A 72089-nucleotide genomic window follows, 5' to 3' on the forward strand; every position below is an offset into this window, starting at 1 on the left:
TAAATATTAAGTTGCGTTTTTCTGGTAAAACCCTCTATGTCACAAAAAAATTATTATATATGAATTTCTGCAACAAAAAAAAATGGAATTTGTAAATTTCACCCCTACTTTGCCTTAATTTTTGTGAAACCCCTGAAAAGTTAAGAAACGATCTTAATGCTGTTTTGAATACTTTGAGCGGTGCAATTTTTAAAATGGAATGATTTATGTGGTTTGTATTGTATCGGCCCCTCAAAGCCACTTCACAACGGAACTGGTTGCTGAAAAAATAGCCTTTTTTAAATTTTCGAAAATATGTGAGAAATTTCTGCTAAAGTTCTAAGCCTTGTAACGTCCTAGAAAAAGAAAAGAACATTCAAAAAAAATAATGCCAACATAAAGTAGACATATAGGATATATGAAATAGTAACTATTTTGTGTGGTATTAGGGTATGTTCACACACCCTATTTACGGACGTAATTCGGGCGTTTTAGCCCCGAATTACGTCCGAAAATACGGCTCCAAAGCGTTGGCAAACATATGCCCATTCATTTGAATGGGCTTTACAATGTTCTGTGCCGACGGTCATTTTTTTTTGTGCGCCGCTGTCAAAAAAGACGCCCGCATCAAAGAAGTGCCTGTCACTTCTTGAGACGTAATTGGAGCCGTTTTCCCTTGACTCCATGGAAAAACAGCTCCAATTACGTCCGTCATGGACGCAGCGAAAAGCGCCTGCACTTGCCATTGCGGCTGAAATTGCGGAGCTGTTTTCTCCTGAAAACAGCTCAGTGATTTCAGCCGTTACGGACGTGTACGTGTGAACATACCCTGACTGTCGGTCTTACAAGAAGATACATTAAAATTTAGAAAAGCGCACATTTTTGCACATTTTCTCTAAATTTTGGTGTTTTTTACTAATAAATATTGAATTTATCGACCACATTTTTTCACTAACATAAAGTACAATATGTCACGAGAAAACAATCTCAGAATCGCTTGGATAGATAAAAGCATTCCAAAGTTATTACCACATAAAGTGACACATGTCAGATTTGAAACAATCGGCTTCGTCTTTAAGGCCAAAAACGGCTGTGTCCTGAAGGGGTTAAGAGTGACAGGAGACAAGAAAATGATATATTGTAGTTAAAAAGGCATGCAGCAAGTCTAAAGGAGACCTAATCTATGATTCAATAACTTATTCGGGAACATAAAAATGTGTTTCAACGTAATCAATATAACAGGATTGAGAAATGACTAGAGGGGGATATGATGCACCTTTACAGGATTCACATATTACAAATGCCTATTTATTCAGCAATCTTTTTATGCAAGTAACAGTTTTTAGAATGCAGAGTACCCACTGCTAAATACTGGGCCTTGAATTTTAGAGAAAACTTAGAGAGGTAAAGATATATATAAATAGTACTGTGGCCTTTAGAAGTTCTACCACAGACTTTAACATTGATTACATTAATGAAATGTACACATTTTATGTCACTCTGCCCTCACAAGACTGCGTTAGTGTATACACTGTGTAAGACGGAATATTGACGTTGCTATGCCTTTCAAATATAAATTTGTGCAAAATTGAAAGGGGTATATACGCAGGAAAGGTCATAAATGTGTGATAAGTGCGGGTCCAAACTTGTACGATAGTTCTTTCTTTTGATGTCTCCTGTTGGGCTGCTCCCATACAGGTTACATTGTTGGCCATCTTACAGCTAACATTTCCCTATACTGGTGCATTGCTAACAATTATTGCCAGCAATTAAAATACAATTATTTGGCAAAACTAAAATAGACACACACATTATTGTGCATTATAAGCATGTCAGACTATAGATGAAGCACATATACACATACGGTGTGTTCTGTGGTTCTGATCTTATGCACTGTGCATTATTCTTATGATGCATATTAGATAATTTGTGGATTAGCATGTAATGCTGTTATGCTATTTCATATAATCAAGCAATGCTCCTAAGCAGAACACTAAAAGATGCTGTTTTGATGAAAATATTGCAAAATTTAGTTTAAAGAGGCTCTGTCACCAGATTTAGCAACCCCTATCTGCTATTGCAGCAGATAGGCGCTGCAATGTAGATTACAGTAAAGTTTTTAATTTTTTAAAAACGAGCATTTTTGGCCAAGTTATGACCATTTTTGTATTTATGCAAATGAGGCTTGCAAAAGTCCAAGTGGTCAGCGTCATACACTTCTCTTCATTCCAGCCCAGCTTGATCCACAGCACAGCGTGATCTCGTGAGATAACGCTGTGACGTTACTTCCTCCCGCAGGTCCTTTACCGGAGCGACGGAAGAGTGAATAGACACCGCCTTCAGCCATGCCATGTCTGTTCAGTCTTCCATCACTCCGGTGAAGGACTCGCGGGATGAAGTGACGTCACAACGGGATCTCACGAGACCGCACTGTGCTGTGGATCAAGCTGGGCTGGAATGAAGAAAAGTGTCTGACGCGGATTGGTCAGTGTCATACACTTTTATTTACAACGCCCGCTTGCTGAAAATTAAAAAAAACAGCCAAGTTGGCCATTAAGAACAAATTTGCATAAATCTTAAAATGTTCATAGCTTTTAAATAATAGTTTAAAAAAAACAAACAAAAAAAAGCAGTAGTTATCTACATTAAAGCGCCTATTAGATTGGGTAGGAGATAGGGCAGTTATAAAATGGTGGCAGAGCCTCTTTAAAGAGGCTCTGTCACCAGATTTTGCAACCCCTATCTGCTATTGCAGCAGATAGGCGCTGCAATGTAGATTACAGTAACGTTTTTATTTTTAAAAAACGAGCATTTTTGGCCAAGTTATGACCATTTTTGTATTTATGCAAATGAGGCTTGCAAAAGTCCAAGTGGGCGTGTTTAAAGTAGAAGTCCAACTGGGCGTGTATTATGTGCGTACATCGGGGCGTTTTTACTACTTTTACTAGCTGGGCGTTCTGACGAGAAGTATCATCCACTTCTCTTCAGAACGCCCAGCTTCTGGCAGTGCAGACACACAGCGTGTTCTCGAGAGATCACGCTGTGACGTCACTCACTTCCTGCCCCAGGTCCTGCATCGTGTCGGCCACATCGGCACCAGAGGCTACAGTTGTTGCAAGCCTCATTTGCATAAATACAAAAATGGTCATAACTTGGCCAAAAATGCTCGTTTTTTAAAAATAAAAACGTTACTGTAATCTACATTGCAGCGCCTATCTGCTGCAATAGCAGATAGGGGTTGCAAAATCTGGTGACAGAGCCTCTTTAAAGAGGCTCTGCCACCATTTTATAACTGCCCTATCTCCTACCTAATCTAATAGGCGCTTTAATGTAGATAACTACTGCTTTTTTTTGTTTGTTTTTTTTAAACTATTATTTAAAAGCTATGAACATTTTAAGATTTATGCAAATTTGTTCTTAATGGCCAACTTGGCTGTTTTTTTTAATTTTCAGCAAGCGGGCGTTGTAAATAAAAGTGTATGACACTGACCAATCCGCGTCAGACACTTTTCTTCATTCCAGCCCAGCTTGATCCACAGCACAGTGCGGTCTCGTGAGATCCCGTTGTGACGTCACTTCATCCCGCGAGTCCTTCACCGGAGTGATGGAAGACTGAACAGACATGGCATGGCTGGTAGGCGGTGTCTATTCACTCTTCCGTCGCTCCGGTAAAGGACCTGCGGGAGGAAGTAACGTCACAGCGTTATCTCACGAGATCACGCTGTGCTGTGGATCAAGCTGGGCTGGAATGAAGAGAAGTGTATGACGCTGATTTGTCAGCGTCATACACTTTTCTTTCCACTTTGTGGAAAGTAAAAATATGCCCAGCTGGGCAATAAGAACAAATTTGCATAAATCTTAAAATGTTCATAACTTAAATAACAGAAAACAGTAGTTATCTACATTAAAAAGCCTAAAAGATTAGGTAGGAGATAGGGCAGTTATAAACTGGTGACAGAGCAGCTTTAAAATTAGAGCATGCTATATCTGTAGCGAGATAATACAATCTACAATAAGGAAAGGTTTAAAAGGATTGCATGATCTAATTTTTACTCTGGTCCCCTGAAACATGAAACCTTAGATCAACCCTAGTGTTCTTAAAGAGGCTCTGTCACCACATTATAAGTGGCCTATTTTGTACATGATGTGATCGGCGCTGTAATGTAGATTACAGCAGTGTTTTTTTATGACCTATATTAGCTTTATGCTAATGTTTTCTCAATGGACAACTGGGCGTGTTTTACTTTTCGGCCAAGTGGGCATTGTACAGAGGAGTGTATGACGCTCGGTCCGATCTCGTAACGCATAGCATTCTTATCCATTAAACATATATCTCATTTGGGGCTCTTGCTGTGGAGCTCATTTTTGGCTTGATATGCAATACACGGGTTGGTATGGCCTCTGGGACCTACTCTGATTTTTGGTGATACCCTGGTCTCTATACTACTTTATTTACACTGAGATTTCAGTGTTAGCTACAAGTCTCTCGTGTATACTATTTTTTACAGGGTCTGTATTACATTGTTCTGTTTCAGCATGCTTTTTGGAGACACATTTTGTGGTGTCGGTTATCCTTGTACTGTACATTTATAGCATGACTGTCATAGTGACCCTGTCCGGTATTATTGAATGTTGAATATAGGCCATTCTGAGTAGCCTCATGTTCTCCACATTGTATATTTTAATTGTCTGTGGTTTTTAGGTCCTGATGGCCAACATGTTCTTGTGTATATTGTAATAAAGAATTTATATTTTTTGCAAGTTACTTATTGTACTTGGTGTCATTATTTTTCCCTTTTGGGAGATTTGATTTGTCTTCACATACAGTTATAGGTATTTATTATCTGTTTTTCCTTGATATGTGTGGACGTTTACTATAACGTTTATCGTTAGGTCTGGTTCTATATAGGTATTCATTACAATAAGGAAAGGTTTAAAAGAATTGCATGATCTAATTTTTACTCTGGTCCCCTGAAACATGACACCTTAGATCAACCCTAGTGTTCTTAAAGAGGCTCTGTCACCACATTATAAGTGGCCTATTTTGTACATGATGTGATCGGCGCTGTAATGTAGATTACAGCAGTGTTTTTTTATGACCTATATTAGCTTTATGCTAATGTTTTCTCAATGGACAACTGGGCGTGTTTTACTTTTCGGCCAAGTGGGCATTGTACAGAGGAGTGTATGACGCTCGGTCCGATCTCGTAACGCATAGCATTCTTATCCATTAAACATATATCTCATTTAAACTTCTTGCCTTGGATTGAATCCTTCAATTCCACAACATTTGGACAGCACTGGAGAATTTTATCCTCCTTTTTTTTCTCCATTTATCTCGATCTACTGAGGGAGCCCTGACAGCCCCTGCACGGATTTACCAGCTGCAGTCCTTTGAGACCATACAGGCACTTCTGGGTGTTGTTCTCCTAGCACAACACCACAAGGTAAGCACAACCGCTTACCCCCGACCCTTTGTCACTTTAAACAAGAGATGATGCACGATGTGCGCCGGGTGTTTTTTGTTTTTCTCTCCTTGTCTATAGATAAGATGACCAATCAGCGTCATATACTTCTCCCCATTAATTTACACAGCACATAGCGCTATAGCTATATCGCTATGTGCAGCCACATAAACACACTATAACCTTACAGCAGTGTCCTGACAATGAATATACATTACCTCCAGCCAGGACGTGATGTGTATTAACAATCCTGTCACTTCTGCATCGTCTCTGTGATATTTACAGCAAGGCAAGCGTAATCTCGTTAGAAATGACAGGTTACATCGTAATATCGCGAGATTACGCTTGCCTTGCTGTAAATATCACTACAGACGCTACAGAAGTGACAGGATTCTGAATACACATCACGTCCTGCCTGGAGGTAATGTATATTCATTGTCAGGACACTTGAGTAACGTTATAGTGTGTTTATGTGGCTGCACATAGCGATATAGCTATATCGCTATGTGCTGTATAAATGAATGGGGAGAAGTGTATGACGTGATTGGTCACTGATTGGTCAGCGTCATACACTTCTCTCCACAACACCCACTTGGCCAAAAAGTAAAACACCCCCAGTTGTTCATTAGGAAACTCATTAGCATAAAACTAATATAGGTCATAACTCCGTCAAAAATGATAGTTTTTCGAAATAAATAACACTGCTGTAATCTACATTACAGCACCGATCACATCATGTACAATATAGGGCACTTATAATGTGGTGACAGAGCCTCTTTATTAGTAATGCCATATCTCTTAGCTGATCTAATAGGCACTGTCACACTGATAATGCTAGTGAAAATTGTGTCCCAAAACGTTTATTATTTTAAAAGCTTTTTTCTAAATATGCAAATGAGCCTATACTTGTTAAATGGGCTGCAACACCAGTGATTCTCCTGAGGTGGGGCTTCCTCACAGCCTCTAACGCTGTCCTATCAGCATGAAGCTGCTTCACACAGTGTAGGTGACTAAAGCTGGAGGGAAGGGGGATCACTTCAAATATCTCGGGCTATGGACTACCTAGAACAGCGGTTCTGGTGTCATATGAATGATGAGATTCTATGTTCTAGCTGTGAAACAACTGGAGATATCACAAATTGAAAACACAGTCGGGAATGAAAGCTGTATACTATATGATCAGGAAGTGTTGCTGGGCTGGAAAGAGGGGAACTGTATGATGCTGATTGGACAGCGTAATACAGAAAACATTACACCGCCCAGGGTGAAAAGAAAGAGTCACCTCCAATTTGGCTATTATTGCCAAATTAGCTATATATGCCAAATTATTTGTAAATAATAAACATTTTTTTTTAAAACAAACCACACTTTAGTTATCAGCATCATAGCGCCTATTAGACTAGTTAGAAGATAGGGAATTAATAAGCTAGTGACAGATCCACTTTAACCCTTTCAGGACACAGCTTGTTTTGGCCTTAAAGACTAAGCCGATTTTTTCAAATCTGACATGTGTCACTTTATGTGGTAATAACTTTGGAATGCTTTTACCTATCCAAACAATTCTGAGATTGTTTTCTTGTGAAATATTGTACATTATGATAGTGAAAAAATTTGGTCGATAAATTCAATATTTATTAGTGAAATACACCAAAATGTTGAGAAAATGTGCAAAAATTAGCGCTTTTCTAAATTTAAATGTATCTGCTTGTAAAACAGATAGTTACTATTTCAAATATCCCATATGTCTACTTTATGTTAGCATCGTTTTTTGAATGTTCTTTTATTTTTTTTAGGACGTTACAGAGCATAGAATGTTAGCAGCAATTTTTCACATATTCAAGAAAATTTCAAAAGGCAATTTTTTCAGGGACCAGTTCAGTTGTGAAGTGGTTTTGAGGAGCACATACAATATAGTAAGATATTTGACCACATAAATCCCCCCATTTTAAAACCGGCACCCCTGAAAGTATTCAAAACAGCATTAAGAAAGTTTCTTAACCCTTTAGGTGTTTCACAAGAATTAAAGCAATGTGTCACGATTAGAGATGAGCGAACTTATCAAAAGTTCGGTTCGGCTAGTTCGCCGAATTTCACAAAAAAGTTCGGTTCGGACCGAACTAGTTCTGACCGAACCTGTCACTTACGTGCGCCGAGCATGCTACTGTCCAGGGTGCTGATAGAGTTAATGGGCTGCACTAACTCTTTCAGCAACCTTCACAGTACATGCTCGGCGCGCGGAAAATACCATAAATGTAATAAAAAAATAAAAATTATACGTTCGTACTTACTTTCCTCCTGTCCGGCCTCCAGCGATGACGTTTCATCCCTTTCGCCGCTGCAGCCAATCACAGGCTGTAGTGGCGGTCACGCACGTCAGGATGACGCTTCATCCCACGTGACCGCCTCTGCAGCCAATCACAGGCTGCAGCGGCGACATGAATGAAACGTCATCGCTGGAGGCCGGACAGGAGGAAAGTAAGTATGAACGTATTATTATTATTTTTTGGCATGTATGTATGTTGGCATGTATGTATGTATGTATGTATGTTGGCATGTATGTATGTTGGCATGTATGTATGTTGTCATGTATGTATGTATGTATATCTGTGCATGTATGTTGGCATGTATGTATATATGTGCATGTTTGTATGTATATTTGCATGTATATATTTGCATGTATGTATGTATGTTTGCATGTATGTTTGCATGTATGTTGTCATGTATGTATGTATGTTGTCATGTATGTATATATGTGCATGTGTGTATGTATATTTGTATGTATGTATGTATGTTTGCATGTATGTGTGTTTGCATGAATGTATGTTTGCATGTATGTATGCATGTTTGTATGTATATTTGCATGTGTGTATATATATATATATGTATGTATGTTGTCATGTATGTATGTATGTTGTCATGTATGTATATATGTGCATGTATGTATATATGTGCATGTGTGTATGTATGTATATTTGCATGTATGTATGTTGTCATGTATGTATGTATATATGTGCATGTATGTTTGCATGTATGTTGGCATGTATGTATACATGTGCATGTTTGTATGTATATTTGCATGTATATATGTTTGCATGTGTGTATGTATGTTTGCATGTATGTATGTTTGCATGTATGTATGTTTGCATGTATGTATGTATGTTGTCATGTATGTTTGTATGTATGTTGTCATGTATGTATGTATATATGTGCATGTATGTATGTTTGCATGTTTTTATTTTTGCATGTATGTTTGCATGTATGTTTATATATATGTGCATGTATGTAATTATGTTTGCATGTATTTATGTTTGCATGTATATTTGTGCATGCTTGTATATATGTATCTTTGCATGTTTGTTTGTATGTATGTATGTTTTCATGTGTGTGTGTATGCATGTATGTATGATAGTTTGCATGTATATATGTGTGTATGTTTGCATGTATGTATATTTGCATGTATATATGTGCATGCTTGTATATATGTATGTATGTTTGTATATATGTATGTATGTATATTTGTATATATGTATGTATGGCCATGTATGATACTGTCTGCTGGCGCCCTGTATCTAAGTCAACTTCACGGCAGGCTTCTATACATGGTATAACAGTCAGTATCACACATTAAACTGAATCTAAGCCTACGACATGTTTTATTTCATAATTATTTTTTTCTACAGGTTTGGTGTTTGGACTACGTCGGTTTCGAGGACTACTTAGATGACGGTTTTTTTTTCTACAATAAAATGGTTAATGAGGGTTGTGTTGGGGGTGCTTTATTTCAATAAAATATTTTATCTATATCTTTGTCTTTTTCTTTTCAAATTTTATTATTACCACTTTAGTAATGGCCGCTGTCTGAGTGACAACATCCATTACTAATGCGAGGCTTAGTGTTAGCCGGTGCAGAGGCTAACACTAACCACCATTATTACCCCGGTACCCAAAACCACCAGGGGTGCCGGGAAGAGCCAGGTACGATCCAGTACCCGACCATCTGTTGTGATGGTCGGGCCCTGGGGCGGCCGCAGGCTGGTATTATGAGGCTGGGAAGGGCCAAAAACAGTGGACCTTCCCACCCTTGTAATGCTAGGCTGCTGCTGCTGTGTTGTATCTGGCTGGTTATAAAAGTGGGGGGGACCCCACGTCATTTTTTTAAATTATTTATTTATTTGCATTTTTTTTTTTAAAAAGACATGGGGTTCCACCCAATTTATCATAACCAGCCACATACAACACAGTGTTATTAGCCTGGGAATGGATAAAACCAGTGGCCCTTCCCACCCATGTAATGCCAGACTGCTGCGGCCTTGTATATGGCTGGTTATTAAAAATGTGGGGGACCCGTCTATTGCTAAATTTGTTAAATTCCAAAAAAAAAACGACGTGGGGGTCCCCCCCCATTTTTATAACCAGCCCGATACAACACAGCAGCAGCAGCCTAGCATTACAAGGGTGGGAAGGTCCACTGATTTGGGCCCTTCCCAGCCTCATAATACCAGCCTACGGCCGCCCCAGTACCCGACCATCACAACAGATGGTCGGGTACTGGATCGTACCAAGCTCTTCCCGGCACCCCTGGTGGTGGTGGGTACCGGGGTAATAATGGGTGGTTAGTGCTAGCCTCTGCACCGGCTAACACTAAGTACCGCCTTAATAATGGACGCTGTCAATCAGCCAACTGCCATTATCTAGGCACTAATAAAGTTTGAAAAAAAAAACACAAAGACAATTCTTTTTTATTGAAATAAGAAATCCCCAACAAAACCCTCGTTAACCATTTTATTAAAATTTGAAAAAACACAGATCTACGCAGTAGTCCAACGAATCGAAGATGTAGTCCAATCGGTACATCAAAATCTGCAACAACATAAAAAAAAACAGTTATCAATGTGAACAATACCAATACTTCTACTCACCTACACACATATATACACGCACACACAAACAAACAACCATACACAGACACACACATATATACACAAACACAACAAGATATACACACACACACATAAACAGACAAACACACACATATACACGAACTCACACATATACAAACAAAAACACACATATCCAAACACACACACACACACAGTTATACACACATACACGAACACATATACACAAACACATATACAAACAAAAACACACATACCCAAACACACATATACACAAACACATATACACAAACACACACCCATATACACACATACAAAAACACACACAAACATCTACACACAAACATATACACAAATACACCCATATATACACAAACATATACACAAAACACATATACACAAACACACCCATATATACACACACACACATATAAAAACAAAAACAGACAAAGTCACATACCCAAACACACATATATACACAAACACACACATACACAAACACGGTTTCTTTTAAATGCTGCTGGGGAACCCGCTCGATCCACTATATAAGGCTGCGCTACAGTGCAGCATTTAAAAGAAACAGGATCCTGACCTGTCCATAGAGTTTAAGGCAGCACAGAGTATTTCAGGAGATGAGCGTGCAGATTCAGTGCTGCTGCGAACTCTGCTCTTACCATTACGTAGCTCTCAGTCTGTTACCTCTCCTCCACTCCTGTCCTCCAGAACACCTTCACATGATTGGCAAGTCACCACGTAATGGTAAGAGCAGAGTTCACAGCAGCACAGAGTATTTCAGGAGATGAGCGTGCGGATCTTGTGCGGGGTGGTGACTTGCCAATCATGTGAAGGTGTTATTGAGGACAGGAGTGGAGGAGAGGTAACAGACTGAGCTACGTAATGGTAAGAGCAGAGTTCACAGCAGCACTGAATCTGCACGCTCCTCTCCTGAAATACTCTGTGCTGCTGTGAACTCTGTTCTTACCATTACGTAGCTCAGTCTGTTACATCTCCTCCACTCCTGTCCTCTATAACACGTTCACATGATTGGCAAGTCACCACCACGCACAAGATCCGCACGCTCATCTCCTGAAATACTCTGTGCTGCTGTGAACTCTGCTCTTACCATTACGTGGTGACTTGCCAATCATGTGAAGGTGTTCTTGAGGACAGGAGTGGAGGAGAGATAACAGACTGAGAGCTACGTAATGGTAAGAGCAGAGTTCACAACAGCACTGAATCTGCACGCTCATCTCCTGAAATACTCTGTGCTGCCTTAAACTCTGTGGACAGGTCAGGATCCTGTTTCTTTTAAATGCTGCACTGTAGCGTAGCCTTATATAGTGGATCGAGCGGGTTCCCTAGCAGCATTTAAAAGAAACAGGATCCTGACCTGTCCACAGAGTTTAAGGCAGCACAGAGTATTTCAGGAGATGAGCACGGGCAGCCGTTCGTTTTTCCGAGCCGTGCTCCCATCATGCACACGACCGTAAAAACACCTGTTATTGCGGGTCGTAATTACGACCCACAATAACGGGCTCATAGACTTCTGTTACCCACGGGTACCTTTCCGTATTCTCACGGGAAGGTGCCCGTGCCGTTAAAAAAATAGAACATGTTCTATTTTTCTATTTTACGGGCCGTGCTGCTATAATTATAATGACAGCACGGTTCACAAAAGCGGCCGGCTGCCCGTGGCCGGCCGGCCGTGCTCGTAGTTACGAGTCGTAATTACGAGCACGGCCCGTAAAATAAAAAAATAGAACATGTTCTATCTTTTTAACGGCACGGGCACCTTCCCGTGAGAAAACGGGAAGGTACCCGTGGCTAACAGAAGTCTATGGGCCCGCTATTTCGGGTCGTAATTACAACCCGTGATAACGGGTGTTTTAATGGTCGTGTGCATGAGGCCCCGTAATGACGGGTGGCTACATGTGTGCACCCGTCATTACGGCAGCGTTGCTAGGCGACGTCGGTAAGGGTATGTGCACACACACTAATTACGTCCGTAATTGACGGACGTATTTCGGCCGCAAGTACCGGACCGAACACCCTGCAGGGAGCCGGGCTCCTAGCATCATATTTATGTACGATGCTAGGAGTCCCTGCCTCTCCGTGGAACTACTGTCCCGTACTGAAAACATGATTACAGTACGGGACAGTTGTCCTGCAGAGAGGCAGGGACTCCTAGCATCGTACATAACTATGATGCTAGGAGCCCGGCTCCCTGCACTGTGTTCGGTCCGGTACTTGCGGCCGAAATACGTCCGTCATTTACGGACGTAATTAGTGTGTGTGCACATATCCTAAATAGTCACTGTCCAGGGTGTTGAAAGAGTTAACTGATCGGCAGTAACTGTTTCAGTACCCTGGACAGTGACTACCGATCACAGTACCTGTAAAAAAAAAGACGTTCATACTTACCGAGAACTTTCTGCTTCCTCCAGTCCGGTCTCCTGGCCGTTGCCTTGGTGACGCGTCCCTCTCGACATCCGGCCCGACATTCCTTGATGACGATGCAGCCCATGTGAGCGCTGCAGCCAATCACAGGCTGCCGCGGCCTCTGCAGCCAATCACAGGCTGCAGAGGCCTCTGCAGCCAATCACAGGCTGCCGCGTCGGAAAAGGTCGGACTGGAGGAAGAAGAGGGACTCGTCACCAAGACAACGACCGGGTACGTATGAAATGCTTTTTATTTTATTTTTAATCAGCAGCCTCTTTTCTCTATCAGTGATTGATAGAGATAAGTGGCTGCCGATTTGTATAATGTTTTTGACCGGGTTCGGTCAAAACGGGTTCGGCCGAACCCGGTGAAGTTCGGATTCGCTGCGAACCGAACTTTACCGGAAGTTCGGACCGAAACCGGGTTCGGTTGTCCCGGTTCGCTCATCTCTAGTCACGATCACAGGGTATGTGGACCCACTAGGCCGCTCTCTCTAGCAGAGAGGCAGCTGATCAGGTCACAGTCTATATGAAAGTCCATAGTACTTAGTAACACTTGGGTACCTGAACTAGTCCAGACAGCGGCTGTGGCTTCAGCACGTGTGGAGATTGGTGAAGCAGGTAGCGCCAGACGTGGTGGGCAGTATCCGATGTGGCAGAAGACACTGGACGTGGCAGAAGACACTGGATGTGGCAGAAGACACTGGACGTGGCAACGACAGCAGGTACAGTAGACACGACTCCGAAACTAACAGGCACAGGAACAAGAATAGCACGGGATACAGGAACAGGTAACAGGGCATGGGTAACGACTGGAACGGGAAACACTATGGGACCATTTGCAAGACAGACTTGGGATAACTAACAACGCTCAGGCAAGGATCAGAAGGGCTGGGGCCTTCTTATAGACCAGAAAATCATGTGGTTGATGATGATGATTGTTTTACAGGTGCACCCTACGAGACACAGCAGACCGGAGCGGAAGTGAGCGCTGGCGTCTCCTAGGAAGAAAATGGGGACCAGCGCTCACGGATCCATGGCTGCGGGCGTTGGGAGGTGAGTAAACCTGACGGCCCGTGGCCATAGACGCTACAGTATCCCCCCTCTTACGCCCCCTCTTCTTGGGGCCAGAGTGAGAGAGGAATTTTTTAATGAGAGCAGGAGCACTGAGGTTCTCTTCCAGCTCCCAGGACTTCTCCTCAGGACCAAACCCTCTCCAGTCCACCAAATAGAAAGTCCTTCCTCCTACCCTTTTGCAGTCCAGGATCTCCCTTACCTCGAGCACATCAAAAGAACCGCTGGGGGCAACTGTGGAACTAGAAGTCTTGCTGTAGCGGTTCAGGTCCACTGGTTTCAGGAGGGACACATGAAAGGAGTTGGGGATTCTGAGGGTAGGAGGCAGCCGCAGCTTATAGAAGACAGGGTTTATTTGTTGCAGAATTTCGGAAGGACCAAGGAACCTGGGAGCAAACTTGTATGAAGGCACCTTCAAACAAATTTTCCGAGAGGATAGCCAGACTTTGGTACCTGGAAGATACTGAGGCAGCTTTTTTCTCTTTGTATCTGCCTTTCGCTTCATGCGATCGACTGCCAGCAAAATAGAGGACCGGGTCTGTTCCCAGATTTGCAGAAAGTCCCCATATGCAGAGTCAGCAGCGGGTACCTCAGATGTAGTCGACACTGGAAGAGGGACTCTGGGATGTTGACTGTACACTGTAATGATGGGGGGTAGGGAGACAGACAAGTGAGCCCTAATCTACCCGCCACTCAGTCCCTGCCTACTTGCAACGACCCGCCCTAGGCGACGGGGTACAACTGGGCGACAGTCCCTACGCTCAATAAGTGCACGACAGACAAACAGACAAGAATACACAGAAGCCAAGGGAAACGGGGCAGTTGCCCACGGCAACACCGTGAGCAACAAGAGAGGTGAACGAGCCGAGTTAAACCAGGAGTGTACGAGGTACCAAACGCAGAGCAGGAGAGTAGTGAACAAGCCGAGTCAAACCAGGAGTGTACGAGGTACCAAACGCAGAGCAGGAGAGTAGTCAGTAAGCCAGGGTCAATATGAAGCAGGGTCAAATAGTTCAGAAGCTGCAGCAGGGCCAGGAAACCAAACGAGAAGATGGAGTCAGTCTCACAGACATAGAAGCAGGTGCAGACTGATTACCTATGGGCGTTGACACAGAAGCTGTGCCTGGCAGATCCTTTACAGTACCCCCCCTTTTATGAGGGGCCACCGGACCCTTTCTAAGTGGACCTGGTTTATTGGGGAAACGAAGGTGGAACCTCCTGACCAATACCCCAGCGTGAACATCCCGGGCGGGTACCCAAGTCCTCTCCTCAGGCCCGTATCCTCTCCAATGGACCAGGTACTGGAGGGAGCCTTGGACCATCTTGCTGTCCACAATCTTGGCCACCTCGAATTCTACCCCCTCAGGGGTGAGAACGGGGACTGGAGGTTTCCTCGAGGGAGCCAAGGACGGGGAGCAGCGTTTAAGGAGGGAGGCATGAAACACGTCGTGTACTCTAAAAGATGGGGGCAACTCCAGTCGGAAGGAGATAGGATTGAGGACTTCAATGACCTTGTACGGCCCTATAAACCGGGGAGCAAACTTCTTAGACGTGACTTTAAGGCGCAAGTTCTTAGATGATAGCCACACCAGATCCCCGACCATAAACAAAGGGTTAGCAGAACGTCTTCTATCTGCCTGAGTTTTTTGTATGCTCTGGGACGCCTCTAGGTTCTTCTGAACCTGGGCCCAGACTGTGCACAGTTCCCGATGAGCGACCTCTACCTCGGGATTGTTGGAACTACCAGGTGAAACGGAGGAGAACTGTGGATTAAACCCAAAATTACAGAAAAAGGGGGAGACCCCTGACGAGTTACTGACCCGGTTATTAAGGGAAAATTCGGCGAGGGGAATGAATGAGACCCAATCATATTGACAGTCAGAGATAAAACACCTTAAATATTGTTCTAGAGACTGATTAGTCCTCTCAGTTTGGCCATTAGTTTCAGGATAGAAGGCAGAGGAGAAGGACAGATCAATCTCCAACTTTTTACAGAAGGCTCTCCAAAACAATGAAACAAATTGTACCCCTCTGTCAGAAACAATATTGACAGGGACCCCATGGAGACGCAGGATGTGTTTGACAAACAAGGTAGCTAACGTCTTAGCATTGGGTAGTTTCTTGAGGGGCACAAAGTGGCACATCTTACTGAAGCGGTCTACTACAACCCACACCACCGACTTGCCTTGAGATGGAGGCAAATCGGTGATAAAATCCATGGATATATGGGTCCAAGGTCTCTGGGGAATGGGCAAAGAACGTAGTAAGCCTGCTGGTCGGGACCTGGGAGTCTTGGACCTAGCACAAACCTCACAAGCGGCGACGTAGGCCTTAACGTCTTTAGGCAACCCAGGCCACCAATAGTTTCTGGCAATGAGGTGGTTGGTACCCAGGATGCCTGGATGACCAGATAGTGCGGAGTCATGATTTTCCCTAAGTACCCTTAGCCGGAATTGTAGGGGAACAAACAGCTTGTTCTCAGGAAGGTTCCCGGGAGCTGAACCTTGATCAGCCGCAATTTCAGAGACTAAATCAGAATCAATAGAGGAAATGATTATACCTGGAGGCAAAATACAAGCAGGATCTTCCTCCGAAGGAGGGCTGGCCATGAAGCTACGCGACGGTGCATCAGCCTTAATATTTTTAGACCCAGCCCTATAGGTAACCAAAAAGTTGAATCTGGTACAAAATAACGCCCATCGAGCTTGTCTCGGGTTTAGACTCCGGGCAGTTTCTAGGAAAACAAGATTCTTGTGGTTGGTAAGGACCGTTACCTGGTGCCTAGCCCCCTCCAGGAAGTGGCGCCACTCTTCAAATGCCCATTTAATGGCTAAGAGTTTGCGGTTGCCAATATCATAGTTACTCTCAGTGGACGAAAACTTCCTGGAGAAGTAGGCACAGGGGCGGAGATGGGTGAGGGACCTGGTACCCTGGGACAAGACAGCCCCCACTCCCACCTCGGACGCGTCAACCTCCATGATAAATGGCTCCATTTGGTTGGGCTGAACCAGCACCGGGCCGAGATTAAGCACTTCTTAAGGACCTCAAAAGCCTGGACAGCCTCAGGAGGCCAATGGAGGAGATCAGCACCTTTGCGAGTGAGATCCGTAAGAGGCTTAGCGATGACCGAGAAGTTAGCAATAAATCTCCTGTAATAATTAGCGAACCCCAAGAAGCACTGTAACGCCTTCAGGGAGGCAGGTTGGACCCATTCCGCCACAGCCTGGACCTTGGCGGGGTCCATGCGGAATTCATGAGGAGTGAGGATTTGACCCAAAAATGGTATCTCCTGCACCCCAAACACACATTTTTCGGTCTTCGCAAACAGTTTGTTTTCCCGAAGGACCTGGAGCACCTTCCTGACATGCTCAATGTGGGAGGACCAGTCCCTGGAAAACACAAGTATGTCATCAAGGTACACTACAAGAAATACCCCCAGGTAATCTCTTAAAATCTCATTTATGAAATTCTGGAAGACCGCGTGAGCATTACACAACCCAAAGGGCATGACGAGGTATTCGAAATGTCCTTCGGGCGTGTTAAACGCAGTCTTCCACTCATCCCCCTCTTTGATGCGGATAAGGTTATACGCCCCCCGTAGATCAAACTTAGAGAACCATTGGGCCCCCTGAACCTGATTAAAAAGATCAGGAATCAAAGGAAGGGGATACTGGTTCCTTACAGTGACCTAATTCAAGTTACGGTAGTCAATGCATGGCCTAAGACCACCATCCTTCTTCCCTACGAAGAAGAAGCCAGCACCTACCGGAGAAGTAGAGGGGCGAATGTAACCCTTGGCCAGGCATTCCTGGATATACTCTCTCATGGCTTCACGTTCGGGACAAGAGAGATTAAATATCCTACCCTTAGGGAGCTTAGCTCCTGGTACCAAATCGATAGCGCAATCGTATTCTCTATGAGGAGGTAACACTTCGGAGGCCTCCTTAGAGAAAACATCAGCGAAGTCCTGAACAAACTCAGGTAGCGTGTTCACCTCCTCAGGGGGAGAAATAGAATTAACAGAAAAACATGACAAGTCAAGCATTCATTACCCCATTTGGTAAGATCCCCAGTATTCCAGTCAAACGTGGGATTATGCAACTGCAACCAGAGAAGGCCTAAAACCAAATCGGACGATAATCCCTACATCAACAGTACAGAGCACTGCTCCAAATGCATGGAGCCAACAAGGAGTTCAAAAACAGGGGTATGCTGATTAAAATAACCATTAGCAAGAGGAGTGGAGTCGATACCCACTACCAGGACAGGTTTAGGCAAATCAATCAAAGGCATAGCTAGAGACATAGCAAATTCCACAGACATGATATTAGCAGAAGACCCTGAATCCACGAAGGCACTGCCGGTAGCAGACCTACCACCAAAAGAGACCTGAAAGGGAAGCAAGATTTTATTACGTTTCATATTTACGGGAAATACCTGTGCGCCCAAGTGACCTCCCCGATGATAACTTAGGCGCGGAAGTTTTCCGGCTGCTTATTCTTACGCCTAGGACAGGTGTTCACTTGATGCTTGTCATCCCCACAATAGAAGCAGAGACCATTCTTCCTGCGGAACTCTCTACGTTGTCGGGGGGACCTCCGAGTCTTCCGTGGAAGAGCGAAGCAACGGAACCTCGGGAGGCATTATGGGGGAGTCAGAGGGGAAAACACAAAAACGTTCAAGTTGTCGTTCCCTGAGACGTCGGTCAAGTCGTACCGCTAAAGCCATAACCTGGTCTAGGGAGTCAGAAGAGGGATAGCTAACTAGCAGGTCTTTCAGGGCGTTCGACAGACCCAACCTAAACTGGCACCTTAAGGCAGGGTCATTCCACCGAGAAGCTACGCACCACTTCCTAAAGTCAGAACAATAGTCCTCAACAGGTCTCTTACCCTGACGTAAGGTCACCAGCTGACTCTCGGCAAAGGCAGTCTTGTCAGTCTCGTCATAAATGAGTCCGAGAGCAGAAAATAAAAGATCAACGGAAGAAAGTTCAGGGGCGTCAGGAGCCAAGGAGAAGGCCCATTCTTGGGGCCCTTCCTGGGGCCGGGACATAATTATACCCACCCGCTGGCTCTCAGAACCTGAGGAGTGGGGCTTTAAGCGAAAATAGAGCCTACAACTCTCCCGAAAGGAGAGAAAAGTCTTCCGGTCCCCTGAGAACCGGTCAGGCAACTTGAGGTGGGGTTCAAGAGGTGAGGTGAGGGGCACTACCATGGTAGCATCAGGCTGGTTGACCCTCTGAGCCAGGGCCTGGACCTGTAGGGAGAGACCCTGCATTTGCTGAGCCAGGGTCTCAAGGGGGTCCATAGTAGTGTGAGGGACCAGGGTAGACTAGGTATATGGGCTTGTGATTATGTAATGATGGGGGGTAGGGAGACAGACAAGTGAGCCCTAATCTACCCGCCACTCAGTCCCTGCCTACTTGCAACGACCCGCCCTAGGCGACGGGGTACAACTGGGCGACGGTCCCTACGCTCAATAAGTGCACGACAGACAAACAGACAAGGGTACACAGAAGCCAAGGGAAACGGGGCAGTTGCCCACGGCAACACCGTGAGCAACAAGAGAGGTGAACGAGCCGAGTCAAACCAGGAGTGTACGAGGTACCAAACGCAGAGCAGGAGAGTAGTGAACAAGCCGAGTCAAACCAGGAGTGTACGAGGTACCAAACGCAGAGCAGGAGAGTAGTCAGTAAGCCAGGGTCAATATGAAGCAGGGTCAAATAGTTCAGAAGCTGCAGCAGGGCCAGGAAACCAAACGAGAAGATGGAGTCAGTCTCACAGACATAGAAGCAGGTGCAGACTGATTACCTATGGGTGTTGACACAGAAGCTGTGCCTGGCAGATTCTTTACATACACAATGTGAAATGGAGTGGAAGTGGTGGATTCACTTGTGTGGTTGTTGTACGAGAACTCGGCTAGTACCCAGTTATTGTGCTGTAAAGAGATGAACTGGCGGAGATAATTCTCCATGATCTGGTTGATCCTCTCAACTTGCCCATTGGACTGGGGTTGATAGGCTGAGGAAAAGTCCAATCTCACATCCAGGAGTTTACAGAGGGCTCTCAAGAACTTTGAGGTAAACTGAACCCCCCGGTCGGACACAATGTGAAGAGGCAAGCCATGCAAGTGAAAGATGTGTTGAATGAACTCGCCAGTCCAGGGGCAGAAGGTTGGCCGGTCAGCGGGAAATAATGTGCCATCTTAGTGAATCGGTCCACCACCACCCAGACAGTGTTGCATCCTGCTGAGGGGGGAAGGTCTGTGACAAAGTCCATCGCAATGTGCTTCCAGGGGGCATTGGGTACAGGCAGAGGTTGAAGCAGGCCGGCAGGCTTGGAGTGAATAACTTTGTTAGAAGCACACACCGTCCACAAAGTCCAGAACATCTTTAGGTAGCGTGGGCCACCAGAAGTGTCGAGCAATCAGGTCTCGGGTTTTACGGACACCAGCGTGCCCAGCCAGTTTAGAACTGTGTCCCCAGCAGAGAATTCTTCTCCTATCCGCCAACCGAACAAAAGTCCCCCCCGGAGGGATGTGTCTAACCTGCAGAGGATTAGCAGTGACAATGCAGGACAGGTCTATGATAGTCAGAAGGGACTCCACCGTGTCTTCTGTCTCAAACGATTTGGACAGGGCACATTCTTGTCAGCGGAATGGTAGTGGAGCACAAACTGGAAACGGGTGAAGAACAGCGACCACCTGACTTGACGGGGATTCAGTCGTTGAGCGGACTGGAGGTAGGTAAGGTTCTTGTGGTCGGTGTAGACCAAGATGGGGTGAGCTGCGCCCTCTAAAAGATGTCTCCACTCCTCCAGAGCCAATTTGATGGCCAGTAGCTCCCGATCTCCAATAGAGTAATTGCACTCAGCAGAAGAAAAAAGTCTTGAGTAGTAGCCACATACTACTGCCTTTCCTTTAGAGCTCCTCTGGAACAGAAGTGCACCAGCACCAACAGAGGAAGCGTCCACCTCCAATGAGAGCTGCCGAGATACGTCAGGATGATGGAGGATCGAAGCTGAAGTAAAGGCTTTCTTGAAACTAATGAATGCAGACTCTGCCTCTGGAGTCCATACCTTGGCATTCACACCCTTCTTGGTAAGGGTAGAGATGGGAGCCATCAGAGATAAGGAGTTCGGAATAAACTGCCGGTAGAAATTGGCGAATCCCAGGAACCGCTGTATGGCCCTTAGGCCTTGAGGACGTGGCCATTCCAGGACAGACTTTAGTTTCTCAGGATCCATCTTAAGACCTTGATCCGAGATGATGTAGCCCAGGAAGGGCAGAGACCTCTTTTCAAAGACGCACTTCTCCAACTTGGCATATAAGCGATTCTCCCTTAGTCGCAGAAGAACCTGACGGACATGCCTCCGATGGGTCATCAGATCTGGGGAGAAAATCAAAATATCATCGAGATAAACTACAACACACAAATACAGCAGATCTCGGAAAATATCATTGACGAATTCTTGAAATACAGCGGGAGCCTTACACAATCCGAAGGGCATCACTAGGTATTCGTAGTGCCCATCACGGGTATTAAATGCCGTCTTCCATTCGTCACCCTGGCGAATCCGGATTAGGTTATAAGACCCCGGCAGGTCTAGCTTAGAAAATTTTTGGGCTCCTCGTATGCGATCAAACAGCTCGGATATAAGTGGTAACGGGTATTTGTTCTTGACCGTGATCTGGTTGAGACCACGGTAGTCAATGCAGGGTCGAAGAGATCCATCTCTCTTCTTAACGAAGAAGAAGCCGGCCGCAGCCAAGGAGGAAGATTTTCATATAAAACCCCTCTCCAAATTCTCCTTGATATAGGCTGACATAGATAAAGCCTTTGGCAAGGAGAGAGGATATACCCGTCCACGGGGAAGAGAAGCATTTGGAACCAGTTCAATGGGACAGTCATAATTCCGATGTGGAGGCAACATCTCAGCCTCTCGCTTGCAGAAAGCATCCGCAAAACTGGCATACTGAGATGGTAGACCGGAGAGTGACTGAGGCAGAGGGGGCATAACAGGACGGACTTGTGACAGGCAACGGCTATGGCATCTGGAACCCCATTGAAGAACCTCTCCGGAACTCCAGTTAAGAGTACCGGTGCGTGCAGACGAAGCCATGTCAGACCCAGCAGGATAGGATTGATAGCCTTAGGTAATACAAGGAAGGCGATCTGCTCCGAGTGAAGAGCTCCGATCCGTAGTGTCAACGGCTCCGTGATGAACACAATCTGATCGGGCAATGGCAGACCATTCACAGAGGCAACAGCACGGGGTCTCTCCAGAAGAACTGTGGGTAAATGTAGACGATCCACTAGATCCTGCTGGATGAAATTAGCAGCTGCTCCGGAGTCAACATAGGCGGAGGAGGGATGTGGCGTCTCTCCGGAGACGATGGCCACAGGAATCTACAATCTGGGAGAGGTTTTAACGTTTGGAGACGTTCAACCTAGAGTTGTCTCCCCAACCAACCCTAAGTACTGGAGTTTCCCGGTTTCTATGGGCATTGGCGCACAAAATGACCCGTAAGGCCACAATACATACATAGTCCAGAGGAGCGTCTGTGCTGCTTCTCCTGTTCAGACAACCGGAGTCTGTCTACCTGCATGGGTTCTTCAGGTAGCACAGTGGGGGAAGGCAATAGTGGTCTTTGGACCGAGAGTGCTGGTCTGTGGACCCGGCTCTCCTGTCGAACCTCTTGAGTGCGCTCCCGGATTCTCATATCAACCCGAGTGGCTAACAGGATGAGGGCATCCAAGGTAGACGGAATGTCGCAGACTGCCAATTCGTCCTTGATGTGAGAGAACAGTCCCTGCCAGAAGGTCGCCACCAGTGACTCATTGTTCCATGCCAGCTCGGCTGCCAGGGTACAGAAGGAGATAGCATACTCCCCTACTGTGGAACTCTCTTGCTTGAGGGTCAACGGAGTTGCTGCGGCAGAGGTTGTTCAACCCGGTTCCTCGAACACGGCACAAAAGAACAAGGCTAGGTCCAAGGATACAGGTCCTTGTTGTTCCAAGATTGGGTTTGCCCATGCTAGGGCCTTGCCAGCAAGAATGGAGATGATAAATGCTACCTTGTACCTTGGGGAAGAGATGAGCCCGTAGCCTAAAATGAACCGTGCATTGATTAATAAATCCTCTACATACTCTGGGATCACCTTTATAGCGAGGAGGAAGAGGCAGAGGAACTGTGGATCTGGAACAAACAGGAGGAGGAACAGGCAGTGGCACAGCAACAGCCTCAGGAGGAAGAACCGGAGGTGGAACAATGAGTAGATCCAGACGGACCAAGATTGAATTTACAGCCTCAAGGAGTTGTTCCTGACGTGTCAGGGTTCCATGGCCTGAGCGTACTGTCATGATCACAGGGTATGTGGACCCACTAGGCCGCTCCGCCGTAGTGGAGAGGCAGCTGACCAGGTCACAGTCTATACGAAAGTCTATAGTAGTTAGTAACACTTGGGTACCTGAACTAGTCCAGACAGTGGCTGTGGCTTCAGCACGGATGGAGGTCGGTGCAGCAGGTAGCACCAGACATGGCGGGCAGTATCCGATGTGGCAGAAGAAATAGGACATGGCAGAAGATACTGGATGTGGCAGAATACACTGGATGTGGCAGTAGACACTGGATGTGGCAGAAGACACTGGACGTGGCAACGACAGCAGGTGCAGTAGACACGACTCCGACACTAATAGGCACAGGAATAAGAACAGCACGGGATACAGGAACAGTTAACAGGGCACGGGAACAACTGGAATGAGAAACACTAAGGGACCATTTGCAAGACAGACTTGGGATAACTAACAACGCTCAGGCAAGGATCAGAAGGACTGGGGCCTTCTTATAGACCAGGAAATCATGTGGTTGATGATGATTGTTTGTTTTACAGGTGTGCGCTTGCCCGCACGCACCCTACGAGACGAAGCTGACCGGAGCGGAAGTGAGTGCTGGCGTCTCCTAGGAATGAGATGGGGACCAGCACTCACGGATCCATGGCTGCGGGCGTCGGGAGGTGACTAAAACCGACAGCCCGTGGCCATGGACGCTACACAATGCAGGGGTGAAATTCATGTTTAATCCCTTTTTTTTCTGTAAAACAGAGGGTTTTACCAGAGAAACGCAACTCAATATTTATTGCCCAGATTCTTCAGTTTTACGAAATATCCCACATGTGGCCCTAGTGTGCTAATGGACTGAAACACCTGTCTCAGAAGCAAAGGAGCACCTAGAGGATTTTGGGACCTTCTTTTTATTAGAATATATTTTAGGCACCATGTCAGGTTTGAAGAGGTTTTGTGGGGCCAAAACGGTGGAAACATTCCCAAAAAGAAGCATTTGTCAAACTACACCCCTCAAGGAATTTATCATGTGGTATAGTGGACATTTTGACCCACAGTTTTGTTGCTGAATTTAGTGGAATGAGGCCGTGAAAATGAAAATCTAAATTTTTTTCAATAAAACGTAGACATTTTCTATTTTTACAAGGCATAAAGAACAAAAAACACCCCAACAATTGAAAAGCAATTTCTACCGACTACGGTAATACCCCATATGTGGTAATAAACTGCTGTTTGGATACACGGCAGAGCTCAGAAAGGAAGGCGCACCATTTGGCTTTTGGAGCTCAAGTTTTGATGCAATGGTTTTCGGGTGCCATGTCGCATTTGTAAAGCCCCTGTGGGACCAAAACAGTGGAAAACCCCCAAAAGTGACCGCATTTGGGAAGCTACACCCCTCAAGGAATTTATCGAGGGGTATAGTGAGCAATTTGACCCTATAGGTTTTCTGCTGACTTTAGTGGAATTAGGCAGTAAAAATGAACATTTTAGTTTGTTTCTAATAAAATGTAGTTTTAGCTCAGATTTTTCCATTTTCATAATAAATAAAGGACAAAAAGCACCGCACAATTTGTAAAGCAACCTCTTCTGAGCACAGCAAAACCCCAAATGTGGCAATAAACTCCTGATTGGACTCATGGCATTGCTTAGAAGGGAAGGAGCACCATTTGGCTTTTGGAGCTCAAATTTTGCAGGAATGGTTTGTGGCGCCATGTCACATATGCAAAGCCCCTGAGGGACCAAATCAGTGGAAACCCCCCAAAAGGGACCCCATTTGGGAAACTACACCCCTGAAGGAATTTATAGAGGGGTATAGTGAGCATTTTAACCCCACAGGATTTTGCCGAATTTAGTGGAATTAGACCATGAAATTTAAAAGCTACATTTTTTCCGATAAAACGTGGACATTTCAAATTTTTACATGGAATAAAGGAGAAAAAGGACCCCAACATTTGAAAAGCAATTTCTTCCGATTACGGCAATACCCCATAAGTGGTCATAAACTGCTGTTGGGCACACTGTAGGCCTCAAAAGGGAAGGAGCACCATTTGGAGCTCAAATTTAGCTGGAATGGTTTTTAGGTGCCATGTTACATTTCAAAAGCCCCTGCGGGGCGAAAACATTAGGGGCCCCCCAAAAGTGACCCCATTATGGTAAACGCAGAGTACCACCTTACAAATATGTGGTCATAAAATATCTCACAGCCTCTCTGTGATGTTTCTGTGCCCTACAGAGTTAACCACTAGGCCATAAAAATAATAATATTAACCCACTAGACACTAAACACATAATTGTAAACCCTTTAGGCACCATGTCTAATAGTATGAATCCACAATTAAAGGATAAATGCATTCAAAATGATCTCTGATATGTCACAGATACATGTAGGAAGATCACAATGGGGAAGTCTGTGATCACAGACTACCACTGATTTCCAGAACAATTATAGATTTCTGTCATATCTGGCACAATATTTGAAGCAAACTGCCATTGGTTTGATTCTTTGCTTAGTATGCTGTGTCATATTTCCAGTTTTTGAACAGGAAGGAATTTGAGTACGTTATAGATCTTATTCATTTTAGAAATCAATGATTGTCTAAGATCACAGATTCATCAATGTGATATTTTTAAATTTATCTATGACATATCAGAAGATCATTTTAACCCCTTGGCGCAGAATCACGTTCATGCACGGCATAGAAAAGCAGCCATACACGCATTATGCCGTGCCGCGCAGAAGCTATGCCCGCATGATTACCGTGGGAGCCCGGCTGTGAATGACAGCCGGACTCCCGCTGCAATGGCTAAGATTGGAGTAAACTCCAATCCCTGCCATTTAACCCATTAAATGCTGCGGTCAATCGGAGCTCTCTCTGTCACCAATCGGCAGCCCGCGAACGCCACATCCAACCGCCGACGGATTGCCATGTCAGCCAGGGGCCTAACTAAGGCCCCCAGGCCTGCCCTGGCTATATGCCAGAGGCATGGCCTAATAGATTGCTTGTCAGTTCTATACTGAGTATACCAAAGCATTATATCTGTGATCAGAAGATTGCATTGTGATGTCCCCTAGTGGGAGAAAAAAATAAATTAATTAAAACAGTTAAATAAAGCTTATTAAAAAGTGGTTTTATTTACTAGAAGTGTAAAAAAAAAACAACATACACATATATGGTATCGCAGCGATCGTAATGACCAAATAATACAGTTAATACATTAATTAAACCGCCAGGTATACAAAAAAAACACACAAAAACAACGGTGAAAATGCTTTTTATTTTCATTCCACCCACAAAAAAATTCAATAAAACAAAATAAAAGTTAATCAATAAGTCCCATGTACCCCAAAATGATACCAATGAAAACTACATCTCATCCCGCAAAAAACAAGCCCACATATGGCTGCTTCGATGGATAAAAAAAGTTACAGTTCTTGAAATACGGCAATGCAAAAACAAGTAATTTTTGTTTAAGTGTTTAAATTGTGCAAAAGTAGTAAAACATAAAAAACCTACGTATATATATTTGGTATCGCGATGATCGTACTGACCCATAGAATAAAGTTAATATGTTATTTACACCGCATAGTGAATGGCGCATAAAATAGCTGGAATAGCTGTCTTTTTTCAATTCCCTGCTTAAAAAAATTCTAAAAGTTAAGCAATATAATACATACACCCAAAAATTGTGCATTTGAAAAATACAACTCGTCCCACAAAAAACAAGTCCTCATATGGCTATGTTGACATAACAATAAAAAGTTATGACTCTTGGAATGCGGGGAGGAAAAAACGAAAAAGAATGATTGGTCAGTAGGGACAAAATAGGCCTGATCCTTAAGGGGTTAAATTAACTAGAAATCTGGGAAGTAATTTATTAACCTCCTAGACACCAGATCTATAATTAACCCACTAAACGCCAGGTGCTAGCATTGATTTAACTGACAACATTTTTATATTAACTGGGAAGACCCTTATAATCTTACAATAGATTCTGTGATTGTTTCTGTTTTACATATAGTATTGTCATGCTATTTAAGGGCAGCCCGGTTGTGGATGTGATTGCAGCACCTTTTATTGCATTGATGCTGCCTATTTGTGCCCCAACACTCAAGACACAACCAAAGATTTTCCTATTACGATAAATACAGCCGCACATGGGCACGCAAACACACATACACACACACACACACACACACACACATACACACACACACACACACACACACACACACACCACACACCACACACCACACACCACACACACACACACACACACACACACACCACACACACACACACACACACACACACACACCACACACCACACACCACACACCACAGACCACACACACACACACACACACACACACAGATTATATTAATGTTGGTGGATCCTTCCAGTGGGTTTTGGAGGAATCCACCAATATGGGTTCTCCAAACTTTTCATCAACAGCAGATGTCGGGAAAAGGCCAGAGGTTTTCTGCAAAGGCTTCTTTCCCATTGAAATAAATATAAGCATTAGCTTATAAGATATTGTACAGTATGTTGCCATTTTAAACAGACCATTTAATGTTACTTTGCTAAGAAAATGTTACATCTCCATAATGTATTTTATTACATTGTTATCTTTTATTATCTGATTTAAGAATATTTTTGGAGGTAAAATTATTCTTAGGGCAGTTTTACATGGGCCAATTATCGGGCAAATGAGCATTCCCAGAAAGCTTGTTCCCGATCATTGCCCTGTTCATTGGCTGATTGTATTGTTTTTAAATGACGAAAATATTATCGTTGTCGGCAGCACATCATCCTGTGTAAACAGGGAGACGTGCTGCCAACAAGAAAGAAATGTATGGGGATGAGTGATTGGAGTAACGAGCGCTCATCCCCATATTAGCTCCTTGTGAAAGGTGCAAACGAGCGTCGATCAATGAGATGTCTCATTAATCGACGCTCGTTTACACGGCCCACGGCAGACCATGTAAGACCTCCTTTACACCACACTGTTTCTTTACCTGGTAAAGTCTCAGCCCCACGGACAACCAGTTTATAACGTACCTCTGGTTTCGACTATCTTCTGCTGTTTCATTTAGACACGTCAGAAGGTTAAATCAGTGGAGTTTTATGAGTTTAGTGATACTCTACAGAGCGCTGAGACTCTTAGAAACTCAGGTGACAGCAGTTCTATTTAGTTCAGAAGATAGTTAAAACTTTACTATATAAACTTCTGCATCATGAATTGTCATTCTGAGGTGAAACCAATGAAACCCCTTTAAAAAACATCTTAACCATTTTCAGCCTTTTACTTGCAAATAACAGTTTAGCAAATCTGTGTGATGGACATTAGTAAAGCGCTTGGAAGACATGGTTAGACAAAGTGCAGTGAAAAAACACTTAGGGCTGGGCTGTTTGTCCAACGTTGCCTGAAGGTCTACTTTCTTGGGTGGATTAAGTTGTTAGTTTTACAATGAAGTACTGTGGTACAAATGTTTTCTTAATGCAGGATGATTGTTATGTAGTTTAAATAGCTCGTCCACTAATGGTTTCTATTTTCTGTTCTTAACTGTTTGTTCAATGCTTTTTTTTCTAATTTGAATGCTTTTTGACGCTGTTTCAACTTTAGAGTATGTTCACACATCTTATTTTCAGCCGTTTTTCGAGCTGTAAACACCCCAAAAAACAGCTAAAAATACAGAGGCCGAACGCCTCCAAACAACTGCCCATTGATTCGTTCCAACTGGGTTTTTTTTTACGCGACGTTTGTAAAAACTGCACGTAAAAAAACGCCCCGTAAAAAAGAAGTGCATGTCACTTCTTGAGCCGTTTTTGGACATGTTTTCCACCGTGTCAATAGAAAAACAGCTCCTAAAATGGCCGTTAAAAAAACCGCTTGATGCATAAAAAACAGCTGTTAGGCTGGGTTCACACGTGGCGGAATTTCACTTGAATTCCGCTGCGGACACTCCGCAGCGTTAATCCGCAGCGGAGCCGTTTCTCCATTGACTTCCACTTAAATTTAGAAGTGTTCGTTTAGACGATGCGTAAAATTCCGCTGCGGAGCATAGGCTGCGGAGCGGAATTTGGTGTCCGCAGCATGCTCTGTCTGTTGTGGAGCAGTGGCGGACTGGTTGCGGACTCATGGCGGAATTTCTCCATTGACTTCAATGGAGATTCTAAATTCCGCAATGAAGTCCGCAGCTGTCATGCACATGTTATGTGTGCTGCGGATGCGTCTTGCTTTTTTAACATGACATTTCTTCATTCTGGCTGGACCTATGTATTTCTAGGTCTACAGCCAGACTGAGGAAGTCAATGGGGCTCCCGGAATTACGGGAGCGTTGCTAGGAGACGTCAGTAAATAGTCACTGTCCAGGGTGCTGAAAGAGTTAAGCGATCGGCAGTAACTGTTTCTGCACCCTGGATAGTGACTACCGATCCCAATATACAGCAACCTGTAAAAAAATAGAAGTTCATACTTACCGAGAACTCCCTGCTTCTGTCTCCAGTCCGGCTTCCCAGGATGACATTTCAGTCTAAGTGACGGCTGCAGCCAATCACAGGCTGCAGCGGTCACATGGACTGCCGCGTCATCCAGGGAGGTAGGGCTGGATGCCGAAAGAGGGACGCGTCACCAAGACAACGGCCGGTAAGTATGAAATTCGTTTACTTTCACTAGGGAAAGTGCTGTCCCTTCTCTCTATCCTGCACTGATAGAGAGAAGGGAAGCACTTTTTCCGCAGTCCGCAGCAGCTAGTCCGCATCAATTTACTGCACATTTTGGGCAGATCCGCAGCCGTAATCCGCAACCCGGATTAGGTGCGGCATTGATGCGGACAGTTGCGGAGGAAAACCGCCACGTGGGGGCATGCCCTTAATCAGAGGCTGTTTTTACTTGAAAACAGCTCAGTATTTTACAGCCGTTTTTAGTTTAGCGTGTGAATATACCCTTAGATTGCTTTTGCATAGTTTATATTATATAGACAACATTTTCATCTGCTATTTAAGAGTTAAATACCATGGATATGACTGCTATATTACAAAATAACATATATACATTATATAATAACAAATATGCAAGACCCATATATAAAATATTTGTGCATAGTCAAAAATGTTCCAATGCTTAAACAGGAAATATTTTATGTATATTGTCATATAATTCGGATTCCCTCCATAAACAGTATATAATAAAGTTTTAATTTTTACATACACTTCCACATTCCCCCAGATTATGTATGCTTCCATTACGTGGCAATTATTAATGATAACCATGCAGGTGGTCTACAAATATGTAATGCAATGAAGAATAATGCACAGGCTTATTAGGTAGATAGATGAAATGAGTCAGTTGTATTATGCATGACTTAGTCTAAGTGTCTCCTGTGTATTACTCAGACGCCAATATAGTCATTCCTGGAATAGATGTTAAGAACTGAGTGTCACAATGATGCTACAAAAATGTGCGTTATTCATTCATACATTTAGTCTCTGCCTGGAAAAAAAAAAGTATGGACAGATAGAGGAGTTGCAAATTCTATGTAGTACTCATGTTCGAATTCTGTGGGCTCCACAGTTGGGAGCACAGGTATTACTTAAAGATTCTGGGCCCCAAGAAGAAATATTTAACAGAGCCCCAACCTACCATGTATTATTTATAATATTAGTGTTTCTTCTGTGGCAGAAGGACTTTTGGGCCCAGTTGCAATTGCTACCTTTATAGTTGTGTCCCTAGCTGTGACCCCCACCGAACGCTAGTACAGGGGTCTCAAGTCCCCTGTTTCTCCTGAACAGTATCACCACAGTGAGAAGGAACAGGGTACTTGAGACCCCCATATTAGCGATCACTGGAGGTCTTAGCTTTAGGACCCCAGAATTATTACATTTATCACCTAACTATAAATAGTACTTGTTTTGATTGAGCACAAAAAATTATCTTTGTTGTACAGAAGTTTATATTCATTTATTTATTTTATAACTTTTATATATTAATCTTTTTTTATAATTATTATTACTTTAATTATTTTTCAGGCATATTTGAGCAGAACTCATGTTTTAGGTCTGTGCACATATCTAATCTAGCAATTCAGCCATTAAGGGCTAATGCACACAGGCTTCTTATGGCCCCTTACAACCTCTGAGCTGTATACAGCTGAAATACATAACCAATAGCAGTCTATCCTTACTGTACCTTGGTATGCCTCCAATTATAATTAAAAAATTGTGGAATGCTCTATCGGATACCATTTTATAAAGGTGTTTCCCACTAGCAGCACTGCTTTTAGGGGAAAATATATCTGTAATACAGTGCCATACGGAGGCACCATACCAATTTATTATGTAGAGGATGGCAAAAACCCACCACATGTAAATACATCAATAGGTCTCATGCACAAATCTGTGTTGATCCGTAGTACGGCACACATGGTCTGTTATTTTTTTCCATTGAATGTCATTTTACTGAGAAATTCTCCACTAGAAACATTGCTTCATGGTAGATTTCCTCTTTAATACGCTGCTGTACAGAGGCGCCATACAGCCGCACACAGAGTGACTATGGGACTATAAGGATGCAATTACACATGGCAGAATTTGTTGTAGAAATTTCTGCGACTAAAAATAAGTTCCGCTAAATAAAACTTGTAGAAATTCATAAACTTGCTGCTGAAACAACCCCATTCAGAGGAATGGAACGGATTTTCAGAAATTTCTGCAACAAAATCTGCCACATGTGACTGCACCCAAATACGGACCTCTAGGGACTCTGTGTGCTGCTGTACCGAGTCAGTGCAGATAGCTTTTCTGGGTGCTTGTGCTCTTATTCAATTATTTTGCCATGCTACGGGCTGAATAGGCTGAAATATCTAGTATTAACATTAGTACGTGTATGTGTTTCTATTTGTTAATTTTCCCATTCTGTATATAAAATGACCTATATATAGACTTTTTATTGTCTTGATTAGTGTCATCTCTATAAGCTTTTTCAGTAGAAGTTGATTTTCAAGATGTAAATATAATTATAAGCACGTAAATTAACATGTGTTTAAGGGTGATGATAAACTCATTATCTTTTAGCAGGACTGTCCCGCCCAAGAAAACAATATTGAAATAGCTCAACAGGCTTATTTATAGCATTTCCTTTCCATTTCATCTCATCCCATGAAGACCCCGGCACAACAAAAACACACAGTGACAAACGCAAGTGTCTCAGTAAACTCCCTTTATTTAGTTCACTTAAGTTGTTTCATTTTGTTCTTGTTCAAAGGGCAAGAGTACAATAGATCAAGATAAAACATATCAGACCCAAACATCTTGCGAGCACATAAAAAAAATGACTTCATTATAGGAGTACGCCATCGTTTTTTTAAGCATCCTTTTTAGCAACAGGCTTCTACCAAGACAACCACCTGTGTGCATGGTGGACCTCAAAAGAAAGTTTTTAAAAAGGATGGAAAAAAAACCTATTCAAACAGATATTTTAAAAAAAATCATAAATCCTAAAATCTACAAGGAGCTGTTGAATATTTCCCACTAAATTGTACAGCTGGCATACCGACCACATGTAAATCATACTGAGCGGTATGCTGTCCAAATAAATAATATCTACTATAAACAAATGCAAACATCTCTTTCAACAAACCGTAAATAAAAAAAAATACCAGTCCTTTTACACAATAAATATTAAGAAACCATTGACATAGTTGAAAATATTCTCATATAAATTAACAACTTTAATTACATATAGCAGAATGAACATAGGTTAAAGCAATTAACAAAGATGAAAGTGGAATGCAAATAAAATATTTCTGAGAATGAGTTGATCGCTATAGCTAGAATATAAAAAAAGGAAGAAATTGTTTATGGAATTACCATGTTGTTTTTTTTATATTACAAAATAAATAAGTGTTTTAAAAAAGCAACGTAAAATAATAAATTACCTTTCTGTAAATTGAAAATGTTTTTCTTATTAGCATTGAAATGGGATTAAATCTAAATTGTCTTCGCTAAAATAAAGTCCTTTATTTTTAAAATCGGTTGTTTAATGTCTAGGAACGAAAAAACACCCACCGCTTGGTAAACTGAAATGTTGTTGGACCTACATTAATTTATTGTTTACATTTTTTTTGCAGACCCTAGCAAATGTTGAAGAATTTTCCAATTGCAAATAACTTTTAATGCATACATTTTTCCCCAGGAAATTTCTTTTAAAGAGTAACATTATCTAATATTATAAAATAATACCCAAAAAAATAAAGCTATTTCCATTTAAATTGGTTATTAGCAATATAGATGTCATACTAATATTTCTAATATATATATGTTATGTACAAATAACTGTACAGACTAAAAATATAAATTAAAAAAAGGAAAGTGGTGACTAAAAATATGAATTTTTAAAATTAAGAAAACCCCAAATTATATTTTTTTCACACAAATGCTAAATAATTAAATGATCATTGATGGATAAGGAAAATAGACTCATGGCTTTAGAAAGAAATATGGTAACATTTACCATTAATTAGGTTTTTTTTTCCACAGCTACCTAAAAGGAGGGCTGTCTTCAATGTACTATGGCCTGCAAAATGTTTAAATATGGTAGCAATTTCAATTGCTATTTGTGGACATGCAGATTTCATTAAACTAAATTGTCTTCTATGCTATTTAGTAGTGGTCAGCCTTGATTACCATCCTATTTTCTCTCATCTTGACATGCAGATTTTCTGTTTCCTATATTTTCCTTGTAAATTATAGAAAGACACTATATACTGTAGAGTAGATCTGGAAGGTTTTTGTTTTCCATAAGTTGGGGAATATGTAATGACCTCCTGTGTCTATTTATAAATTTTCATCTTAATCTAACCTTCATTTGTCTTGTTCAGATGTCTTTTTTTTTTTTTTAAAGTACTTCTTTAAATAAATGTAATAACTCATTCTTATTTAATTTTCTTAACAGTGGCTAACAGAACTTAAAATCTCCTAAACATATTATTTTAATTTTACCTAGTTTTTTTTATACCCTACTGGTTTTATGATCAGCATTTATAAAGATAAATGGCAACTACCTATACAGTCCTTTCCATGACTTACAATATTACAAGTAAAAATATACATCTCACAAAAAGTGGTAATTATGTTTCTGGCTAATGTCATGTTGCCAAATTGCAGGCTTAAATTTAGATGACTTCAATAGTTTTATGCACATAAGACTATATCCTTTACAACATAATGTTAAACTAATGTTAAAGAAATTGACTTCTATGGAATACAGTAAAGAGTTGGAATCTGGTGACCTTTAAGGAGATCACTGGAAAACCAATTGGCATACCAATATCAGTAGATATTCTTCTTTTAATGTAATTCAGCCTTTAAACATTGAATGTGGCAGTCATCTTTTGAAAACTAATATTCATGAGGAATTAATATTTTTTAGAATGTTTTTTCTCCAAAACATTACGGACAGACCAAAAATCAATATGGTAAATAACAAGTGCCACCAAATTAGGTGTCTTGACCCTCAAGATACTAAATTAAGAATTGTTGAAATATTTGTGATTTATGTAGTGTATTGGAGAACTCTACTAAGTCCTGCTGCGGCATAGCTTGGAAATAAAATACCATATATGTATAAAATAATAAAAAAATATTATTGGGTTTGATATCTGTAGTCTTTTTTTGGTTTAAGGGAAGGCTTTTTTTTGTAGGCCAAGTACATTTTTTTAAGGCTTCAATGTAAACAGACAAATGGATACCAACATATCATTGTGACTGCGTAAGGAACCCTTCAGATTAACTAGTAGTGTGAGGAGAGAAAAAAAAATGAATAGATTGCCTTAAAATGTAAGCTAAATACTGTAGAATAAATTAGGAAGTTGAAGCATGTATTTATTAACAATACATGAAACTTTCCGCCATTTACAAATTTAGACATGAAATATTCATAATATAGGACGGGCCATGACATATTTTTTTTTGCAGACTTGATCTGTTGGTTTGAGTATTTCAAATGTTGTCAGTCTGAACTCTTCTCCCGGTGATGGAACCTGCTGGTGGGAATCACAACCAGTCAGCATGGTTTGGAATTTTGCTACTAAGTTTTATACTGCACAGTTCGAAACTTGCATTACGGTCATTGTTAATTTATGTAGATGATCTATTCCATAATCCAAGAAAGTTTTATCTTAGATTATGGTTTACCAATTAGCGGAATAAAAACCGGCAAAGAAAATATGGAATAATATGTTATAGAGCTAAAATTGCTGAAGTGCCGTATCTACAGGAAATACAAGCCACCTAAGGGCAGCACAATTACCCATAAATGAATGGAAATAAAATATACAATTTTGGCTTTGATACATTTTCTTTTACACTCAATCCTTTAAATTCTTCCCTCCCATATGCTCAGTGATTATTAACCACAGGCAGACTTAAATCTTCACACGCGTCTTTGGTGTAAGTGTCTCATTAAAGGTAGAAAAAATATTGAAAATAGTCATAAAAATATCTATTTTGATGTGTGCTGTAGCATTTCTGATATAGCTCATGTTAAGTGCAGCTCTTAAAACCTCTCTTGAAAATACTTGTTAAATAAGGATATTAAACAGGTCAAATACTGTTGTAGTGCAAATAAAAAAGAAACATATTTTTTTTTTTTTACAAAATATAGAAATGTTTGGTTCCAGTATCTGAACCAACATGTTCCTTTCAAGTATCTCTCATGAAAGAACAAAAATATTACACATGTTACTTCCACTGAAAAGTCTCTCTTTTCTTTGTTTTGGGTAAACAGTTTTCAAACCCCATAAGTTGCATAGTTCTAAGATCGTAAGCACCTTAGCGAAATTTAACTTTATATGCTTTCAATTTTTTGCAGTAATAGTGCAGAGGAAGAAGTCAAGTCACCTGCGCAGTATAGAAACGTTTAAAGTCTTAAGAAGGTGGTCCGCATATCTATCTATACAGACTCGTATAAATGCAAACACATTTACGCAAACAGTGAATGTGATGTATCTATAGCTATACAGATGTGTTCTCGTGCCTGTAAGTCTGTTAGTCACACTGCTGCCTAGAAGAGCTGTTGCTTTGATATACTGGTTGCTGCAGGTGCAGAACTCGCACTTCCTTTGGATCTAATTTCTTCTTCCATTGATCATTGCTCAGCTGCAAGTCATTTGTCGTCTTCTTGATTAGTGTATTAGATAATTGATACTGTTTCTACATTTTGTTCTTTTTTTATGAGCAACCACATTCTTCCACAATCATGTTTTGGATATCCTTTTTAATGATATTTTGTCCATCGTCATAATACAGCATAGACATAGCTCTCAACTTGGAGGGGACACAACAAGATTTGATATTGTTGAAGGGACTGTGGCCTTTAACCCGATACTGGTGAATGACTGTGGAATGAAATGACAGAGAAGCCCCAGATGTCCCAGCAATGTGGTTGGGGCAATCCCCCTCGCAGTAATTGGCGTGGTAGCCAGGAGGTGCTATGATCCAGTCGCTCCAGCCTATATCCTTGAAACTTACATAGAAATGCTTTTTACAGCAGTTGCTTACTTTGCCATCACATTCTATGCCACGTTTTCTCCTTCTGTGAGGGTGTTCATCTGTCTGTTGAGCCACAATCATTAGGAAAGGTCTATGTGACTGCTCTTTTTCTTCTTCACCTGCAGTTGCACCTGCTTCTTTGTCCTCGTCATCTTTTCTCTTACGCTTACCAAGTAAGACAGGCGTTGCTCCTGATTCTTGGCATTGATCACAAGCTATTCGAACATCCATTGATGACTTGCCATGATTAAGTAGACGCTGAATGCTCCCAGATATGGGGAACGTATGCCAGCCACTTTTCTTTGTGTCTACAACTTTCTCAGCTATCAGAACTTCATTTTTGTTCCCGTCAGATCCTCTGTGCTCCTTCTGTCCTCGTTGCTGCTGGTACAGTCGAATTGTTAGTCTCGCCCGACTTCGGTTGGCTTTCGATAGTTTGAGGAAAAGCCAAAGCTCTGCTTCCCTGATTATCAATAGATCACTGCCTTCTTTGGAAATTTCAAAATGGAGTATTTTCTTTGAAGGTCCTGCAGTTCATGAACAACAAAAAAATACAAATATTATTTTCCTCAGTCATTTCACTTTCTGCCATTTGGCATGAATTGTCATCACATTTTCTATATATAATATACTGTAAGTAATATATTTGACAGAGAACATATATATCATTGTGTGCCAGGCTATCTGTATTTTTAAGAGATTGTTCAGCTGAACTCAACTTTTCATAGCAGATCCAAGATACATATTATTCATGCTTTTAAATGTTGTCTCTAATGCAAGCTCTGCGTGGCACTACACGCTATACATTATGTCTTATGTAAAATCCTTTACAGACATTGCCACACTGAAAATTCAAGCCATTAACTCCAAATGGGAATATGTCATAGGACTCCTGATTACAAATAGTCACTAATACATCTGCATGGCATATTCAGAATTATTTGAACTCCTTTCATCATGACGCAAAACGAAAAGGGCATACACATGTGCTCTTCCCTACTAGATCACTAGTAAAAAATGGAAAAGTGACTGCGCTAATAATAGCGATTCTAAAGCATTACCAAACATTTATTGTATGCTATATGTAAGGTCTGACAGGTGTATGTAAAAATGTATAGTAATGTATGTTATAAAGTTAGGAATTAATCACAGATGTAGCAGAGCTGAGGTTGTAATTTGTTGCAACTCATTGTAATGTCATGAAGTGTTTTCGGTTCTTTCCCTATAGGACTGCAAGTACACTAGGTTAACTCATTGCGACTGAAGAAAACTGTTGAGTGACAAAGTCAGCTCTGCCGACAGGTATAACTTACGAGGACAATAATATAGTTATCCATGTATAGTAATAGTTTGCTTTTTCCTGGGCCTAACTATTTACCTGCCTGAGTGTCTGTCTTGCATAAGCAGAGTTTATAAAGTGTTTATAGAAAGCTTTGTCATTGACAGCTATGTTTCTAATTTAACATACTGTGTGCATGTTAATTATAGCACTTGGGTGGTAGATGTGCTAAGGAATGGATATAAGCAGAGAACAGAATATTTTGGGATGTTTTCTCCTATGCATATACTTGTTGGCATAATTGTTCTGATCGTGAACATCATGATGTGGGGGTGTTCCCCTGATAAAGACTCCATGTTCTTGGCAGAGGGTGAAATGAGTAATAGGTTCTGCTGGGTTATTTGATCATGAGCAAATGAAGTGTTTCTTATTATAACGAGGATTACTTTATTAGGGGAAGGTGACTAGTTTTTACTTTTCCCAAAAAAATCTATCAGAGTTTGGCAGATGGTCACTGTCATGCCGTGATATAAACAGTTTGGGTGATGACTAGTAAGTTCAGTGCTTTATAGTCTTTGAATTTGTTCCTACAGTACAGGCAGGACTGTCGATGTTTCGGTCTGCTACAACATGTTGTATAGTGGTAACTGAAGCACATAAAATGTCATTCTGTTCCCACCTGTACAATTTCAGGTCTATTGTAGGTTTCGAAGCCTCTATGTTCACAACACATATTTTAGATTAAAAGACAGAAGGACAGGTGCACTAATGAGGCAAGAGAGGATCAGAACCATCTGTTCCACCATCTATTTTATCTATCTTCTGACATGCCATTGAAGAATAGTACAGACATGTCAGAAGATAACATCAGTGGGGCCCATGAGCAGCGACTATCGGCAGTCCATCAAGTTTCCATGAAGTTTCATGCTCCCCTGGCTTTTAACTTTTAAAGTTAGGGCTTCCCTAGGGGTTGCCCTTCCATTGAAGGGTTCAGTCAACTGCACTATTGATTCTGTCAAAACAACGGAAGCCGTTCACAACGGTGACTAACGGAAACCATTTGCAAAGTTTCCGTCACCGTTGAGATCTATGGTGATGCAAACAGAAGTTAAGGTTTCTGTTTGACTTTCCATTGAGGGGTTAAGCCGACGGAAACCTCCGACGGAAACCCTCAACGGAAGGGCAACGCTGATGTGAACGGGGCCTTACATATGATCTTTGTTGATAGCAGTTTTCTTCTCTTTAATGGAATTATTCTGCACTATATGTCCCTTTGTACTAGCGACCAGTGGAGCTCATGAACTTTAAGAAATGATTTGATATATCCGAACATAGCTAAAAGTGGAGGTAGAATTTAAAATGTGGTCATTTTGGTGAGTTTCTGAATGCTGTCCCTCTATTAATAAGTTTGGGCTGGAGACACTAAACAGAATGAATATGTCCATACATATTATGAATTGGGTAGCGAATACGAAACAATTAGAAAGTTTCAGGTCTTAGATTTTAAAGGGACATGATGGGCACTATGAAAATTTCAAAGGCTTACTCTCTTTCTAGACTGTATGAGGTAAATCTAGTGTTCCATGCAGGAGCAAAATATCCTTCTCGACCAGATGTGAGTAAATCATCAGATTGGGTGGGGGACTACTTTTTATTAGTGTATTATTTAGAAGATTCCATCCAAATTAAGATGAATTGGGCTATTTTAAATGTATAAAATAAGTGTGCAGTCTTCCTCATCTACGCTATACTAGAATTCAGACCCTGGATCACTGTGATTGCAAGGAACGCATTGAAGGAGATATATCAAAACTGGTGCAATGGAAAAGTGGAGTCGTTGCCCATGGCAACCAATGACATTCCACCTGTCATTTTCACAGGCCCTTTGGAAAATGAAAGCAGCAACCTGATTGGTTACCATGGGCAACTACTCCACTTTTCCTTTGCACCCGTTTTGATATATCTCCTCCACTGTTTATTTACATGCCGGCCTATCCTTACAAGTGGACAGGATCCATCTATTGCTTTCTGTCAACATATTATATGTAACCAGTCCACAGAGACCTTATATAGAATTGTCCTGCATGCAAATAATGTCCTGTCCTGCAGTCCCTAAAAATTTTAATACAGAAGATATAAGGAAATAGAAGTACAAGATGCCCTCAAACTATGCAACACCATTGATTCAATCTTAATTTGTTTCTTATTTTCTATATCCTCGCGGTAAAACACACCACTATAAACACTAAAGCACTACAAGTATGATGTAGTAGTTGTCTATTTGTCTCCTTTTTTATGAGGAGTTATCTTTAAAGGTGCACTGCTTTTCACATGTATACTACAGGGTACACATTTCATGAGTTAGAAGCTTACTTTGTCTAGGCGGGTCAAATATTCATAAATTCGGCCAAAGTCTCTTAAATCAACACGAGTTGAATAAAAGTGCTACTTATAAAGGAGAAATGATGTATGGAAAATAATAGGCAAATGAAATAAAGCCTTGCTAACAGTAGCACTATAAGAGAACCTTGTTAGAATTATTGGCATATTATAAGTGAGTCTTTGAGAGTGATGTTATGTGCACAGGATCTGTACAACTTACTGTCTGTGTCTTAACTTCTGTAAAGAGACATCTTGGCATCACATGCAGCCGCCTGGCTGATAAACATACCAACAGTTAAATTATCCAGAAATAAACGAATGCTGCAGTTTGATTTCCTGCTAAAGAAGATTCCGTTGCACACACACGGCGCTACTGGAAAGGACGCACAGTTTAAAAATACGACAGGAATGTTAGCAGAAATGCTGTGTTGTGGTGGTGCGAGACAGGCTGCCAAACTGTCAACCACCCGGTGGCCCTTTACTTCTCAGATGTTATATTTGATAAGGCGCCACCAATACTATATATTTTACTTTATGGAAAACAAAGAAATTCCTAAATTATTTTTAGCATTTTGGCTGCTATCAAGTCCGGCAGTATATACATTCTCATCTTTATCTATAGCTGATGTATTTGTATCCTCAATACCATGTTTCAAGGCTGAAATTGTATTCTTAGAAAGAAAAGTGCCATAAATAGAGAAAATGTTATTTTTCACCACGAGCTTGTTCCAGATCAGTAAACTCATTTCCAAAATGAGAAAAGCTTTACACGATGTTCCCATCAAGAGAAAACGGCTCCTTTTGACTTCTCTCTCTTCTGTCACTTGCTTAAGCCAAACAGTTGTGAAGGTTCTGATAAATGCTACCCTCTCGGAGCTAACGCCTATTGAAATATTGCCCTTGTTTGCCCTTTGTCAATATGATGTAAATGATTGCAAAAAGATTCAAATCCACCAAGATGAATGTGACTAAAGGCTGTATTATTATACGGGAAGAAGAAATCCGACCGTTGTCTTCTGTTAATTGCAATTGAAGTCAATGAGAAAATCGCAGGCAGAAAACTACCAAATCTGCTTTTGTCCTTGTGTAGAATAGAGTTCTAAATCATGAGTAAGTCAGCTTGAGGATATATTAAATCATGCCTGCATACTCTTAATGTGGAGCAGAGCAACACTGCATTGTTTGTGATTTCTTGTGTGCAATCATATATATTCTTTATTTGACTTAACATCTCGCTATGGTGCCTGCTCTTTTTCTTTTCCATAGTAAGACAGTCAAGATGTTGCTTTTATACAACAGCCCTTACCAGTGGATAGGACAGCAGTTATCCAATGAGACTTTACTGCTGTAGCTCTGCATGAGAAGTAATTAAGTACAAGAAGTAGCTGGGGAAATACAGACTGCAGTAGCCAGTGCCCTCTAGTGGCCATTGAAATGAAGCTACTGTGTGCAAGTCTTACTGCACATATTATCATTGGTATTTAACTCTTCTCTGCCTAGCAAAAAGAGAAATTGCTGCACAAATTAAGCTAATTCAAGGCAACAATAAAGCGTGTTGTGGGAGATAAAAGAATGCAGCTATGTCTCACCCCATTATAATGTTGAAAATGTAAGTATGGAATACAAGGCCAATTTCTATGGAATAATACATAGGATCAATTTCAAGTAAATATTATCCGTAGCATCCTTTATGTCAGTAGACATCTGTTATGTAGTTAGTATTCCATGCTACTCATTAGCGGCTGTCAGATGGCCAGAATAATGATATACGGTATAGACTGGCACTAGAATGAGAAGTTAATGGGCACATTTTAGATTACTTTTATGATAAATCAGTACTATTGCTTTTTAAGGTAATGCCAGGTTTGCTGGATATGGGTTTTAGAAAGAATTTGTAACTATTTCTACAACACTAACTTAGAGTATGTGACACAATCTTGAATGATGGCCCATGACTGTTGAAGATATGACTCCTCTACTACTGTTCTAGCCCATTAAGGGCCATCCGGTGGTCTTATGAATACTAGAAACCGTTTGCTAGCTCATTAAGTCCCAATGAAATGGCAAAATATCCTTTAAGATCTTTCTAGCAACTTTTACCCTGAGGTCATGAGAGTTCACCTACATGTGAACCTTCCAACAATCTTTATAAATTCACCTGTCCTGAATTGAGAAGTCTCCGTCTACCGTCCTCTAGTCAAAAACACACCCAAAAATAGGGTAACCCCCAATGTAATGCAGCAACCACCCATTCCTTAGAAAGCTTTTGGCTGTTAGACACCAACTAGATTAGATCATTTCATTGACAAGGTTGTTGTGAGGTTGCAGAAAGCCCAATGAAAGTAAAGGAACTTCTTGAAAGACTGACATCATGGACCAGCTGTGATTTTAATTGATATGACAACATCAGTAGGACTATTATATAGTCTATGATATATTGAAAGCTCTTGTAGTGCATTGGATGCATTAAAAGGGATTCTGCAGATTAGACTGCTATGGTAATGAGAATGTATAGGACAAAGTTACTTGCCAGATTTTCTCTACATAGCAACCAATTTATACGTTACATAATGAAAAGCCTGATGCTTGCAGAAAATAACATTCGCATGACATATTGGCATCTATTCATGAGTATTGGCTTCAGCGCATTAAAGCCAGAAGGCTTATACTTACATTTATCTTGTGTAGGGAGAATATGTATTGCGCCAATAGAAATCCTACTCACAAAGCAGCTGGGTTACCTAAACAGCCAACATGCATCTTTATTGTATGCGAACTCTTCTCCTTGTAAATGGCCTTGTAAAGCATTCCGGGAGCACAGTGGGTCCCTACTAGACAGATGTGAATTGCATTTATTCACAAAGCCATATGAAGCTTGACTGGTAACTTTCAGGCTTGATAACACAGTCTCATTGACAGTGAACTAGGACGCAATACTTCATTGTGTACTCAGAAGCAGCAAAATCTGGCAAGAATGTCTGATCTAAAAGCATGCAAACACTGCAAGGCTTTTCCTGCAGACAGAACATCTGAGTCAACAGGTTTTTTAAGACTGGAAACTCTGAGCGCTGTCTTAATTGTTTATGTTGCCGTACAACCCTTTAAACAGAAATGCTTATAGTTCCCGCATATAATGTGACTACCATGCTCACCGCTAAACCATGCCATTCGTTTTACGACACGATGAAAAATGTTTTTCTTACTAGCCCATTTCTTTAAAAATTGTGGCTACCCTGAGGTTTGACAGCCTCACATCTCCTGCCTGCTGCAAACAATTCTCAACACAGCCTGTGGTGGAACATGCTGAACTTTTTATTCTTATGAATGAGCGGGAGGACTCATGTCAAAACACAGTCATGCTCTAGACTGGAAACCTGCGGACGGTTAAAAAGACTCCGCAGAAGGATTGCAGAAAGTTTCTTTCATGATGGCTATTAGACCATTTTCTGCAGTGCTGTAAGGTGAGCTATTGGGCTACAGATGATGGAGCACTTTAAGATGACTCCTCAGTGGGATAGTATAAGAGGGGAATATATACAGCGGTGAAAGTCATCTCCCTGTACAGCTGTGAGTACTACAAGTGCACCGCTCTGTTACCTGGACTTGCAGTTGTACATTATACTGGCACCAGATGCCTTCATGTTCCGCCAGTGCTGATACTCTCCTGGCATTTCATCTTCCTACAGCTCACCCTGCCTTACATTCGGATTAACCCTAAAGTGTCATTGATACCTTTTGCTACAAATAACCTGGTTTACTGTTGTGTGTTCTGTATTGCTAGGATGAATACATGCCCTAAGGGCTGAAGTCATATTTAGCACTCTTAGCCGGAGGTTCTCATGAAGTTTTGCAGAATGTCCATCCCCTCCCCCTCTCAAACACTTGTACTCTGTTAAAGATTCTCCGAGATAGCTTATTCTAGGTGAATTTACCAAATGTAAACAAGCAGGCTGCAGCCAAGGTTAAATCTCAGAAAAGACATCATGTGTGCATTTCGACCCCTGCGCATTGCTTTTCTATGGGACTTTCTATATTGTTACTTTATTTTATAGCCTAAAATGTGACAGCCGCACTCACCTGCTTCAGCAAATGTGATGATTTCTGACGTTTGCTCCAAGATTTCATTCATTTCTGCTCTCCGTGCAATAACATCATCTATTTGCACTTGGCCATCCTCTCCCACTTTCCCCACGTGAACTTTCTTGATGGCGTTTAGAAGAGCTGCTTTAGGCACTGGCTGGGTGATGTTGGGTCTGTCCCTCAAATGCAGCATATTTAAAATGTGCTTCTTTACTGCCTCAACCATGTCAGTTTGAGAACTGGGTGCATCCTTGTGGAATCTAGAGAGTGAGCATGATGGACAGTCAGTGACTGAACTGTGTCCCTCAGATCCTGGAGTTGGGGTACTCCTCACCATAATCCAGCAAAGTCCCAGCAGCAATCCGTTCAGTAAATGCACAGACATCCTGTCAACCGCTTTTATAGACTTGCTTTTTTTTCTTCTATATTCTTTGCGTGAAAAGCTTATCCTTTTAAAAACTAGATCAACTTTTTTTTTTCTTCCTCTAATGAAAAATATTCTGAAGCAAAACAGAGAAAAAGTTTTTCAGTGTAGTTTTGGTTTGCAGTGTCTCTCTCAGGCTTCAGTAAGTGCTGTGAGTACTTGAGGCTGTCAGTGAGGAAAGCTCTGACTTCTGTCTCAGAGTGAGAGAGAGAGAGTGAAAAAGAGACAGACAGAGAGGACGATTGGCCTCAACTAAGTGAATGAGAGGGTGGGAGTTTGGTTATGAGTAAGGAAGGGGAGGAACATTTTCAAGCAGCTCTGCTCTGGTGCTCCAAGCTATACACACACCAATGTTAATGTTTTTACCGCCCTCCTCTTTTATCTTCTTTTTTTCTTTTCTTTTTTGTCTCTAGAGCCTCCGAATCTGTTCTCTTTTTCATCATATTAGACACATTATTGTCTGAAGATCCCATGTTACATGGACTGCATGTTGTTCCATTGCCATGTGCTTGCAGTTACCAGGTTTACACACGCTGTTCTTCACAGGTATCTCAGACCATTTTATGACTTTTGGAGAAGAAAATAAGTAACTTAACACAAATACCTCTGCCAGTCTTTACTACTGTCCCAGCACTGCTGAGAGAAACAAATCCTGAAAAGGAAGGGGGGCCAAGAGGTAACCTAGGTGTTCAGACAATAACGTACAGTTTGGCTGATGATGAAGAATGACGAAATATACTATGACACAGCTGCTGTCTGTTATATCACTGCCTTATGAGCAATCGCAAGGAGCAAACACAGGGTTTTCCTGTACAACTGATTCAATATCATTACAGTGACTAAAACACAGTCTTCACTTTATTCCCACGGGCTACTGTATTACATGTAGGAGGTGTTGATGCATACTGGTAAACTAAATGATTACTTTGTTGCTGCCATCTGTTTTCAATTCTTTTTATATATATATATATATATATATATATATATATATATATATATATACATATATAAATCTATAATATATATATATATATATATATATATACATTATATATAATATATATAAATAAAGATAGATAGATATATGTATAAATATATATATTTATATATATATATATATATATATATATATATATATATATATATATGTGTATATATATATATATATATAGATATATATCTATATATATATAAATATATATATATTTATACATATATCTATCTATCTATCTATCTATCTATCTATCTATCTATCTATCTATCTATCTATCTATCTATCTATCTATCTATCTATGTATATATATATATATATATGAAGCAGGGCTGAACTTGTCATTGAATTATTTGGAGCAATATCACCGTACCAGAATTCGGGTGCATTTACACATACTTTTTTACGTTACGTTTTTCTATGTTTTGACAAATCAGCAGAGACTTGCAGAAACACTAGTAGTATGTAAACTGTTGTATACAAACCACTGATAATGCATTGTAATATCGCAATGAGTGCCAAGTGACAAACTGAACTTGTACTGTATGTAGTGTATTTGACAAACTCAGATCTGCTACATCTGTATACACATTAGTTCCACTTGGTGGTATGCAATATGCCTAATGGTTATTTAAAATCATGATTTTTTTAAGTTATCTATTTCAGTACATCACTTTACTCCTTCCTGGGGTCTTTTTTTACGTTTAACACACTGTAAATAATGGATTCACATAATCATATAAATACACATTCTACAATCTGTCCGCCGAGATCCGTCTGCTGGTCTTTTTTATAATATGTCATTCATCCTTACTAAATGATAGCCCATGTGTTTAAATAAAGCGATTTTTCCACTATTTCCCATACGGATAAAAAGCATAATTTTACAGCTATATAAACATGGGACAGTTAGGACCGATATGACAAAATGCAATATTTTAAAGTTCGTATTTCATCAGATCGTAGGCGTACAAAATGTATATTTTTACTTGTCTCCCTATGGAAATGGTCCTTACGGTGCATTACATAGTAAATGCCTGTGTAACTAAAGGCTTATAATAATGCATATTAATATCATGTCTCTCTGTAAACAGCCCAATAGAGAGCTGTAATTATGGCTTGTTGCAATGCCGAGCCTGAAACTGAAGTAAAAGTTCAACTAGATACATCTTTAACTCAGCAAGCAGTCTTCGTTCTCCTAGGAAACTGACTTCAGAATTACGGTGAATGTTAGTATATAAAACTATTTATATTTTACCTCTGTGTTTAAACCCTAGCTATCAAGCCCCGTAATATTGATTTTATTATTAGCTAGTGTAATTGTTTCCTTCACCATATATTATAAGGATTTAGCACAATATTGAGGGTATGCAGTTACTAGAAAGGTTAATGAAAGTGTATAGGCATGCAGAAATATTGGATTGAGGAGTCAGTGTATAAGCAGTAAGGTAAAGATGTATGCAGTGGTGAAGAAAAACTAGATTCACAGGAGAAATGTTTTCAGAAATGTATAAAGATAGATAGATAGATAGATAGATAGATAGATAGATAGATAGATAGATAGATAGATAGATAGATAGATAGATAGATAGATAGATAGATACATGAAAACATGGAAACAAAATAAAACTGGTCGGTTGATTAAAAGATGATTCAAGGCCCTAATTTTGTCTTATTTGGCTGTGTAGACCAAACTGGTGGATAATTATATAACCCTATGACTGTTAATCCTATTTGCTTTGCTATGTGGAAGGAAGGTGCAGTCAGTGTCAACTCCAGCTCCAATTTACCAGTGTGATGCTATATTCAGACTGAACAATATTAAGTAAAGGCAAGAGTTACTTCCAGGACGGAGGGCAACTTTACTCCCTTCAGTGGAGACTGAAAAGCAGAGGCATTGTCAGATCTCTGCCCCAAACAAGTGATTATGGGGCTCCTAACAAGGATATCTGACATTTTCATCCTCTTAGATGAGGACCTGAAATCTGAGAAGGGGGTTGTATAAATTAGAGAACCATTCGGTTAACCTTTGCTGTTATAAATGAGGGAATTACCTTTACAGCATTAACACTTTATCCAGTGCTGTCTGGTTGACAGCACTGAATAGCACAGCCACCTGGAATCTCACTGCTTTTTGTCATTATCTGCATTGTATAGTTAGGGATGTGGGTAATAGTAATATATAGTAATATATTAGGGAATTGCCTTTATTGGAATTCTGAGGCCTGAGAGAGCAGTGCATGACAAAGGGATTCTCTCTTTAGTGTTCTTAGAAGCCCTGTGTCATGCACCGCCCCCTCTGTCCCTGCACGAAGCATAACAAAATGTATCAGTATACGAGTATTCCTTTAAAGGGGTTTTCCCATGAGGGACATTTATGACATATCTACAGGATATGAGATAGGTGCGGGTCCCAGAGGTGGGATCCGCATCTATCTGACATTTATGACATATCCCGTGGGTATGTCATAAATGTCCCTCATGGGAAAACCCCTTTAAATGGTAACTAAACTTTCAGAAAACGTCTGACATGTCATAGTGACATGTTAGAAGTTTTGAACGGTGGGGATCCGAGCACTGAGACCTCAGCCCACCGCTAAAACGAAGCGGCAGAAGGCTCGGGTGAGCACTGAGCTGCTTTGTTTCTCATCGACTTTTCTCGGAAAGCCGAGCAGTTGGTGTACGGACTCAATAGAAAGTACATGAGCTTGTACACCAACTGATTGGCTTTCCGAGAAAAGCCGATCAGAAACTAAGTGGCACAGTGCTCACCTGAGTGCTTATCCCACTTTGTTTTAGCGATTGGTGGGGGTCTCAGTACTTGGACCCCCACCGATCAAAACTTTTGACATGTCACTATGACATGTCAGAGGTTTTCTGAAAGTTTAGTTACCCTTTAAGATTCTCACTACACAAGGTACAGTGACTTCTACTGTCATATTTAAAAGGGGTTCCCATAAAATAAATTTAATGATGTGAGTATGAGAATTAGAGGTTCCCAATGTCTATTCTTAACAGATAGCAGGCCGCTCTTGCAGAATACTACTCCATTGAAATACAGAGGTATTATAAAAATTTCTAAGAGCTCTGACTTCGTTTTCGGGAACTCTTTTTACCAGAAAGTCTTTTGGTCAAAAATCCCTATAAAAGAATTTCCAGTATTGCCGTATTCAAGAATAAAGTAGTGATCTCAAATAACGTTGGTCCCAAGTAGGAAGACTACAGTGCACCTAATATTACTTAAAGGCACTCTGTGTATGGCATATGGGAAAAATACTATTTAAGTTATAGAAAAAAAAAATATTAACACATCTAAAATTGCACCACGTTTTGTTGTCATACAATACACATACATACATACATACATACATACATACATACATACATACCATAAACAATGTAGAAACAATGAAATGACAAAAATGTAGGTCAAACTTTAAGTATTTCTCAATAGAAATAAGAACAGAACCATCATATGTTAGCAAACAACTTGTTGGAACAAAAAACACCTAGGTGTGAATTGCATGTAGCTAAAGAAGTATGAAGGAGACAGGTAACAGGCAGCAAATAACACTCCCATGTGGGCGTCTGGATCAATGGAATTTTTTATTTTTTTTACATCAGAGTAACTGTGTGACGCTTTCATGTAGCCTGATCTATAAGAGGATAGTGTTTGCTTTTCTATAACTGACCAGTATTACCGGTCACTTTTGCCTTTTAGGTTCTATAGACATTTTCTTTATAATGTCATAATAAACTTCTAGGACTGGATGATAGCATGAGTAAAATGTGCAATTAGTCTAGGACCCCCACCATCATTTTGGGGACACCAGCTCCTGTCCTGACAATATGCTGCCTGTTCTAAACGTCTTCCCTGGTGGCTCATAGAGCCTTTACCTTATTGTATTTATTAGGCGCTATGTAAATGTATTACTGGAGTAATGTATAGCTCTGCTATTTGAGCACTGATTGGAACTGATAACTGTCCAGTGTAAGGTGCTGTCATATGATCACCATATGGTACTGTCACTTAAGTATAGTATGATATTAGTAATGAGGTGGTACTGTATGATGGTAGTTTTCATTTACCTTTGTGGGGAAAAAAAATCATTAGAGGTGGTCTCTAAACATGTTTTGCCTTTGGGTCCTCCAGAAACATTGCCCTGTAGACATTAAACATACATAGGCTATGGTCAGGGCTGGCTTAACGGAACAGTGTCACCAAAAAAAAATGTTCTACCATCAGTTTGATTTTAGTCTTTTATTAAAAACTTTTATATTTGTTTGTGTGTTTGTGTTTCACTTTTTTTTATTTTTACACTTTTTCTTCCCTATGGGGGGCTGCCATTTTTTACTCCATTTCTGTATGTGCCGATTAACGACACATACAGACATGGAATACGGCAGCTCCAGTCCCATAGGGACTGCGAACGGGGCCCGTTCGCAGTCACTATGGTGTACGCCGTCTGTGTGAACGGCGCATGCGCCGCTCCCACACAGTCCAAGTTGAAATGCGCGCCGTCCGGCGCCATTTTCCTGTGGACCGGAAGTCGCGGCCGGACAGTAAGATTACTACTTCCGGTCGCGGCTTCCGGACTTGTGCACATGGAGCAGCGGCAGCAGACGGAGCGGACGGACCGGAGGGAGCGGCGGCGACTGGAGCAGGTAAGTGATTTCTGTGTATGTAAGTGTTATACTGTGTGTTTACTACTGTATCTAAACCTACTACACTGTGTGTTAGCGCAAAAAATGGCGACACACAGTGTAGGAGGTTTGACCGTTCAATCCCCTCGTTTATCCCGGCACTAGCCAGGATAAAGGAGGGGGGGATTCTCAGAGCTCACTAGAGCGAGTGAGTTTTTCCCAATTTTGCAGCAAAAAGCAATGTGGTTGCTTTACCACATGCAGTGCTGCAATTTTGGGAATAGCTCCATCTAGTGACCAGCACTGGGAAATAATATAAATTAGAATCCAATTGAATCCAATTTATAATATTTCCTGACTCGTGAAAAAAATAAAAAAAATTAGAACAATGTTTAATCACCTACACACTAATTGTTTAACTAAAAAAAACAAAACATTTTTTGCTAACAACACATTCCCTTTAAGGACATGAGTCTTGTGTGTTCACACAAGATATATAAACCATCCCTGCTAAAGAGGGTGCCACCAGGAATCTTAATATTTTTTTGTCTAATAGTATTATTTAGACATTGTATAGCACTGTTAGAAATGTATGGAACTATACAGTATGTTGCGCCACTGCTACCTAGACACAGTACAGTGTATTATTTTTGCAGTGTTTAGTGGTGCTGCACTGTATAGCAATGTTATCTGCCCAACATATGGCACTGTTATTTGGGCACCATTCTATATGACACTAATAATTGGGCACTATATGGTAAAATTATTTGTACACTGTATTACAGTACACCATTTGGGGGGCAAGATCCAACGGAACTCCGGCCCAGTCCCTAGTGTTTTAAATTTATATGACTGTACTATCCTGCCTACCAAAATGGTCAGAAGTTGTTAGATATCCAAAAATACTTCCCTGCCAAATTTTGAGATGAGCTTGCCTTAGACAGTGTCTTATCTGTGTAAACTAGAAACATCACTTGACGTTATGTACTTTATGGACTTGTGTGTGTATTTGTGCTCTCCATTGTCATTGTAAGGCATTACAGTCTCAAAGTGTTTCCAGCGCTATTGCATTTAATGAAAACAGTAAGCTCTTTATTACAAGTTTATTTTACAACACAAGCCCTTGGCTCCCACAATGGATGTAATACATAGAGTAAGCTATGCTAGGTCATCTATCAAAAAGAACAGCTTTATTCCACAAACACAAAACTCCATATTCATCGCGGACACTTTTTTATATTTTTAATTACACTCCACATATATTTTTAGTGAATATAAACTGCTTCTTAAAAACAAATCTTCTGTTAACTTAAAGCCAAAAATTACATTTTCCTATTCAAGAAACTTTTATATCCAGTGCAGTAAAATATAATGAGTGCTTAAATTCTGGGAGAGATGAAGTAAAGCAAGCAGCTGCTTACAAAACACCTCCGCTGGGCTTATACGTGACATACAGAGTTTTCACTGATGTATTACGAACATGTGATTCATGATTTACAATGATATTACTAATAATGTTAAATGCAGGTAGGAGCATTGCCCCTTACCCTGTCCTTCACATTACAATAATATTAGTGAACTCCTTGTACTAATGGAATGATTGTTAGCAGTGTACATGATCATACACAGCATTAGTACTAGGGATGTGTTGTCACATTAGTCAGGACGCTTTGCTGTTAGTCGAAAGACTTATGTGTATCATATATGCTTTATATGATTTATTGTATCATATATGTTTGTGTTATGGATGATACATTGAAATTATCTCTGTCATGAAGGGACATATAGTCTAATGCAGGAAGCTTTCTATGTCCTAAACTGAATTGCTGTGGTAGACGGTTGTAGGGGAGTAAGTTCCAATTCAAGTTCTGTTAGGGGACCCCATGGCGATACTATTGGTGAGACCTGTGCAGCTTCACAGGGGCCCAGTAGTAAGGGGGCCCACTGTCACCCTAAAGCACCCTTCCGATGTCTATTCAATTGCATGTAAATGCCTGAGCTAATAGGCTTTATGGTTAACAATTAGAGAGACATTGACATGGATTGCTAGATATACATAAGTGGGTGATGTATGATGAGATATTGGAGAGCCCATATACTGTACTTGCATAGGGGCCCTCAGCTGTCTGTGTCCGCCCCTGCCTATGGATACTTGTTACGCCCGTAGTTGGGGGTAATAATGTCAATCAGGATATAAACATTTACTATTTTTATTGCTGATTGCATGTAGGGAACTGGAAAATGATTCATAACAGAAAAAAGTCTATATAACCAATTCACTTGTAAATTAAAGAACTTTAATTATTAAAAGTACACCACTACAATGAACAATAGTCCATTATGACTAGAAAAGATAAATACTGTATATAGCTGGCATAATAATGTTGATAAATGGTCAAAGTAGGCTGAGGCCTATACGTGTTTACTAAAGGCCCCTTTACTAGGGCCAATGATCGGTGAACGACCATTCAAAACCCATGTTAACAGGGCAAAGATCAGTCGATGAACAATCAGATACGTGTTTATCGGCTGATAGCATCTTTTGTGTGGCCAAAAAAATGGACGCTAGTCAGCAGCACATCTCACTGTGTAAACAAGGAGATGTGCTGCCGACATGATGCAAATGCATGGGGATGAACGATTGTAGTGACAATCAATCGTCTCCATACTAAATGATTATTTCTCTCTTTGAAGGGAGCAAACGTGTGCCAATCAACAAGTATTGTCGATCGGTTCTTATTTTAAAGGTGGTAAACATGTAAGATATCTGTCCATGTAAAAGCAGCTTTACAGATAAGTGTCCAGTCAATAAGCACACACAAGTCTAGCACTTAGGCCTCATTTACACGAGCGTGATTTACGTGCATGCGACGCGTGTGCTTTTCTCGCGTGTCGTACGCACCTATGTAAGTCTATGGGGCAGTGCAGACAGTGCGTGATTTTTGCGCGGCGTGAGTGCGTTGCGTAAAACTCACGACATGTCCTATATTCGTGCGTTGTTCGCGCATCACGCACCCATTGAAGTCAATGGGTGCGTGAAAATCACCTGCACAGGTAGGACGCGCGTTTTTCACGCATCACTTGTTATGTCCATGTAAATGACTTGAGAAAACTGGTCAAAACAAGCACAAACCAGGAAGTGCTTGAGATTCTTCAACGTGTTTGCCACAGAACAACCTCCAGACAGAGAACTGCAGTCATGCCGCGTGGGATGGACGTTGAGAAGCTTATCTGCCTTGTGCAGGAGAGGCACGAGATCTGGGATACCCGCGCGGAGTCGTATCATGACCGCTCGGCGAAGGAAGTGGCATGGGACCACATAGCCCAGGCGCTATTCTGCAGCGAATGGGCGAAAAGCAGCACACGAGACCGGCAGAGAATTGGTGAGTACATGTCTTTAAAATATGCAATGTCCTCCCTATTTAAGTAGTGTGTCCCTGTGCCTTACTTTTGCCAAATGCCCAACTTTTGTTTTGTGTCGCTGCAGCATCACCGTGTGGAATGTACTTTTCTGTGTAAGGACCGTCATGTCTTTGACAGTCGAGTTGTTTGTGCGTTAACCCAATGAGTGACCATGTTTTTGTTGTTCATCCTACAGTCCAGGATATTAAGACCCGGTGGAGGAGCTGCAGGGACCAGTTTCGTCTGGAGTACGGCGACAGAGGCCGAAGTGGCGATGGTGCCACAAAGAAACGGAGGTACATCTATACCGACCAACTGATGTTCCTCAAGGACATAATGGAGATGCGCTCGTAAGTAAATGTACTATTGCCTGTGTAAATGTTGCTTTGCACATGTCATGTCCGCCATAAAGCATTTTTGTTGACTAGTGGTTTCTGATTCTGCTTTTATATTCTAGAACAACAGACAATCTTAACGACTCTGAAGAGGAGACTGACCATGTGGAGCCCCAGCCGCATCGTCACAGCGGTCGCCTGCTGCCCCTAACCCCGGAGTCTACACCACAGGACCCTGCGCCAGTAGAGGCCGCCCCACCAGAAGTCCCCCCGGAAGAAAATCCACCCCATCGAGCACCAGCCAGACGCAGACGCAGTCAGCTGCCAGCCGCTGGTGCGCAAGTTGACGGACGGGTACTCGAATACTGCGTCGTGCGGCCGACGAAGACGGGTACGACTTCTTTGCTCGCAGCCTCGTGCCCCTTCTGCGGAAGGTGCCAGACAATAGGCTGCCGCGCCTTGAGTCGGCAATAATATCACTTATTGACTCCGCAACACCCCCCAACAATCCTCGCCAGTGTTTCTCTGCAATTGAGCATTGGCGAGGATTACCGGAGGCTTCTGCCGGCTCAAATTACCCGGGCCCATCCCTACCAGCCACCCCCAGCGCACGACAACAGTACTATAGACCAGTGCCTTGCCTGGTTTTCCCCTGGTCCTCTGCCTGCCCGTGACCGGCATTTAGCTCCATACAGCAGAGGCCCAAAAACATATGCTCCGCCTTTCCCAGGACCCAGCTACCAGGCACAGCATCAGCACCACTATGCTGTAGACGCACATCCACAGCAGCTCCATGGACAGCATAGTGGTGCTGAAATGGGCATCTATAGTTCCCCGGCCCATCAATACCACAACTTGTAAAAGTGGCTGTGGGATGAAGTCGAATAACGTTTGTGTTTGTAGGCCTGCAATGTTGGTTTCTATTGGTCTTGCACCATGTTGGTGCCACGTTTATTTCTGTATTGTTTTGTATTTCGCACCACGTTTTTGTTGTGCAGTGAACATAAAAACTCAGGTGGTTCAAGTTTCAATTGCGTGTGGACATTATTTTTTAACCCTCATTTAAAAAACATGTTAAGATAACTGTATATTACTTTACATTCACACACTTTTACCAGGCCCCAAAAGAAGGGCACGCGTTCATTGAGGTATTAGTTCATCTATTGGGGTTTGCCATTGATCAAAACAGATGACAATGTTGCCGGGCTGTGATTTCACAATAGCCACACAAGGGACAGTCGGGATTGGATGATAACTTAATTTTGACGAACAAAATTGATTCTCATGCAATCACTTTCTTGACTGTCAAATGGCAAGTTCAAACCACAACAGATGTAAGCTCGCAACCCACGTCAAGGGTCCTCATGTATTGCGAGTCCCTAACACTACAAGCCCCAAACATAAAACACTAAACACTGGCCACTTTGGACCTTTGGACACAATAAACTAAGAACTATGCCACCCTTTAAATGCCATCGCACCCCCATGGTACGGCTCCTGATGGGCTCTCAAAATATGCTGTCAAACTTTCCCGCACTCGGAATCCAGATGTGAGAGATCTCCCTAGTGGAATTGGCGGCACAGTGTTGCTTGTGGGTGCATTTTGGTAGTATATATTCAGCATTAAAAGTAGCATCATGGATGCGGCAGAAGTTATGCAGAACTACACACGCTTGGATGACACATGTCACATTCTGCGGTGACATTTGCATTGTAGACAGAAACACCCGCCACCTGTTAGAAATAATGCCAAAGGCGCATTTGACACATCTTCGAGCTCTGCTTAGGCGGTAATTGAACATGCGTCGACGCTCATCCAAGCCCCTTCTTGCAAATGGCCGCTTTACTTGCCTTGTCAGGGAAAAACCCTCATCTGCAACAATGACATATGGGATTGGTGGGCCGCTGGAGCCAGGGAGGATGGTAGGTTCGGGCACTGCAAGTTGATTATTCATAAGACGTTTACCCATTCTGGACGAACTAAATATGCGGGCATCAGCAGAGCTTCCATACGACCCAATGTCTACAATCGTAAAACAATAATTACTGTCCGCCGAGGCCAACAAGACGATAGAAAAAAACTGCTTGTAGTTATAGTATCTGGAGCCACTGCGTGGGCGCTTCTTCACACGAATGTGCTTGCCGTCTAGGGCACCAATACAATTTGGAAATTGTGTTGCACTAAGAAATGCGTCCGAAATTCGAAGCCACTATTCTGCCGTGGGCTGAGGCATGACCGTGGTCTTTAATCTCTGCCACAGCACAACACAGGTGGCTGTCACAATGAACGAAATGGTGGTCACTCCCAAAAGAAATTCAAAATGTAAAGAATGGTAACTATTGCCTGTGGCCAGAAATGTACATGACAGGAAAAACAGAAACAACAAAGAACACATGTTATGGCAAACTTGTAATGCATAGAGCGTCTTCTAAGAACGATTTACAGAAGAACACATACCTCAAGGTCACAAGCAGTCATTCCTCAGGGAAAATGCAGCGCCGCATGTTTGTATTCTGGCATATCAAAGGTGGCCACAGACATGCGGCAGAAGGCTCGAAATTTCTCAGGGTGACGCCGTAAGTCCTCATATAGGGTATGAAAGTGCCCTTTGGAGGTACGTTGGGGCACAAGTGGATGAACCCAAATCCTACTTCTACGCGGGTGGTGCTGCAGCATGGCTCGCCGTTCGCCAAATCTTCGCGAAATCATGCAAGCGAGCAGCACACGGGCCAGCGACGGAGAAGGCATAAATGTAGATTGCAAGCAAAGTCGCGTGTCAACTGTTTAAACAAACACTGTTTTTGCCAGAGGATGAAATAAGGCTCAGAACCTGTTCACCCAGCAAGCAGGTGTTTTGCCAGCCTGCCTTTTTGTAGGCTGGCCTCTCATTAACTCCACCTTCCGTTTTTTACGCGCATTTTCAACGCAGGTCGCGCGCGCATTAAAAACGCAGAAACGCAGCGTATACACATGCCAAACGCATGTGCAACGCGCGCATTACGCTGCGTTTTTTGCGCGCGCAAAACACACACACTCGTGTAAACCAGGCCTTACAGTATCATTTATCCAAGCAACTACATTTAAAACAATCAGAACCAATAAAAACACAGGGACATATACAAAAACACCGACAAAGGCCATACTTACAAATGGACACAGCCAGGCCAGAAATGCTGATGAAAGGGCGAGCAGGTGCTTTAAATAATAATAGCCACTCCCACTAGTCTTGAGGGGAGTGGTGTGTGGTGCATGGGATGTGTAGTAAGAAATAATAAATGAATAGTGTGTGTGCAAGTGTAATACTATAAGTGAAATATAGGGGGCAGTAATAAATGAAGTGCCTCAATAGAAATAAATGGATAATGGGGTGCAAGTGAGTGAAACATGGAGGGATAGTGTGTACGTCATGAGGCACAACGTGTATAGCCAGGTAAAAGCCTATTTGTGACGCCTTGATAATTCATAGAGCGGGCTACCCTGCTTGCTATGCCAAACAACAACACACCATGCTCTCCCAGCATCAAAGACCCGGCTGTGTCCAAGAGAAGCGAATATACATAATAATGAAAAATACCTGGGGTATTGGTAATCATTTTGGCCAAAAGGACGCAAGCTCGCAATCCACGACAAGGATCCCCAGACTTGCGAGTCCCTAACTCCTAAACTGGAACAATACGATCAGCTGATGAACAAGCGTTTGCTCTTTCATCTGCTGATGGCTGCCATGTTTACACAGGGCGATTATCGGGGACGAGCGTTCTATGAGCGCACGTTTTCCCGATAATTGGCCAGTGTAAAAAGGCCTTTATTACAGGTGAAGCAATTCTTTTCTTGACTCTGATAACTTGCTACAGCATGATAACTTATCACTTAAAGAGGCTCTGTCACCAGATTATAAGTGCCCTATATCCTACATGATTGGCGCTGTAATGTAGAGAATAACAGTGTTTTTTATTTTGAAAAACGATCATTTTTGAGCAAGTTATGCACAATTTTAGATTTATGCTAATTACTTTCTTAATAGACAACTGGGCGTGTTTTTACTTTTTTACCAACTGGGCGTTGTGAAGAGATGTGTATAACGCTCACCTATCAGTGTCATACAACTTCTCTCCATTAATTTTTAGCAGTACTCGCAACACAGCGTGATCTCGCGAGATCACGCTGTGCTGTTACATACTCCCACATTAACTTTACCGAAGTGTCTTGAGAGTGAATAGACATTACCTCCAGCCAGGACGCGATGTCTATTCACACTCCCGACACTTCGGTAATCAATTACCATTGATTTCAAATGTAATACAGTTAGGTCACTGATACAGATTGTCATTTAGAGCTGGAGAGAAGGAGGCATCAGAACACAGGGAAGGCATCTTATGAGTGGCTGCATGGCCGGATGGGGCAAGGTTTTTTTATTATTCCATTAAATTAATGTAGCTTTGCAAGGAGAATTATGCTTTAACTGTCAACTAACTATTTGCCTCTCCATGATAGATATGATATTTGCCCTTCGCACTTTTTTTTTCTTTTTTTGCATGAGTACCTTTGACATTGCTTAATAATTACTATTATGCTTCTTTGTGTCACCCATGTCATAAAATCTCTATTCAGTAAATTCTAGCATTTTTCCATTTGTACTATACTCATTTGTATAATAAACAGCTCTGGAAGACAAGCCTCAGTCAATCGACTATGCTCTGCAAACACTTTCATGGAAAAAAAATCCATTTAACACCATCTTGGGAACAGGCAGAAAATATATGGTATGTTTGCACATGTGAAAAGGCCTGTAACCCCCCCCCCCCCAACAAATGAAAAGAATATCTGTAAATTCCCCCAGCCTCCTTGTTTAAATACCAGCATAGTACATCACAGCTAAATTGGCTATTTCACTATGACAAAATGTGTGTCTGCCTTAAATAGTGCATGAAGCATATAATGCTGCTTTTGTATTGTGTTTTATTTATGCATTGTAGCTCTGTTAGAGTAACTTTATTATTCGGTATAAGTATTATGTGTTTCTTACTTCCTGAAAAAGTCATTATTGTAACTACTGTATAGCCTCAAAATACCTACAGTACATTATACTATATCATGTAATAAGCTGTGAGCTTTTTATGATTGTGACTCATTTTGAATTTATGGATGGAGTAGGTGGAATTAGGATTATATACTTTTGGTTTCTCTTGGACTAACCAGGGAAATTAAATAAATTTCCCTATTTCAAAATCAAGGATGTCTGGTGCTAAAATTTGATTTTTAATCCTGTGTTATCCTATGTTATGCTTTGAAAATGTCAAAAATGAAATTGAAAATGACACAATCCTGGTAAATTTGACCGTGGATAATGTCAAAACTATATATGGAGGGTTCACAGACTGCTATCATATATTGTAACGTTACTTATTACGATAACATTTTCTAATCTTAAATTCATTTAAAGGGATTGTCTGGTCTTGAAAAGCCATTTTCAAACACCCTCTTATGGTATTCTGAGTTGCTGCCATGTATTAGCCAGAACAGAGAGAGGTTACAAAGAACATTTCTGGAGGACCCTGCATGTGAGTTCTTAAAGGGGTTCCCCGCATTGACAATCCCTATTTGTTTTAGGTGTCCTTTGGCAATAAGCTGATCACAGTTGTAATCTATGGGGAAATCTTGCCAGTAAGTGTTAAATTTCCCTGCAGCACCACTACAGGAGAATTTAAGCATTACGGTGCCCATTTAAATTAATGGGTTGTCTGTGTAATGCAGAACAGCACAGGTCATCCAGTGAGAGATGCACTTTGTAACCACTCTGGCCAAGGGATGAGGATTCTGAGCAGAGAATCCCCATCTATTATCTCAGAATTCTCTAACAGAGTATATGAAAATGGGTTTTCTAAATTGGACATCCCCTTTAAGAGAAGCAGCCCATCGATTTCAACATCATGTTATGCTTCATGTCCCTGTAGTGGTGCTTGCAGTGGAATTGAGAATTTGTTGCCAGGTTCACCTGCAGCTTACCACTAATCACTAAGGTTCTCAGAAGCTGAATACCCCGTGATCAGATTATTTTTGGGAGAATCTTCTATAAAAAAAAAGGGCATATCCAAATTAGTGCACACTTGTAATGTATAAATTGCTGAAACAATGTTATTCTATTAGACAATCTGGCAGTTGGTCCTGAAGTACAAAAAAATCCCTTAAGGGCATGCCCCCACGTGGCGGATTTCCTCCGCAACTGTCCGCATCAATGCCGCACAGAATCTGCGTTGCAGATTCTGCGGCGGATCTGCCCAAAATGTGCAGTAAATTGATGCGGACTAGCTGCTGCGGACTGCGGGAAAAGTGCTTCCCTTCTCTCTATCAGTGCAGGATAGAGAGAAGGGCCAGCACTTTCCCTAGTGAAAGTAAACAAATTTCATACTTACCGGCCGTTGTCTTGGTGACGCGTCCCTCTTTCGGCATCCAGCCCGACCTCCCTGGATGACGCGGCAGTCCATGTGACCGCTGCAGCCTGTGATTGGCTGCAGCCGTCACTTAGACTAAAACGTCATCCTGGGAAGCCGGACTGGAGACAGAAGCAGGGAGTTCTCGGTAAGTATGAACTTCTATTTTTTTGACAGGTTGCTGTATATTGGGATCGGTAGTCACTGTCCAGGGTGCAGAAACAGTTACTGCCGATCGCTTAACTCTTTCAGCACCCTGGACAGTGACTATTTACTGACATCTCCTAGCAACGCTCCCGTAATTACGGGAGCCCCATTGACTTCCTCAGTCTGGCTGTAGACCTAGAAATACATAGGTCCAGCCAGAATGAAGAAATGTCATGTCAAAAAAGCAAGACGCATCCGCAGCACACATAACATGTGCATGACAGCTGCGGACTTCATTGCGGAACTTAGAATCTCCATTGAAGTCAATGGAGAAATTCCGCCATGAGTCCGCAACCAGTCCGCCACTGGTCCGCAACAGACAGAGCATGCTGCGGACACCAAATTCCGCTCCGCAGCCTATGCTCTGCAGCGGAATTTTACGCCTCGTCTAAATGAATTTTACGCCTCGTCTATGCTCCGCTGCGGATTAACGCTGTGGAGTGTCCGCAGCGGAATTCAAGTGAAATTCCGCCACGTGTGAACCCAGCCTTACTGTCTACATATAGACCACTATGGGTGAGTTTAAGAAAAAAACAAACAATAATGTAATTTGATTACATGCATGATATATTAAAATAGACAACAAGCAATATGTGTAAAACCATCTGTTGCCTACTTAACACAGTAGTGGAGTTGTATTGCACCTACGGTTGGATTATCCCACCAAAGACTGGAAGATCCATCACTGGGCCCAGGTTGGGATAGGGTTTTATCACAACATTTGCAGTTTTTACTATTCCCAGGAAGATATCCATGGAACTAGACATAATGCTCAACATTTTAGAAAACCGGTAAGTTCAGTGGCACCGGTGTCATCATTGAAAGAAAACAATAGTCTTCAATTTTTTCACAAATGTAAGAAAGCACCTGGTTTTAAAAGGGTTCATTCATTTCATCAGTTGTAAAGTGTATTTGAGGTACTGTAAATGACAGCTGAAAATTGTTCACCAATATTTTTGAAGGACATATTCTGTTCTATAGCACTTGTGGCTTGCTATCAGCTGTAACATTCATATTTCTGTGAATTCATGCTAATCATATTTCAATGGATTGCGGGACTTTCTGAGACATAACCCCTTCACGCCCAATCATGTACAGTTACGTCATAAGCGCTAGTGTGTTAGCGCTTTCTCACGTAACTGTATGTGATGGTGATGGAGCAGGCTCAGAAGCTGAGCCAGCGCCATCACCAGCAGGTGTCAGCTGTATATTGCAGCTGAAATCCCGCTGTAACGGCCACGACTGGAGCTAGCCTCCGATCCAGCCGATTAACCCCTGAGATGCAGCGATCAAAAGCGATCGCTGCATCTAAGTGGTTTCTAGCCTGCTGGCAGTCGTGGGGATGCCGACGGTTGCTATGGCAACTGGAGGCTTAACAATGGCCTCCTGGTCTGCCAAGTATGAAAGCCTTTTAGGCCCCCCCCCAGGGGCAGGGCCTAAAAGGTTTTCTGTCAGGGCCAAGATGATGATGTCGGCTCAGAAGCTGAGCCATCAGCAGCGGGTGTCAGCTGTTTGTCACAGCTGACACCCTGTTGTAACGGCCAGGACCTGCGCTAGCCTCTGATCTGGACAATAAACCCCTTAGATGCAGCGATCAAAAGCGATCGGAGCATCTAGGTGGTTAGATTGCACCCGATGGTTGCTATGTCACCGTGAGGGTGCCCATGGTTGCTATGGCAACCAGAGGCCTAACAATGGCCTCATGGTCTGCCTAGCACAGAAGCCTATTAGGCCCAGCACAGAGGTGAAGCATAATATGCTTGCTGTCAGTAAATAACTGACAGCTCTAATACACTGAACTATGTATGTAGGTAGTGCAGTGTAATAGAATAGCGATCAGAGCTTCATGCCTTGTTAAAAGAAGGTTAATAAAAATGTTGTAAAAAACTAAAAAACAAAGTTTCAAGTTAAAAAAACAATAACTGCCTTTTTTCCCATAATAAGTCTTTTATTATAGGAAAAGACTGAAAACATAAAAAAAAAGTACAAATATTTGGTATCACCGCGTCCATAATGACCCAATCTATAAAGATATCACGTTATTATTCCCACACGGTGAACACCGTAAAAAAGTAAAATAAAAAACAATTCCAGAATCAATGCTTTTTGGTCACCACCTCACCCAAAACAGAATAAAAAGTGATCAAAATGTTGCATGTACCCCAAATAATAATAATAATTTTTATTTATATAGCGCCAATATATTCCGCAGCACTTTACAGTTTAGGGGGTACATTGTACAGACAACATTAGACATTTCATACTGACAAAATTAATTTACAATTCAAACAAGAGGAGTGAGGATCCTGCACACAAGAGCTTACAATCTATGAGGAAATAGAACAGACACAAAATGTAAAAAATGCTTAAGTACAATGGTCCAGCCATCTTTTATACACATGGGGTAGTAAACATAAAGCTGCGTGAGCCGGTCACCAGCCAGTATCTGTGTATGACAGACATGAACTGTATTAGGGTGCATACTGCTGAATGAAGGGGCCTCATGACTAATATAAAAGGGGGGCCAGGGAAAGGTGTTAGATTAAGGAATGTTATAGGCTTGTCTAAAAAGATGAGTTTTCAGGGCACATCTAAAACTGTGGATATTGGGAATTGATCGGATTGTCTGGGGGTAGCGCATTCCAGAGGACTGGTGCAGCACGAGAAAAATCTTGGAGACGGGAGTGGGAGGTTCGGATTATGGAGGATGTTAATCTAAGGTTGTTGGCAGAACGTAGAGCGCGAGTAGGGTGGTAGACAGAAATGAGGGAGGAGATGTAAGGTTAATAATGAGTTACAGTAGTCAAGACAAGAGTGAATGAGAGCGACAATGAGAGTTTTGGCACAGTAAGAACAGAGCGGATTCTGGAGATATTTGTAAGGTGAAAATGACAGGAGTGTGAAGTAAAGGAAAGAATAAGTAAAAAATAACCCCAAGACAGCGGGCGTGCTGCTTAGGAGTTATAATAGTGCCACACACAGAGATGGAGACATCAGGTTTAGGTAGGTTAGTAGATGGTGGGAACACAAGGAGATCAGTTTTAGAAAGATTCAGTTTCAGATAGAGAGAGGATATGATGTTAGAAACAGTGTATAGACAATGTTTTGTATTAGAGCAGCGGTGATGTAATGGGAAGAGGTGTATAGTTGGGTGTCATCAGCATAGAGATGGTACTGGAAGCCAAATCTGCTGATGGTTTGTCCAATAGGGGCTGTGTAGAAAGAAAACAGAAGCTGACCTGGAACTGATCCCTGGGGAACCGCAATAGCAAGGGGAAGAGGAGAAGAAGTAGAACCAGCAAATGACATACTGAACCGAGAGAGAGGTCAGAGAGATTGGAAGAAAACCAAGAGAGAGCAGTGGATTTAAGGCCAATAGAGTGGACCATGTTAAGTAGGGGTGTGTGTTCTACAGTGTCAAAGGCTGCAGAGGGATCCAGAAAAATCAGTAGAGATAATTTGCCATTAAATTTGGCTGCCAAGAGATCGTTTGAGACTTTAGTAAGGGCAGTTTCTGTAGAGTCTATAGTGCTGAAACCAGATTGTAAGGGGTCAAGAATTGAGTTAGCAGCGAGATAGCAGATAAAGTGAGAGTAGACCAAGTGTTCCAGGAGTTTGGAGATGAAGGGGAGATTAGGGACTGGTCGGTAGTTAGCAGCGCTGGATGGGTCAAGAATTGTTTTTTTCAGTAAACAAAATTGGGGAAAAACTATTGAATCTATGTCGAAGCTAAGGACTTCACATACTCAATGGCCACACCAAGGGAGACTCCTTAAGGAAGATATAGACTAAACTTCAAAACTGTACCCATAAAAACTACCCGTCCAGCAAAAGAGAAGCCCTCCCACAGCATTTTTGAGGCAAAAATTATAAAGTTATGGCTCTCAGAATATGGTGATACAAAAAGTAAATGATTTAGATTTTTTTTTTTATTTTATTGTGCAAATGCTGTAAAATATAAAAAAAAAACTATATACATATGGTATCGCCATAATCGTATCGACCCGCAGAATAAAGTAAATATGTCATTTATAGCGCACGTGAATTCCGTAAAAAAAAAGAATGAAAAACATTTTCAGAATTGTTGGTTTTTGGTCACCTTGCTTCCCAAAAAATTGAATAAAAAGTGATTAAAAAAAAATCGCATGTACCCCAAAATGGTACCAATGAAAACTACAGATTGTCCCCCAACAAATAAGCCCTAACACAGCACCATTGGTGAAAAAATTAAAAAATTCTAGCTCTCAGAATATGGCGACACAAAATGTGCAGAGCGTTCCAAAAGGGGGATAAGATTGGGCACCATTTATCAGTGCGACACTGGCCACAAATCTGCGGATTATTATTTATGTACCGCATTATTATAGCCTCTTATTATGCCCTGATGTACAACACCCAGCTTACATATGCCCCCACATTATAAACTGAAATACCAGTGAAACCCCAAAGAGAACTACCGAGCAAAATCTGCGCTCCAAAAGCCAAATGGCACTCCCTCCCTCCTGAACCCTACAGCATGCCCAAACAGCAGTCTACGTCCACATATATGGCATCGCCATACCTGGGAGAACCCGCTTAACAGTTAATGAGATATTTGTCTGCAGTGGCACAAACTGGGCACCACATATTGGGCACTAAAATGGCACATCAGTGGAAAATTGCAATTTTCACTGTGCACCATTCGCTGAGAGTTCATTTACAATTAAAAAAAAACAAACATGTGGGGTCAAAATGCTCACTACACCACTTAAAAATGCCTTGGGGGTGCAGTTTTCAAAATAGAGGTCATTACTTTTCTTTGTTTTACTATTTGACCTCAGAGCCTCTGCAATTGTGGCCAATAATGCAAAAATGACCAACATAGGCCTCAAATGTGCATTGTGCTCTTTCACTCCTAAGCCCTGTCATATGGCCATGCAAATGATAAATGCCTTGTAGGATGTAGTTTCCAAAATGGAGTCACTTCTCAGCAGTTTAGGGCCACACATGGGGTTTTGCCATACTCGGAAGAAATTGAGTAACAAATTGTGTGGTGTTTTTTCTCCTATTACTCCTCGTGAAAATAAAAAATTGGGAGCTAAAACTATATATTTTTGGAAAAAAAATTATTTTTTATTTTCACTGCCTAAATCTAATAAAATATATGAAACACCCGTGGGGTTAAAATGCTCAATACACCCCTAGATGAATGCCATGAGCGATGTAGTTTACCAAAATGGAGTTTCTTCTCAGGGGTTTCTACTGCACTGGTACCTCAGGGGCTCTGCAAATGCGACATAGCGCCTAAAAACCAATCAAGCAAAGTCTGCATGCCAAGTAGCACTCCTGCAATTCTAAGCCCTGCCGTGTGTCCAAACAGAAGTTTATGACCACATATGGGGCAATGCCATACTCGGGAGAAAATGCTTTACAAGTGTTGGGGTGCTTTTTCTCCTTTATTTCTTGTGAAAATGAAAAAATTCAACATTTTAGTGGAAAAAATTTATATTTTCATTTTCACTGCCTAATTCCAATAAATGTAGCAAAAAAACAGTGAGGTCTAAATGCTCGCTATACCTCCAGAAAAATTCCTTGAGGGGTGTAGTTTCCCAAATGGGGTCACTTTTGGGGGGTTTCCACTGTTTTGATTCCTCCTGGGCGTTGCAAACGCGACATGGCACCGAAAACCATTCCAGCAAAATCTGTGCTCCAAATGGCAGTTTATTACCACATATGGGGAATTTCAGTAATTGAGAGAAATTGTTTTTCAAATGTTGGGGTGCTTTTTCTCCTTAATTCCTTGTAAAAATTAGAAAATTCTATGTTTTTTCAGAAAAAAAGAAGATATTCATATTCACAGACTAATTGCAATAAATTCCGCAAAAAAACCTGTGAGGTCAAAATGCTAACTATACCACTAGAAAAATTCCTTGAGGGGTCTAGTTTTCAAAATACGTTCTCTTTTTAGGGGGTTTCTACTGTTTTGGTCCCTCCAGGGCATTCAAACGCGACATGGCACCGAAAACCATTCCAGCAAAATCTGCGCTCCGAATGGCGCTCCTTCCCTTCTGAGCTCTGCCGTGGGTCTAAACAGCAGTTTATTATTACGACATATGGGGAATTGCAGTAATTGGAAAAAATTGCTTTACAAATGTTGGGGTGCTTTTTCTACTTTATTTCTTGAAAAAATTTGAAAATGCTATGTTTGTTCAGAAAAAAATACGATTTTCATCTTCACAGACTAATTCCAATAAATTTAGCAAAAAACCTGGTGGGTCAAAATGCTAACTATATCCCTAGATAGATTCCTTGAGTGGTGTAATTTCAAAAATAGGATCACTTGGGGGGGGGGGGGGTTCCACTGTTTTAGCACCACAAGACCTCTTCAAACCTGGCATGTTGCCTAAAATATAGTCTAAAATAAAAGGAGGCCCCAAAATCCCCTAGGTGCTTCTTTGCTTCTGAGGCCTGTGCGTCAGTCCATTAGAACACTAGGGCCACATGTGGGATATTCCTAATGAGTTGCATTTGTTGGGTAAAACCTTCTGTGTTACAGAAAAATATTTAAGTGGTTGGTTCCCCCTAGTCCTGGTCTGTATATCTCTCTTCACTTGAGTTTCAATCTACAGTCTTTCTTGTACCATGAACGTTTTGCGCTCATGTTTTACCTTGTCTATAATGTATTTGCTCTTCTTGGCTGCACTATGCTTGCACTTTTGAGAGGTTTTGATTGTGTCAATGTGGGGATTCATTTTGTATGGGTAATGTGGTTCCCTTTTACATATTTTATATCTGTATATCCCTAATAAAACATTGTTACTTTTTTGACTAATATGAGAATTTGTGTGATCGTTATATTGGTGGTTCTCTCATTTTCCTTTTTACACATCTTTGTGTAGGCACTACATATAGTTATTGGCCCACATCTCAGTATAGGTGTTATATAGAAAAAATTTATTACAAATGAATTTTGGCAAAAAAAATTTAATTTGTAAATTTCACCTTTACATTGCTTTAATTCCTGTGAGACACCTAAAGGGTTAAAATACTTTCTGAATGCTGTTTTGAATACTTTGAGGGGTGACGTTTTTAAAATGGGGTGACTTATTGGAGGTTTCTAATATATAAGGCCATCAAAGCCACTTCACAACTGAACTGGCCCCTGTAAAAATAGCCTTTTTAAATTTTCTTGAAAATGTGAGAAATTGCTGCTAAAGTTCAGCCCTGTAACGTCCTAGAAAAATAAAATGAGTAGACATATGGGAAATGTTAATTAGTAACTATTTTATGTGGTATCACTATCCGTTTGAGGGCGAATTCACACGAACGTGATTTGCGTCCGTGCAGCCCACGTTGTTTTCACGCGCCACGCACAGACCAATAGAAGTCTATGGGGCAGTACAGACAGTCTGTGTTTTTTGCGCAGCGTTTGTCCGCTGCGTACAAAGCGCGACAAGTTCTATATCTCTGCGTTTTTCACGCATCACGCACCCATTGAAGTCAATGGGTGCGTGAAAATCACGCATGTCATACGGAGGCACCTGCGTGGAACGCGCGTTTTTCACGCCGGAGTCGTTGTCTCTATGCTAATGAGTTTGACCTAACTTGTCCAAACCAGCAGAAAAGCTGGAAGTTGCTGATAGGCCAGGTTTGAAAAGAGAACAGACCTTACTCTAGCAGCACAAGCAACTTGCAGCCATGCCACGCCACATGGATTTGGAGAAGCTAATAATTTTAGTTCAGGAGCGCCCGGAGGTATGGAACACCTGTGCGGAGTCATACCATGACCGGACACTGAAGGAGGTGGCATGGGATCATATTGCGGAGGCGCTGTTCGAGCAGGATTGGGCCAAGAGCACCTCCCGCGACCGGCAACGCATTGGTGAGTCGATGTCTGTATACATATACGTGTAATTTGATCCATATTCGCTAGTGTGTCCCTGTGGTAACAGTTCCTCTCATGTCCAATGTTTTTGTTCAGTCGCAGCTTTAGTAGCTTAAAGTAATGTCTGTTCTTCTGTGTAGGTGTCGTCCTGTCGTTTCTAAGCAGTGCCTGTGTGGACAGTAACATCATGTGTGTTCATTGAATGTTGTGTTCATACTATAATGGATGACGTAAAGAGACGGTGGCGAAGCTCCCGCAACCAGTTGCGCCGTGAATATGGTTCCAGCGGGCGCAGCGGAGATGGTGCCACCAGGAAGCGCCGCTATATATACTATGAGCAGCTGCTGTTCTTGCGTGAAATCATGGACATGCGACAGTAAGTAATCGATGTTTCCCCTTTTTGCAAACGTGACCTCGCAGAAATGTCATATACGTAAAAGATGGTGAGTTTTCCAACAGTAAAATGTGATACTCAACTCTCGTGTCTATTATTCTAGAACTAGCGACAATCTTGACGACTCTCAAGAGGAGGCATGGCCACAGTCGTCTCAGGCGTCCGAAGCCGCCGCTCCCCTGGTGACCCTAACCCCGGAACCCACCGCAGAGGAGCCTGCCCCAGTAGCCTCAGCGCCAGAAGCGGGCCCACCTGAGGAAGTGGCACCTACGCCTGCAGCACCCCGACGCAGACGGCCAGTGAACCCCTCCACAGGTGCACAGGTGGACGCTCGTGTTCTTGACTACCTGCGGCGCGCCGCAGAAGAGGACAACTGTGATTTTTTTTGTCGCAGCATGGCCCCTTTAATGTGCCGGGTACCGGAGCATAGGCTGGGGCGCCTCCAGTCCAACATCCTGTCGCTGATCGACAGTGCTACACCCCCGCATAGTCCAGGGCGGTGCTTCACTGCAATAGAGCAGTGGCGTACTGTCCCTGTGCCCTTGCCGGGGGTCCATTTGCCTGGGCCCTCACAACCTGCCCCAGCCATATCGCATATGCTGCAATATGGTCCAGGGCCAAGCCACTTCGCCCCTGGTCCGATGGCTGGCCCTGACCCTCACTTACCTCCTTATTTGCGACCTGCCCCAACCTTTCAGCCTCCCATCCAGCCTCACGGCTACCAGCCCCAGTATCAGCACCACTATGCTGCTCAGGACCATCCTCCTCAGGGCCGTGGACAGCATAGTGCTGCTGATATGTCCGCTTATACCTCGCCGACCCATTCATATCAGAATTTGTAGGTGTGCGTGGGCAAGGGCGTTTAATAATTTAAAACTGACAAAACCCTTGACAGGGTTGTGTTTGTTAGGGGTTATAATGTTGATAGCATCATGTTGGTGCATAACTGTGTTTGGGTATTTAATCCTACTATGTCGTTATTTTTGAGGTAGTTTATGTGGCACTAACATAAACTCTGAAGTCATTTGTTTAACTTCCGTGTGGACAATCCTTATTTTACATATCTCAGCAATTTGTAGAGGCTCTACCGCTAGGAGGTGACATGTCTTAAGAGGTTTGCAGGGTACGACATTTCTCCACCACATCGTTGAGGTCTTAGTTGATCGGTAGGGGTTTGGAATTCCGGGGACTAAGGTATTAGTATTTTGGTGCCCACAACTAGCTTGGCTCAGGCAGAAAGGGCCGCTGACATAGGACAGGACATCATTGGTCTACACAAGGGGATGTTGTGGCAAGGAATTGGTGCCCACAAAAAAGGGAACTCCATACCCCTACCGATGTTGAAGCTCGCAACCCACGTCAAGGGTGCTCAAGTATTGCGAGTCCCTAACACAACTCCCTCCCCCAAAACAAAAAAGGCATAGAGGGAGAAACAACCGTTCTCGCCAATAATTATAACTTCGCAACACTTCAAATGGCAACGTGCTGCCAGGGTACATCTCCAGCCGGGCTGTCAAAATACTCTGCAAATTGCTGATGCACTCGCAGGCCAGATGTTGGTGGCCGCCCTAGGCGACCTGCCTGCACAATGTTGGTGGTGGGTGCAGGTGGTAACATATATTCCCCATCATGACTGGCATCATGGATGCGGGTAAAGTTGTGCAGCACAACACACGCTTTGATCACACGTGTCACATTGGCCGGTGACATTTGCATTGCTGTCATCAGGACCCTCCACTTTTTTGACATGATGCCAAAGGCGCATTCCACACATTTGCGTGCTCTTCCTAGCTGGTTATTGAACATGCGCCTACGGTTATCCAAGCCCCTCCGCGCATATGGACGCATTACTTGTCTGGTCAGGGCAAAACCCTCATCACCAACCATAACATATGGAAGTGGTGGGCCGCTGGTGCCAGGGAGGATGTTAGATTCGGGAACATCAAGTTGGTTTGACATTAGGCGCTGGCCGATTCTGGACGAGCGAAATGTGTGGGCATCCGCAGAGCTTCCATAGGACCCGATGTCTACGATGGTAAAGCATAAATTACAATCCGCCAGGGCCAGAAAGACTGTTGAAAAAAACTGTTTGTAGTTGAAGTATCGCGATCCAGAGTGGGGGGGTTTCTGGACACGGATGTGTTTCCCATCGAGTGCACCAAAACAGTGTGGAAATTGGGTGTCGGTTTCAAACTGCTGGGCTATTCGAAGCCAGTGTTGGGCCGTTGGCTGAGGCATCAAGGTGCTCTTAAAGCTCAGCCACAGGACCACACAGGTTGACGTGATAATGCCGGAAATTGTCGACACCCCAAGAAGGAATTCGAAATGAAGCGAATGGTAGCTATAGCCTGTCGCCAAAAATGTACATGAAATCAGAAACACAAACAACAAAGCCAACATGTTAGGTAGGACATGAAGCACACAGACCACTGTGTAACCTGGATTAAGAAACAGCACATACCGCAAGGTGACAAGGAGACGCTCCTCTGGGGAAATACAGCGCCGCATGTTGGTGTCCTGGAAGGTTATTCCTGTCTGAACCAGGTCAAGCAGCATATCAAAGGCGCCGACAGACAGGCGGCAAAAGGAGCGGAATTTATCAGGGTGACGACGGAGGTCAGCATACAGGGTATAAAAATGGCCTTTGGAGGTGCATTGGGCCACGATGGGATGAGCCCAAATCCTACCTCTTCTCCGTGGGTGTGGCAGTAGCATGGTACGGAGTTCCCCAAATCTCCGGGAAACCATCCATGCCAGCAGAACACGGACCAGCGAGCTATGTGGCATCAATGCAGTTAAGCAGGCAAAAAAAGCACAAATAGGGGTTGTATTAAACACTCTCTTGCACAAAAAGGCTAAAAAATGCTGCATCACAGGTGCGCACATCAAGCAGGGGTGTTGCATTGTTGG

The 72089-nt window shown here is 42.0% G+C and overlaps 1 protein-coding gene across 1 annotated transcript; it reads right to left on the reverse strand.

Annotated features, from left to right (window-relative positions):
• Window positions 1-33570: 33570 nt before the first annotated feature.
• INHBA (inhibin subunit beta A) lies at window positions 33571-45144 on the reverse strand. Its single transcript, XM_075828577.1, has 2 exons — window positions 44484-45144; window positions 33571-37272 (listed from the first exon to the last, which is right to left on the reverse strand). Exons 1-2 carry the CDS (start codon window positions 44869-44871, stop codon window positions 36425-36427), a joined length of 1236 nt encoding a protein of 411 aa, XP_075684692.1. The 5' UTR covers window positions 44872-45144; the 3' UTR covers window positions 33571-36424.
• Window positions 45145-72089: the final 26945 nt, after the last annotated feature.

Source organism: Rhinoderma darwinii, chromosome 5 (assembly GCF_050947455.1).
Source record: "Rhinoderma darwinii isolate aRhiDar2 chromosome 5, aRhiDar2.hap1, whole genome shotgun sequence".
In the NCBI taxonomy this organism is placed as follows: domain Eukaryota; kingdom Metazoa; phylum Chordata; class Amphibia; order Anura; family Rhinodermatidae; genus Rhinoderma; species Rhinoderma darwinii.

Coding starts and splice junctions, on each gene's coding strand:
- INHBA (XM_075828577.1), bottom strand. CDS start 44,871: ATGTCTGTGCATTTACTGAACGGATTGCTGCTGGGACTTTGCTGGATT. Junction 37,273..44,483: donor CATCACATTTGCTGAAGCAG/GTGAGTGCGGCT, acceptor CATGAACTGCAG/GACCTTCAAAGAAAATACTC.